Source organism: Impatiens glandulifera, chromosome 6 (genome assembly GCF_907164915.1).
Source record: "Impatiens glandulifera chromosome 6, dImpGla2.1, whole genome shotgun sequence".
Taxonomy (NCBI): Eukaryota; Viridiplantae; Streptophyta; class Magnoliopsida; order Ericales; family Balsaminaceae; genus Impatiens; species Impatiens glandulifera.
The window spans coordinates 50,406,974-50,464,694 of record NC_061867.1 but is presented as its reverse complement, the minus strand read 5'-3'; the positions used below and the strand labels follow the sequence as shown (position 1 = coordinate 50,464,694).

Here is a 57,721-nt window from a genome sequence, read left to right as displayed (position 1 = left end):
ATTGTAAACAATGATCAAATTTTACATTTTTATGAATTCTCCCATATTTTACATTTTGAGTAACATCCTTCCAAAAAATTAATAATTATTAAAATAACTATTTTTTATATTTATCATGGTTATTTAAAAATTATGATTTTTAGATTATTTTTTTTAATAATAAATATTATTTTAAATAAAGAATTTTAGTATTTTAGTTAATGAATTAAGTGACGTGGTTGATGATAGTAATATTCAAATGATATTTGACTATGTTCAAATTATATAAATATTTTGAACAGAAAAAAAGTCTTAAAATTTTATTTATTTTAAAATCCGATCAAAATCAAACATCATTCTATATCATCAATTTATATCATTAAATTCATTAATTCAAATAATAACCTATATTTAAAAATATATTATAAAAGTTTTTTTTAAAATAAAGAATAACTAGTATAACACCCTACGGTCATTGTCCCATTTAAACTCAAACGTTTTCAGATTAAATTGAACCCGTGAATTTATCATTATAAAAGTTAAAAAAAATAAAAACTTAAAATCATTCAAGAAGCTTTTAAACTTGATAATTCTAGGTACATACATTACCCAACCGAGAGTTAGGCGGGCGAATTATGACTACCATTCTTACACGAGCATTCAAAATAAGAAAAATAAACAATTAACAAGATTTGAAAAAAATGCGTTAACATAACATTAAATCAACTAAATTAAATTATAATTATTAATAAAAATACAAAATTATAATATTTTCAACTCGTTAAGTTAGTTCAAGCGTTAAAAATAATTTCTAATATAACAAAAGGCACATCTACAATTCTCACTTAGAACACGTCAAGTTAAAATGAATGATTTTCGAGATCAGTCTAGCTTTCAACGATCGCACTCCAACTCTCGATACCCTATTGGGTACATTAAGACAATAATACCCTTTTCTCAAAGTGTTATGAAATGAATCAAATAATATCTATTTAGATATAAAAGTTAATAAAAGGATATAATAGGAATTTTAGAATGGGAAATGAAAAAGGAATGATTGGCGAATAATTGGAACACGTGGATGCTAAGTAAAGATGTTAGCGGGAAAGTTGGTATTGGTATGACTTTTATAGAAAGGCAATTCATGGCTTCAAATTAATAATCATTTAATTAATTAATTAATTAATTATATTTTGATTAAATATAATCACTTTGCTTCAATGACAGCATGACACGTTGACAATGAGCTGTTAGCTTCACCCACGTTATTTGTAGGTCTTGTTTGGATTTTGATTTTATATTATGTGATCATAATTGTTTCTATACTATTACTCAAAATGAAATATCCTTGTTTGGTCACTTTGATTGGTTTGTTTTGTCATTTAGTAAAATTAAGATAATTGATTTTTTATTTTGTTTCTTTTTGAGGTTATTATTCTCGGAAAAACTAACTCAATTCTTATCCATAACTACAAAATTAAATGATGGTAGATGTTTGTTTTTGTCATTTAGTAAAGATAAGATAATTGAGTTATATTATAACACACCTCAATTAATTATAATATTATGTTTTTTTATATTCTTTTATAAAGGATAGAAACTAGTCAGATATATCTTACCCTCATAACCCTTCATTAAACTTAAAACCGTGAGAATCAAATTCTAACATTTTACTACATAATTTAGAATGTGAAAATTTGACTTAAAAGTAATAAAATATTGAATGAATGGATCCTAAGTTTTTGATTAGAAACACTCTAATTTGAGTTATTTGGTTGTTTGAATTTGTTTGATTTATCGGGTTCAGTTTTTTGGTTTCAACATCTAAATTTTAGATGTTCTCTTGCCTCGCTGCAAAGTGATTTTCGAAAGTTCCCAACAGGCCAAGTAGTCGCAACTATTATCATGTTTTTAGTAGGAAGGAGCTGAGCTCTAGATGGGATTCACACGCTGCTCCTTCTTTTATATTTAATAACCCGCTTTTTATTTTAGGAAACTTGGGATGAATCTCCGACCGTAGCGTAGCCGTCAAACGAACTTCTTCCTTTCTCAGTCGGAAATTAATTTTGTACCCTCTACAAGGAGGGTATTATCTCTTTCTGTTGCTAACTGCAAAGGAATTTGAGGGAGTAGAGTTGTGGTTAATTTAAATATATATGTGAAAATAAATTGATATTTAGGTCGGATCGTGGGTTGTCCTGCTCATAAACTTAAACCAGTTAAAATAAAATTAAAAATACTATAGGTATGTTTCGAGCTTGCAACATAACAAAATAAGTACAATTTTTTAACTAAGTGTGATTGAGATGTGGTTTGTCAGGGGATAAGAGACCGGTAACAAATGATAGTGGTTAAAAAATATGAATCAAATATTTGATTGACCAAAGTGTGAGGTCACGAGGTTAAAGGTCGGTTGAGATTGGTGATTGATTTGCCTATGGATAAGATACGTGTGCGCGTAAGTGTGATTGAGATGTGGTTTATTATGAGATAAGAGGTCGTTAACAAAAGATTGTAAGGTCATATGATTAGAGATTAGTTGAGATTTGTGGTTAGTTTGTTGAGGAATAAGAGGCGTGTGAAAGTGTGATTGAAATTTAAGGTTGGTTTGTCGAGTGATAAGAGGAGTGTGAAAAATTAATTAAAATTGGTGGTTGATTTGTCGAGAGATAAGAGGCGTGTGAAAATATGACTAATTGGTGGTTAGTTTATCGATGGATAAGAAGCGTGTGAATGTGTGAAGATTTTGATGGTTGGTTTGTCGAGGGATAAGAGATTGGTAACATCAGTTTGTCAAGAGAAAAAAGACTTGTGAAAGTATGATTGGTATGTGGTTTGCCAACGGATAAAAGGTGGTAACAAAGGATCGTGAGGTGATGAGATTAAAGGTCGATTGAGATTGATGGTTGGTTGGTAACATATTATCGTAAAGTCACGATATTAAAGGGCAAATGAGATTGATGGTTGATTTGACGAGGGATTAGAGACATTTAAGTATGAAAGTGTGAGATTTCAAGATGAGAGGTCGATTAGGATTGGTAATTGGTTTACCGATGAATAAGAGATTACTAATATTGAAATTGGTGGTTAGTTTGTCGAGGGATAAAAGATCGATTTAGGTTAATGATTGGTTTGCCGAGAGATAAGAGATGCATGTGAAAGTGTGATTGAGATTGGTGGATAATAGTTGGTTTGTCAAGGGATAAAAGGCGTGTGAAAGTGTAATGTCAAGAGATGGAGAGGTTCATTGGGATTGGTGGTTGGTTTTTCGTGGGATAAGAGGCTGATAACAAAGGATCGTAAGATCACGAGATTAATGGTCAATTTTGATTGGTAGTTGGTTTGTTATGAGATTAGAAACATGTGAATGTATGAGGTCACGACATAAGAGGTTGATGAGATTAGTGGTTGGTTTGCGAATGGATAAGACGTTGATAAGATTGAGATTGGTGGTTGATTTGCTAAGAGATAAGAGACTGGTAAGAAAGGATTATAAGATCACGAAATTAGAGGTTGATTATGATTGATGATTAAAAATATATGTGAATGAGATGTTGATTGACCGAAGTGTGAGGTTACGATACTAGAGATCAATTGTAATTGGTGTTGATTTACCGATGAATAAGATGCGTGTAAAAGTGTGTGGTCACGAGATGGAAAGGTCAATTGTGATTTTGGTTGTTGGTTTAACGAGGGATAAGAGACGTGTAAAAGTGTATGAGGTCACAATATTAGTAATGAGAGTTGTCAATTGAGAAAAAGAATATTGGTTGTTAAACGTGTGATTGAGATGGTTGGTTGCCCGAAGTGTGAAAAAGAGGACACGAGATAAGATGTTGATTGGATTGGTTGTTGGTTTGTTAAAGTGAGGGTAAATATGTCGCGGTAATGATATGAGATGGTTGAGGTATAAAATATTAAAGTAAGGTCACGTGATTAGTAATGAGATATTAATTGGAGAAAATAAAATATTGGTGGTTAAATATATGAATGAATTTGTTTGTTTATAGGAGAATGAGGGTAAAGAGGTTAGTGATATGATGAGATGGTTGGTTTGCCAAAAGTGATGGTAAAGATGTTGGTATTGTTGAGATGGTTGAGTGTAGAAGTGAGGTCACAATATAAATAATATGAGAGGTCGATTAGGTAGAAAATGATACTGTTTATTAACTGAGTAATGAGAGTAAGAGATCGGAGATGAAGATGTCGGTGCTTAAGAAAAAAGTTAAATGGATGTCTTTTTATCAAATTTATTATATTTTTTTTATGAATAACAAAAACAACGATGAATGAAAAGAGAAAAACGATCACTAGGCTGTTATAATCATTGAAGTCTCCTCATGTTCAGACCATAAATGTTGACGACGAATAGATAATGAAGACGATGATTTTAATGACGACCACAATGAGTTGAGTATTGTTTGTTTCAATTTTGTAAATGTGATTTTTATTTATCTTAATAGTAATAACAATATAATAAAAGTTGAATCACAATTTAACTAGTTTAATATTATATTTTCCAAAAATTGTTTAAATGGTTAAAAAAATCTTATAAATTATGTTAATAGTAATGTTTATCCTAAGTTAATCAAGTTATATTCAAATAAAATATACACAAAATGCTATTTTATTAAGGTTGAACATTAATTATGTTTTACTTATGCTATTGAAAATATGTATATATTTAGTTTATTTAAAATTTAATCATTTTATTTGTCCACCTCTAATAAATATAATTACAAACATATAATCTTCAATGTAAAATAAAACATTAAACTTCATTTATATTTTAGTAAAAAAAATAAACTTAATTTTAAATAAATAAATAAGTTATTTAAAATAGATAAAAATAAATAATTAAAAATTAATCCATTCTTTGTAAAGCAAGTGAAGCAACTTACAGTGCAAGCATAAAAGGCTGCATTCTTATCCCTTCCGCGTAAGACAGATCATTCATATTCCGTATATATATTTTCTATAGGGGTATAAAAGTAATTTCATAGACGGGAATCAGTCAGTTATGCGTGCGTTTGTTTTGACTCTTAGCCAGTTAGGAATAAGTCATTCAATTAGTTAAAGTTGCTTAACTTCACACATAACCAAACAAAACATTAAATTGTAAAAATATCTATATATTAATTTAATTTAATTTAAATAAATAAATATTCACTTTTATTTTTAAATTGGACGGCAGTCATAATAAAACCATGCACTTCCACTTTACCCACACTTTCTCAATCCTTACTTTTTCTTTATATATATATATATATATATATATATTTATTTATATTATTTAATTAAAAATATTACCTACCAATTACCAAGTCCACACATTAGCCTTTGTTTAGTTAAGCAAGACTCTTTATTTATTGTTAAATGAGTTATCATAGATATAAATAAATTATTATGATGGTCATATTGAGACTCATTATAGAAGGATTGAAATTTCAATTTTTTTTCAAGGAGGAATTACATATGCATATTTAATTTACAAATAATACAATATAAATCTAAGCAATTAAAACGATTATATTATAATCTACCTATTAATTAATATATTAAATTTACAAAATTTAAATAATTTTTAGAATAACTATAAACATAAACTAGTTTAAATTTCATAAGAATGAGTGGTTTCATAAGAATGAGTGAGGGAGTAGAGTAAATCGATCAAACTAGAGGAGACAGTGAAAATTGTCATTACCCGTGGGTTGGTAAGCAACGCCAAAAAATGTTATATCAAATGATAAATGACTATCTACCTATATTATAAGAATTTTTTTTTATAAAATCTCAAATTTTAGAGAGCTCTTTACTTTTAAAATTACACAAAACAGTTTCAAATACAGTTAACTTATTAATTACGTAAAATTTATAAATAAATAAAAGATTCATGTCCCTCATTTATTTACCAAATAAATAAAACTCTCACTCAATTGAAATTAGATAGTTAAATTAATCATTTATATTTTAATTATTTATTTATAAATATTATTCATATAACTTGTTTTTTATAAAAAAGAAAGGAAAAATGAAATAGTTAAATTAGTCATTTATATTTTAATTATTTATTTATAAATATATTCATATAACTTATCTTTTTATAAAAAAGAAAGAAAAAAGTATTGATTCGGCTTCTTCTTTATAATGCGAAAGATATAGAACTTACTATCTGACGGACTCGGAGCTCGAAACAATACCTCGTAACTCGATAAATATTCCAAATTTGATTATATATATATATAAAATTAAATAAAAACTAAATTATTTTGACGTACAATAAGGATTATGCCTTTCTCATGCCTACACAACACCTCCACCGCCCTTCCCCACGCAACTTCCACCTCTTCTCCCTCTACAAAAAAAATTATATATATATATAAATTTGCTCTCTCCACTCTCTCACTAAACAACTAACTCTCTCTCTCCTCTTTCAGCTCTCTTCTCTCTCTAAAAACCTCTCCATATTTCATTATCTGATTTCTCATATGGCTCTAGAAGCATTGAATTCTCCTCACAAAGTAGAAGAAACTGTCGATCATCACTCGTCCGATCAGAAATGGACGAAGAAGATTCGATCCAAACGTTCAAGAACCGATTCATCATCATCAACATCAACGATGACCGAAGAAGAATATTTAGCTTTCTGCCTAATCATGCTCGCTCGTAACGGAAGATCTGAAGGTATTATTGCAGGAATTTCTGAACCAGATCTATCTACAATCTCTAAATCACTTTCCTATAACTGCAATGTCTGTCATAAATCATTCAATTCATATCAAGCTCTCGGCGGTCATAAAGCAAGTCATCGCAAATCAACAACCGCCGATGATCAATCTCAATCTCAATCGCAACCGCAACCGTCAACAACATCTTCCGCTATAAATCTGCTTAATCCGAGTGGACGTATGCACGAATGTTCGATCTGTCATAGATCGTTTACTACTGGACAAGCGCTCGGCGGTCATAAACGTCGTCACTACGAAGGCGGTGCTGCCGCCGTTGCCGCGGCGGCGGCGACGTCGTCGTCGATTGAAGGAGCTGGATCGAGTTATCAACAACAGCAGCATGATTTTGATCTGAATTTGCCGGCGTTGCCGGAATTAGGGCTTGGATTGAGCGTTGATTGTAGAATGAAAAGTAAATTGGATGAAGAACAGGAAGCGGAGAGTCCTTTGACGATGAAGAAACCGAGATTATCGATGTCAAATTTCAATTAATTTTATTTATTTATTATTATTACAGAATATATTATAGAATAGTTTGATTATGTGAAAACAAATTCTTTATTTATTTATTTATATATTTCATATTATATTTATTGATTCTCTGAAAACAAATTTGTTATTTGATTCTTTTATGTAATTTATATATACTTTAATTAATTTCTTATTTATTTATATATTTGATATTATATTTATTGATTCTCTGAAAACAAATTTGTTATTTGATTCTTTTATGTAATTTATATATACTTTAATTAATTTTTTTATTTATATTTATTGATTAGGTGAAAACATATTTCTTATATATTTGATTCTTTTATGTAATTCATGTCTATCTTAATTAATTTAAATATTTATATATTGTTTGTTATGTGAAATTGAGATTTATGGTGCAAATAAAAAATATATAGTGTAATAAAATTTTCACATAAATATTTTTAATCACATTTTTATAATGCCAAAAAAATCATAAGAAGTAGAAAAAAAAACATATTATTAGGTTTATGTTTGTAGATACAATTTTTTTCAATATATATCCTAATATATTTAAAATCCATATTATTATTTTAAAAAAAAACTTTAATTTTTTATAAAATATAAAAAATTAAATGTTTTTACCGTATTTAGGGCATAATTAAGATGAGATTTTAGGAGAATGAGAATGTGAATACAAATATTAATATCGAGCTCATCTCAAATCGGAAAATCAGAACTATTCTAAAACCAAAAAATTGACATCATACATAATATCATTAAATAGTATTGGAAATTATAACAAAAAATTGAAAAAAATGTTAAGTAAAGATATACTCTTTTAACATTAAATAGTATTGGAAATTATAACAAAAAAATTGAAAAAAAATGTTAAGTGAAGATATACTTTTGATTAAAAAGTTATGGTAAAATAATATTACATGCAAATATAAAAAATTTAAACTTTTGATAAAAATAAATATGGACAAATTTCATACTTGACTAGTTTTGGAAAAAGATAGATAAGACAAATCTTAAAGAAATATCATCTACCAAGTTTTGAAGGATAAAGTTATAATTTATTTAATCTAACTTAAAATATTATCTCCTTTTTATTATATCTTGTTTGTTTTTAAATTTATTTTGAATGTTAGATTGGTTTACATGTCTCTATTATTACTTTGATGATAATATTTGAAAAAAAATCATTAATATTCCAAAATATTGTAGCCCAAATACAATTTAAAAAAAAATAAAATATATATATATATATATATATGCAAGAAAATAATTAAAAAAGAGTTGGTTCTTGATAAGCTGGAAAATCTTCTTTGTTACTAAAATATTGTTTTCTATAGGTAATGCTATATTTTGTTATTCTGAAATATAAACTTTGAATTAATTAGATGAACAATCTATCTATTAACTAATAATAATAATAATTCAAAATAGGATGTTAATTATGGAACACCTTAATATTTATAATTTATTATGTCAATAGCTTATATTAGTTGACCAACTATTAAGACTCATTCCTAAACACTTTTTCTTGAATTGAATTTGTGTTTGAATTTGAACTAATAAATGTCCATAAAGTTTTTTTTTTTTAAATATTAATTTGTAAGAGATAATATTATGAAAAAAATAATTATATATATTTTAAAACTAAAACTTTTTTCTAGATGGACCAATAATATGAAATTCTCATTAGTTAATTGTGTGCCTTAAGTTCATGTTCATGGCTTGATGAAATGAATCACATGCCAAAATAGGGAGAGAAGATAGATTCTTACTAAAAATAGGGAGTTTCTAACCAAGTTCTCAACTTTAATCAAATTTCTCTTTTTTCACCTTTCAAATTTATCATTCTATTCAATTAATATATATGGATGATAAACATGACCAAGTAAAGTGGGGGAGGGATAAAATGTTGAAAAGTGGATTCTTGTGATTTTTCTTTTACTTTACAAGGATTGATAACATTTTCTATTTAATCAATCACCAAGAAAATAATAATTTACATTCAAAATCTTATTTTGCATATTATTAATAAATATAAATAAAATAAACAAGGGTGTATTATGAGAAGTAAGGGGTGAGTAAACCAACCAAGCCGTTCAAACCAACCTGAAAATCAAACTGAATTGGTAAAACCAAATTAATTATGGTTTCATTTTTATCAAATTGATCCCAACGATTTGATGTGTCGGTTCAACGCCAATCAAATCGTTCAAACTGACTAAATGTTTAAAAATTAATATTGAAATAAGACGGAACAAAAATAATATTTTAAACCGGCAATGATAAATAAAGTATTATAACTATTAGGTCATTACTTATAACACATTTAAACTAATAATAATGAGAGAATATTATAAAATTAAATGTTTGTGGTATTTAGATTATCAAAAATATTAATTATTAATAGTATATAAATTTAATTTTACAATTGTTGACTCATTTTTAGTATGAGGTTTAGTAAAAAATAAATCTTAGTATAATGAATTTGTATTTTGAAAATTATGATAGAGATTCATGAATTATGTTACCTTATTCATAATATTTGTATTTGTTTATTTACATAAAAATATATCTCTTCGTTAGTGATATATATATGTATAATTTATTTTAATAAATTTGTAATCAAATCGAATAAATCGATTTTTTAACCGTTCCAATCGAACCAATTGAAATTTAACAAACCGATGTCAATGATTTGGTTTGGATGTTCATTTTTGTCAATAAGTCGACCAAACCGAATATATTACACTTAATGAGAAGTTGAGTGATTTGAGTTTATCACGAATCAAATTTGATTTGATTATTTCAATAGTGTAATAATACAATAATACTTTAATTTTTAATGTAGGTGTACTCTGCATAAATAGATTATTATTTTGTTTTTTCTATAAGAATTGCATAGATGTTTCACATTTTAGCAAACGACTTTTCAATAAATGAAAGATACATTTGTATAGTAGTAAAATTTATTTGTAAATCTTAACTTTAATTAATAAAGGAAAATCAGATTAATTTGGTTATTTGAATATACTCTATATCATACTACATAACTCATATTAGTTTGAATGCACCACCCAAGTAAGTATGCATGCATTTTTATTTTATTATTATTATTTTTGCTAATTTTGATTGTATATTTGAATATCTTACATAATTTTTAGGGTAGAATTGTCATTTTGCAATGAACTCTCTAATTATTTTATTTTTAAAATTCTCTAAATAGAAGAAATTTAAATTTAAATATATATAGATCGGCCCAAACATTAGGTCCGAAATCTATATAGCATAGGGCCCAGGCCCAGTATATAGTTCAGGTCTATTAGAAACAAATATTTTCTATTTAAACCCAAGTTTATAAATATATATTTTAAAATATTATTAGAATAAAATAATTGTCAAAAATAAATATATTTTTTTTCCATTCACACCCAATTTAATTTATTTTAATTTTATCATAATACATAATTTTTGGTTTAATTTAATTTTGATTTATTATATAATTTGTAAGTAATATATATATCCTTACCCGCGTATTTTAGCAAATTAGGGTTTACCAATATATATGAACAGAGCATTCAAATCAAACCAGAGGAGAGAGAAAGAGAGATTTTTAGAGAGAGAAAGAGGAAGATCAAGAAGATAGATCTGCATCATCATCTGAACTGACGAGGTTATCGATCGTAGAACGACGAACTGGTATTCTTCTTTCTCTTTTGTTCTATGATTCTATCGTTATTCTCCTTCAATTAGCCCTAGTTCAGATTATAGATCGTTCTTATATGTTCGATAATGGAATTGATATCATTATGTTTATCATTCATATATGTTCGATAATGGAAGATAAATCCGTTCGCTTTGTGTATTTTAGATCAGGTTTCACTATTTTAAATCAGGTTTCGCTATTTTAAATCAATTTTGTTCTTACAAATTCATCTGATTAATTATTTATCATGAATGTTATATATATATAGTACACAATCAATGGAAATAAGTATAGATGATTATTGTTCTTGTCATTGAAGAATCAATCTGATATTTTATTTGAAAATGTTAGCAAAATTAAACATATGGGGGCTACTACAAAGAGAACATCATCATCATCATCAGTTAAGAGGTGTAGGATCACACCTTTACAACACATTGATGGACTTGATCGTCGCGAGGGGAGGGTTTATGTCGAGGAAGATCTAAGACAAGCAGAGGAACGTGTCAATGTTGCTGAACAAGAACTCGAGGAACTTGAAACAAGATTGTCTAATATTGAGAGAATGGTTCAAAGGCTTTTGACTCATTGGGCTGCAGTTGGGCAACCTATTCCTCGAATCCCACCTTCACTACAGTAAGATATGCCCAATGAAACACATACGTTTTTCGCTTCTTTTCTTTCTTGATGAAGGGTTATTAGGATTTGGAAAAGTTGGTTATTTGGATCATGAACTTTCTCATGTTAAATACAAATGATTTTTTCATCAAAGAAGCTTAGAATGTTCAGATTAACTCGATAAGAACTATTCTGTTGAGTTGAAGTTAGCTACTAAATGTTTATAACGTTTGATTGATTTATGCAGAGCGCGACTGCAAAATCTGCAGTAGGAGAAGGGTTTTTTTGTTAGTGGTGTAAAAAAAGGTCATTTTGAATATTGACTCCATATTATAACTAGTTGATGCTATATTGTTTTTGGGCTGCGAAAGAAGAATTGTGATGATGGTTGGTTGCTGAGATATCGGTTCATGTTCGAGAATGGAGGGTTACGAAAGATTGAAGGTCTTGTTTCTCTACTCTTTAGTAATAAGGCTGAATTCTGATGATCGATTGTTTTTTTGGTTACCATTTGGAAACGATCATTTGTTATGTTTAAGCAATTGTGACTATGTTTTTTTAACATGGAAATGATAAATATAGAAAATGATATCTTCATGAAAGGTGTATTAGAAGAGAGTGCACTATGTTTGTTATATAAATTTTGTTGAAATAATGATGATATCTTTAAAAGAGCTATTCTATGGAAGGACATTAATATCATTGAAAGGGTGAATCAAGTTTCATAATAATTTTCTCGTGTATATCTAACTAATGACGTTTTTAATGATAATCGAAAATGAGATATTGTATTTTTTAAGCAAGATTATTAATTTTTAACATATGAATATGATAAATGACAATTTTAGATCGTGCTATAATTCTTTTTATTTTTTTAATTACTGTCATTTTTTTTCAATAATTTTTTTTCTCAAAATTTCTCTCATTTTCTGTTTATAATGTGATTGATGAAATGAATATTTTTATCTATATAAATGTCTTTTAGTTAAAAAAAATAAAATTTTATGTTTAATTTTTATTAAAAACGTTTAAATTTATAAACTAAATTCATTTCTTTTAGTTGGTTCAACTATATAAGATGAGAATCATAATCAAATTTTAAATTATATGAGTAATGTGAAAATTTTATACAGATTATTTAGTATATTAACTATTATTAGTAAAGTAAAGAAATATAATCTTAAAAACAATATAAAAAAATAATATAATATACCTGTTCTTTTGGATTATAAATTTCTTTAATATAAGAATCTTATAATTAATGAATTTTGCTTGTCTATTGAAAATAAAATGTGGCTATTCACCTAAGTCTGTGAGATAGCAAGTTCTACGATTAAATTCATGAATTTTACTATAAACATTAATCATAATATTGTTATTTATTTATATACATTATTATATTAATGAAAATAGATACATAGTATAAACACGATACAAAATGTTATAAATGAGGTGTAGTAGCACTCCTACGATTGTATTAATATAGTTTAATTGATATATTAATAAAGAATTTTAGTTCTTAAATTTAAATTACTTTTTAATATCTGAAAAGTGATATTTAATTATTTATTTATAAGTTTTGAATTAAAAATAATAATTTTATTGTAAAAAAGTTCACTTTTTTTAATTACCACATCATTGAACTTATTGGTGGGTCCACTGCATCCCAATCGTCATTAATCATAAATCGGTTATTTTGATTACTTTATTTTAAAATAAATATATTTTAAAACTATATTTGATGAATTTGATATTGTTAATTCCTTAAACTTTTTTTTATATAGTTTAGATTATCTAATTTATTTTATAAAATCTAAAGTATGTTAGATTTTAATTATAGAACATAATTTAGTCATTAAAGTTAATCCCTTATTACACAATTAGACTTATTTATACTTATAATCAAACTAACCCTAAAGAACACCATTTTGTAGTTTTATTCTTTCTTAACAAATTTAAAATAAGTAAAAAAATGACCCTAGTACTTCTATAAATACAAAATAAATGATCCCCTCTTCTAGCTTAGCGGCAAAAAGAGGTGGATACCAATCCTAAGTTCCTGGGCTGCGCCTGGTTAAATGATTAAGTGTGTTTGCGGGATTGTCCCATTTTTTTTTTTTAAATACAAAATAAATATTATAAATAAAACTATAATGTATAAAACAATTAAAATAAAAAAATTGACTTAAAATAGTTGGATATTTATAAACTCAGAAAATTAAAAATCTATTTAATATAATAATAGTTATTTTAAAAGAGTATTATTATATATATAATTAAATATAAAATTAATTTTAAAAATAAATAAATAATACTTTCTTAATAGTTAAACCCTCACACTATCCACACTTTATTTTAGAATAATATAAGTTTATTCTTATATAGATACTTTTTTTATTAATATTATTATTATTATATTATATATTATATATTAAAATATATATATATATATTACATAATTTATCATATAATATAATTATATAAATAATTGTAATATTATAATTTCAAATTAAATAAATACTTAGAATGAGCAAAAAAAAAGAATACTTATTACCCCCTTTTATTAATATAACTTAATAAATTATAAATAATATTATTTATTTTTACATTTTGATAATTTTACTTTATAAATTATCACAACCAACAAGTAACATTTAAACTAAATAAATATAATTCACATAAATATTATATTATAATTACTTTATATATATTAATTAAAATTTCATTAATTGTTAAATATAAAAATATTAAATAATAGCAATACAATAATTAATAATAATAAATAAATTAAGAGAATATTATTCCTTAAATATTAATAATCTTTTTATCTACTACCCCCAAATACAAAACAAACACAAGCAATGTGAATTAAATTACTTTCATTCTATAATTGTTCACTTAAATTATAGAGAAATTGAACATGAACTAAACAAGTTGGAATTTATTTTGATAAACATTTTCTTTATAAATAAAACTACAGGGTAATAAAACCCTTTAATCTATTTTTTTTTTTTAAAATTTAAGAAACACATGATTAGTTTAATGATGATCTAATTGGTAACATTTTTACATTAAGGGTTTCCAAAAAGAAAAGTTAATTAGTAATACAATAAACCATACACCATGAACAATGAGAGGCTTAGGGCTTGCTTTAGGCTAATTTTCAAGAAAGTAAAACCTAATCATTCGGGGTGGGTTGTCGGTAATGTTGAGAAAGTCAATGTGAAGTTAGGTTGTTTTAAAATGGGTCGGGTTCGGGTTCATCAGTTTCTCTACTACATGTGTAGTCAGGCTGTTGGTTCGCGGTTATGTTGCAATGTGTGTGTTCTCAAACTGCAGTCCTTAACCTGATTTATGATTATGATATTGGTTTAAAGAGATGATAATGACCATAAAAAGTAACTATAATCAAAATTGAGTGTACCTGCATTGCTGATAATGACCATAAGAACTCTTTACATTGTTCAAGTTGAGCTTTCTCTTTGCCAATCACCCTTGTAAGTTCAGCCACTAAACTATTCAATTCTTCAACCTATTATAAATAATATTTATACAACTTTATTTTAATATATTGAATTATTGTAATTGGTAAATGAGATTATTATTACTACTACTTACCTTCAAGAGAAGGGAGCAAATTGATGAACCCATTGCCTGCATTACATCAACAGCTGAATTGATAGCATCATTTATACTTTGTACATCAGCCTGCTTTTAAGAAGAAGTAATCAGACAGACAGACTCGTGAAAGAGACGAAGAAGAAGGAGAAGAAGAACAACATACAAGGGCTCCTCCTACAACCGGAAGTCTAAGAGTGCTAGCCTCCAAAGCTTTTATTGCTCCAAACAATGAAATCGAATGATCTTTATCCAAACACGCCCAATCTTCCAAACTTTTCATCTACATTCATTATCATACATTTATCTCCATTTCCCCCATTATTAAAACCGGAATTAAAAAAGGGTCAAAGATTCTTACTTGTTCTTTGAGAATGGAGGCCAGCTTCAACTTTTGTTTCAGCAACTTTAATCGATGCCTTTTCTTTGTCACTGAATCTCTTATGTCTGAGATCGTTCTCCAAGCATTCCACAGATTCTTCTGTTATCGATAAAGATTCAAATTAAGCAAAAGTATAAAAGAAAAGAAGCTCTTTTACATTTCAATATTCAGATAATGAGAATCTAAATGCAGACATCTATTAAAACTATTGATCTAACACAATTCAACTACACAAGGGCTGGTGCAGTTATCTCTTGCCGGCCCATCCTTCTTAAATCCCCGCCATCCCTTGTTATTAAATCCTAACCATTGTCCCAAGATCAGAAAAGACAATGTACTAGTTCTATATCCAAGTAATTGTTCTCATCTGGAGGAAATAGTTGCCAAAATTTATTCCAAATGGATCGTGACCTTTATTTAAATACAGAATACACCTAATCATAATATTCTTCTACAACAGTGAAGATAGATAAGATCGCATGTATAACTAATCTTTTTTTTTCCTGGAAAGGGTTCTGTCATGAATAACGAGAGGTACACGGAAAGACCTTCTATTAGGGGTAGAGGTTCAAGCCCTAGCATCTGTTATATCAACCTCCTGGCAGTAAGTTGTTAGGCCAGGTCTTTCACTCATTTATCTTCATTCTAAGCTTCTCATCTTAATCAGCATCGCATTTAAGGAAACTGCTTGCCAAAGAATGAACAACTACTTGACAACATCAACTAAGTTTTTCAAGAAAATTGACATAATGCAAAAGCTAATCTTAAGAGGGATTTCTTTAAAGAGGCTTATAAAAGCAAATTGTAGATGATTTACAGTAAAACAAAATGTTCCCCTAAGCAAAGAGAGCGTGAACTTTAAGCAACTAGCAAACATAGAAAAAATATACAATCATTGATCATCTAAGCTCAACTTTGCTTGAATAATCACGTGTAGGCCAACCAAGATGATCAAGGATATCATAGTTTTAAAATGGTAAGGGTAATGGCTCATTAGTGAAGAACATTATGGAAGCAGCTACCACTAAGGTCTTCTTTGATGTGGATTATTTGAGAGATTATTTCCAAATAACCCACCAAACAATCACATAATTTCATTCAAAACAATGAACCTCATATTTTGCACATTCATATATGTACAAAATGAATCCAAATGATAAGAATGACAAGTCTCAAGAAAACATAGCTGGAAGAAAATTACCTCCACACTTCGTTTCTGTGTCAACAATGCTGATTCGGTGTTAGCATTTACAAACCGCCATTGCAAATACCGATTATAAAAGAGCCTTAACATATGCGCATCAACAATGCGATTTTCCCCCACCTTTCCTCTTCGGACATCAACTGCAAAGCTAAGAACAGAAGGGGTCTCATTAAAACTACTATTGATAATTCCACCAACTGAATTCCTCACCCGAGAAGGACTAGCAGTCCTCCTCAATGGTGATGATGACACGGTTCTACTAGGCGAAGCGGGCCTAATACCACCTCCTCTAAGAGGAGATGAGATAGTTCTTGGAGAAGACACCGGACTATCTGTCTGGAACTTTTTAGGCTGGCCAAACTTGGATGAGGGCATAAATTTGGCCACAGGACTCATCAGTGATTGTGAGCCAGGATCATGTAACCTCCTTAACCGACTATTTGTCTCCTGCCAAAACCTAGCCGAACCATCTTTTCCTGTTCGCCCTATTCGACCACGGGCTATTCCACCAAAGTCATGCACCCCTGAGTTACTACCAGAAGAAACACTGTCTGAATCAGAGGCAGTAAGATCTGAAGGCACAGCAAACTCATTAATGGAATTTCCTTCTGGGGATAGATTACTTGCTTTCCGCATATCACCATTACCAGAATCAAGACTACGTCGTGTATCATCAATCATAGATTGCTGCAGTGTCCTCATCAAACTAACAGATCCAAAGAGCTTATGTCTGTCATCAGAACAATCCAAACTCCTCCCAAGAAAATTCGGTTGCCTAGTTCTAGCCGGCCATCTATGCTGATCAACTGACTTCGAGTTCGAGTTATCAACCTGATCTACACCTCCATCAACCTTTCCTTTCAAAGGCGTGATAGATCTTCTCCTTTCCGGCGTACCTTTTCTCACACTACTCAAATTCGGAGACGACGGAGTCACTTTTGTCTTACTAATTGGAAGCGAAAACGCTTCTCCTTGAAACGAAACAGATAAGCTTCTAGTGGAAGTAACAAGTAACCTAGTAGCAGCTGAAACTTCACTCACATTCTTAAGCCTCGATTCAAGATCTGGCGTTAATGGACGTGAAGACAACGACCTACGTCTGTCCGCCGATACGGACCGTTTCACTCCCGATGCCGGCGTACTCAACGCCGACGATGCCGAATTTCTAGAAACTAAAGGAGATGGACATCTCCTAGGAGTAGAAGATGTAGAAAAACTCGAAGAAGTTGAAGTTGAAGTTGATGGAGAAGGAGACATATACCTAGAAGAAACTTGCCTTGATTTCGTTTTTTTAGGTCCAGATACACCATTATCTCTCTCTGACGGCAACAATGGCGGTCTCCGATGTGCCTCGCCTGAATTGATTCTGCTATTTTGCCGTTCTACCGGTCCAGATACAGATACAGATACAGCAGCCACCATCATTACTATCACTGATCACAAACTATCGTCACATTGCCTCAATCAAACCGATTAAAACCGAGTAAAACCGAGTAAAAGCTTGTAAAACCGAGTAAAATCGAGTAACCGCTCCAATTTATCCAGAAAAAACAGCTAAAAGTGCGAAATCTTGAAGAGATTCGAATAATGTGTTGAAAAAGGAGATTGAAAATGAATCTGCGAGTGATCTTACATTCTATGAATCGAGAATGCGAATACCTGTAGAGATTCGTGATGATGTTCTTCACGGCGAAAGAGAGAGAGAGAATGAGAGATGAGATTTGAGAGTATACAGTAGAAGTGTCGTACATCTAGAGTGGTTTTGGGGTATTTGGGAAGACGTTACGCTAAAATCACGATTTTCATTATAAACTAACTTTTTATTTATTTGTGTTTTATTATAATTATTTCAATTATGTTATACTTTTTTAATAAATTCATATAATTATTTTATTATTCTTTATAACAAGTCTGTTTGTTTGGTCCACAACTTTTATTATAATTATTTCAATATTAAATTTAAGTCATAGTTTAAGTAAGAATCAAATATGAGATGTTTAATCTCTTAATTAATACTTTTCCACTTTTAAGTTAGATTTAATTATTAATTTTAGGAATAATGTGATTATATTTTGGATTAAGGATCACATGGAAGCATATTTCCTTAACAATGTTAGTGTGAATGCTCATTTTTTTTAACCATTTTTATTTATGTTAAGAAGATATCTCGACTATCGAATAAGTATTCATTTTAATTTAAAACGTTTCAAATTATAATTGAACATTGACGATCGGGAATCATAGTTGTAGTTGAAAAAAATTTAGGGTAAGTTTAAACAAAAATTATAGATAAAACGATAATAGATAAAAGTAAGTTTTGTCTATTATTTTAAAATTATATTAAGAAAATAGTGTAATAAATTAAAAAATTAGTAGGTAATGTCACATTTATTTATTTATTATTTGAAAAAAATTCATATATATTAAAAATGAAAAAAAAAATATTTAAGCAAATAACGACAAAAAATTGACATGAAAATAACAAATAAAAATTTTAAAAAATAAGAAAAAAAATATTTAAAAAGTTATTAAGCTCGTAAATATTCGAGAAGAACGATTAATTTACCGGTAACGTCACATTTGTATTGACTGTAATATATATATATTTTTTCGTGGTGAGCGTAAGCCCACCTAAGTCCCTTATGTAAATCCGTCTATGTAACTTTCGTTTTTTTATACACACAATTAAATACCCTAGTGTGAACCCAAGCACTTGTGATTTTATAAGTTTTGTTGTATTATTTTTCTTAAGATAATTAAGATTACTTGGTAACATTTTTTCTTCTTTTACAATCTATTTTATCTATACATATATGTTAATAATCATTAAAAGATTTTTCTACTCTTTTAATGGTGTCTTGAAAAAAATAATGACTAATCACAAGGACAAGTGCAACATCTAGATATGGTTTATTGTTGTTGTTTTAAAGTAGTTTTGTGTATAAAGTGTTTATTTATTTATGTTAAATATAATATAAATACAACAAAAAATTATTTTGAGCAGATTAATGTTCAAATATTCATAAAATTAATATTTTAATTTAATTTAATATTTTCTTAATTAATTATTGTTCAATATTTATAAATAATTAACTAATAAAGAAAATATATATATATATATATTTTAGAAATTAGTATTTTGTGACAACTATAAAAAAAATGTGATGAATTCGATTAAACTCTTTTAAATTGAAGAGTCGATGAAAAAAAACATTTTTAATAATTTTTTTAAATCAAGTTATGAAAGAAATTTGATCTAGGTTTTTGTAATAAACATGATTGATTTTTTTTTTTTTTCAAAAAACTAAAAAAATATTGGTAACAAATAAGTTACAAAAGTAACAAAGATCATTCAACCAAAATATCTTTCACTCAAATGTTTCTAAAAAAACCATTCATTTAGTTTTAATGTCTACTTCCTTTAATTATCCTTTTTACATAAAAAATAAATAAATTGATTGAATAGCTAACACCCTACCCTAGTTAGTCATCACTCAATTAAAATTAAGTATTAGCCATAAAATGTATTATGTTTGCATTGTAATCAAATATATTAAATTCACACTAAAAATATATTTATTTAAATTGTTGTATTGTTGGGTTAGTTTTTACAAGAAAAAAAAAATTGGATTGACACAATATTTATTTTTTTCGACACAATGATTCTAAAATTTATTGATTTATGTGAAAAGGATTAAAATATATCTTACAAAAAAAAAATTAATTTGAGATTTGAATAGAAAGAGATGTTAATAAAGTTATTAATTTAATTGAATGTTATGAATTAAGTTTGAGATTTGAATAAAATCTATGGTTGTAACTAAAATTATAATATCTTATGTTTTCCTATAAATTGACTTTATTTATTATGTAAGGATTTTATTATTTGAATATTGTACTTAGATTTCTTTATCATTTTTGAAATGAGTGTAAGTTGAGATAAAATTTTCAATATTTATAATATTGACAATTTGACTCCCTTCTCAACAAAATAAATACAAATCAACTATTTATTTTTAGAAAAATTAAATTATGACAATTTTTGCACATCCCTCCTATTAGACATAAACTTCTGATTTAAAATTATTTTTATTTTGATAATTTTTAAAAATAAATATATTTCGTTAATGATTTAAAGAAAATAGAATCTCCCAATAAAATATTATGATGATAAATATAAAAGATAAAATGTCTATTGAATCAAAGGTGAAAAATATATTAATAAAACATATATTTTCATACAAAATATAAAATAAAACCGAGCTCTAACATTTTAGTGAGATCTTATTAAAAAAAATTCTTATTCAAAACATTTTTCTTTAAAGACTATCTTCTTAAATATTTTTTTATATAATATATATATATATATATATATATATAATTACGATTAGACACTATTATATAATTAATATTTTCCTTGCAATCTTAATTAGCAACTTAATTAATTAATAATAAAGCTACCATTCTACACTCATTTTCTTGGGTTAGCTTAGGATAGGATACAATTTTTTATATATTTATTTATTTTTTAAGTATGTCAATGTTACGGATCGAGAAGGGAACATTCCCGTCCTATTCTAATTTGATAAATTTTTAACTACCATTCTCGCCATGTTTTGAGAAATCCCGCAAATCATTATATACAATATTTTCAAAACAAATTCATTAATAAATTATAGAAATAAATTTTTTTAATATTATATTTATTGGAAATTAATATCATTTAGGATTAACAATTTCCGACTAGACGTGAAAATACATTTAAACTGACCCAAAAAAATCAGACTTTGATTATGTATTTTTATGTTCAAGCCGAAACGAGGTTCATTTGTATTATATATCTTTTAATTTAAAATATAAATGTGATATTAATTAAATTAGTTTGTGTTCGAGTTAAAATAGGTCAATTCGAGTTAAATTTAGATAATTTCAGATAAACAATTAAGTTAATATTAGATATTTTGACACAAATTATTAAATAAGTCGTTAAATTAATATTGTTCTAACCTTTCCTCAATCGTACCCGACATGAATTATCATACCTAATTTTAGGTTTATATAAATTATTTTTTATTTATATCTATTAATAATAATAAAACATATATACTTGTAATAATATTCTCACAAGATGTCAGGAAAATAATAATATATTTATTCTATATCCCGTGATCTAAGTATATGTATGTATTAATAAGGCTATCACTATTCATTATACTTATTATTTCAAAATTCAAAATCAAAAATAATAAATATCAATGGGTCAAACTTTCTTTAGAAAAATCAATGGGGGTCAAACTGTAACTTCACAATAAAATTAATAAGGCATTTGTTTTAATTAATAATTGAATATAACCCATCAAATAAAAAAATCTAATGTTAAATTGTAAGAATGTTTTTTTTTTTTTTTTGTAAATATTCATCAATCATTCAATAATATTGTAAATTCAAATGTTAAATTTAATTTATACTTTTTTTAATGTTCGAAATAAATAAATAAATTTAATAAAAATAAAAATAAATGTGTGCTTACATAAAACATGAACTCTTTCATCTCATTTAATATATGTATAATAGATTTTAATTAATAAAGTCTTCACATAAGATCACTTTCATTGTATTTATTTTTTTGTTTGAGAAAAACTTTCCTTATATTTGTACCATGAATAAAATAAAAATACATTTTTTTTTCTTTTATAAATGTTCCAAAGTTTTAAACAACTAGCATTTAGCCCGTGCATTTTCACGAGTATAATATAAAAACCGTGAAAAAAAATTACGGATAACATTTTTTATTTTATTTTTAACCGTTTTAAGTTTATGGGTGAGTCAACCCACAATCCGACACAAGTATTCATTTACTCAACATCATTATATATTAGTTAGTTAAAATGTTGAACTTATATTAATATTAAAACGTCCCGCGTTTATCAAATTTAGTGTTGAATTTAAAATATAAAGTCTTTGTAGCTTAGTTGGTTAAAGAGTTGTACTTGTTTTGTTAGGTTGCAAGTTTGAAACATACCTCTAGCATTTTTAATTTTATTTTTAACCGTTTTAAATTTAAAAACGGGTCAACCCACAATCCGACCCAAGTATCCAAATTAACCACAACTCTCGACCCGGCAATCCAGACACTTTAAAAATTAAGCATCATTATATATATATATAGATTAGTTAGTTAAAAAGTTGAACTTATATTAATATTAAAACGTCCCGCGTTTATCAAATTTGGTGTTGAATTTAAAATATAAAGTCTTTGTAGCCAAGTTGGTTAAAGAGTTGTACTTCTTTTGTTAGGTTGCAAGTTCGAAACATACCTCTAGCATTTTTAATTTTATTTTTAACCGTTTTAAATTTAAAAACGGGTCAACCCACAATCCGACCCAAGTATCCAAATTAACCACAGCTCTCGACCCGGCAATCCGGACACTTTAAAAATTAAGCATCATTATATATATAGATTAGTTAGTTAAAAAGTTGATCTTATATTAATATTAAAACGTCCCGCGTTTATCAAATTTGGTGTTGAATTTAAAATATAAAATCTTTGTAGCCTAGTTGGTTAAAGAGTTGTACTTGTTTTGTTAGGTTGCAAGTTCGAAACATACCTCTAGCATTTTTAATTTTATTTTTAACCGTTTTAAATTTAAAAACGGGTCAACCCACAATCCGACCCAAGTATCCAAATTAACCACAGCTCTCGACCCGGCAATCCGGACACTTTAAAAATTAAGCATCATTATATATATATAGATAAGACTTATTTGGTTTGGATTATTTACACAATTCAATTAAAAAATATAATTACACTCCCTTTTTATCAATTATTTAACGTGATTCTTTAAATAATATATTAAAATATTTTTTTATTAAAATGTTATTTTTTATTTTAATCATTATATACTAATATCATTTAAATATTTTTATTAAAAAGTAAAAATCACCTGAACTTTAAAATAAACCGATTTTATGAACAACCCCAAAATATGAACAAAACCTAACTATGATTCTTCACAGCAAAAATAAAACATTATGTATCAAAAATAAAACAATTGTCTCATAACTCTTAATAAAATCTTTTAATTAATTAAATTATTTAATAATTGTAAATAAGTTAACACCTTTAGATCTGCATCTTAGTTCTTGTAATCAGATTCTTAATTACAGATTACTGCAGATCTGATCCATATAATATTTATCAAAAAAATTTAGTATAATGGTACATGTTTTATTTTAATTAAATTATGAGAAATTGTAAGAATTTTAACATGTTATGTGTTTAATTTTTATTTAAAATGACTTAAATTAAAGAGAATGAGTAAATTGTATTATATTATATTATTATTCTTATAATAAAAATAAACATGCATGGTATCTAAATAACATTATTTTAAAATGTCATGTTTTATTATTAACAAATATTTATAATTTAAGGACGAGTAGGCTAGTCAGCTAAGAATAAACTTAAATAATAATTAAAAAAAGCACTATTCAATAAAATAAATATATATTTGTGAGAAAAGTAGAAATATAATCAAAATTAACCAAATTTCAAATTATATACCCTTTGTTCGGTATGAGTTTTTAAAAAAACTCATACAAAATCAAATATCACTTCATTCCTTTTTATCTTTCACAACACTTAAATCTTTAACCAAAATACTAAAATACTCTCTATTTTAAATTATTATTTTATATTTTATTTATATATATCAATAATTTTTAAGTCTTTTTACCAAAAATAATCATCAACTCCTTAAAATCATTATCAATCATTATTTTTTTTCTCCCTCTAGATTTTTAAAATAACCCCAAACCGAACGAGCTCTAAGTATGAGACGGGTATAATGATGATAGGATTGTTGAAAAGATATTTTTAGTAAAAATTAACCATAAAATATTTAGTTATGAACTTAATGATTTATTTATTAAAAGATTATGTTGTAAAAAAGTAATGATATTGAGGGAGAATTTTGTGTCATTAATTGTGATAAGAATCATGTATTAACACTGATTGGATTTGAAAAATGAATTTTTTTTTTCTTTTTAAATTTTAAGTTCATTTACGTGTTGACACATCTTTTCTGACATTATTCATAATATTAAATTTCTGTTTTTTTATCATTACTCTATAAATAAACCAGAAGAAACCAATTGTTGCTCTTTTTAGTTGAAAAGTTTATTTACAATTTGAATTATTCGCGAATCAAACTAATATATATATATATAGTTAGATACAACCTTTTGCTACTTATCTATCCATGTTGAGTAAAATAACTTATTTTTGATGAAAGTAATATTTGGGGAAAAATCAATATGATGAGATTAATACCACAAACAAACAAGACTTAAAACTATTTTTTCACCATTCTAATGATTGTTAAAAAGGCTGTCAAATTAGTGAGATAATGAGTAACCTTAAAAATGATTAAAGGAGACAACCACCAGACATAACAGTGACAAAACAAGACCTTTGTCATATGAGATCTACTAATCTTGTTTTACTTTAATTAACTTAATATTAATAAATAAATGCTTAATGAACTGGAAATTTGTCTATATATAAAATCATAACTAAGAATAAAATATATTTCTAAATGTAGGTTAAATAGAACTAATAGATCTTGAGATTGTATTTTATTAAAGGTTATTTTTTATTAAGCTTATTAGTTAAATGATTTAAATATGCTTTGATATAATCAACTTGAATGTGGAGATTCGTAGCTCATATTTGGACCATTAAAAATAAATAATTAAAATTAGCTGAGTTTGTTTGATATGTTAAATTATTTCAACTCATTATGTTAATTTGTATTACTCTAACCATCTTAAATTAATTGTCATCCTTAGATAGTCTCATTGTTAGATCATATATTTACAATTTTATTTTATTCATTTAATAAAATCATTCTTGTTTATTTATATAATCATCTCAATAAAATTTAATTGGGTACTTTACTATACATTAGAACTTTTATTCAATGAACGAGACTATGTCATTCATACGAAAATAATGATGGATATTATATTTTGGGGTAATAAATATTAATTTTTTTTGGTTATATTTAGTTTGAAATATCTTCTTATATACTAATTTGTTTCGTAAAATTATTTGTACATTTATTGATATTTAATTTTGTACAAAGTTAACATTTTTTTACGCATACACAAATCGAGATGCTTATGTGGCATTACACATTTTTTTATTCATATTCTTTTTTCTCTACCATCGCTCTGTCTCTAGCAACACCGTTAAAACTTATAATATCATGTCTCTATTTTATTTATTCTACATTAAAACTATATACGATATTATTGTTATAATATATGAGTATTTTTCGTAGATATTTTTATTCATATATTTAAATATGCATATTAATAAAAATATCTACTAAATATATCATAATATATTCTAACAATAATGATTTTTCCTCTACAACTGTCTTACTATAATCTAGTCAACGTAGACGAAATAACTTTTTCACCAACCTAGAAGATTTCCAATTATTTCAAATAAGTATTTTTATGTTTCTTTTGATCAACTGTCTAATTAGAAATTAAGTTTTATTGTATTATTTTTCAGTTATGATTTTTTTAGGAATCTTTAATTGAGTACAATGATTTTGGTTCTTCTAAACATTCTTGTTTTATTATTTTCTTTTTTTTTTTCATTAAGAGAATTGATACAACTTTGTAGGAACAATTAAATGTTGATGTAACAAAAGATAAAATGTTTAAAACAAGACTAATGGTTAAAGATGATATTGAAGGCAATCACGATAGAACAATATGTCAAGCTTTTGTCTTAAGCTCAAGAACTAAGAAGTCTCCAAGTTGATGAAATTGATAATAGTCCAGCCATGTTTAAAAGGTTTTATGTTTGTTTGGATGGTTATAAAAGAGTCTGGAAAGCAGTTTGCAGACATATTATTGGAGTTGATGTTTAATTTTTGAAGTCAAAGTGCAAAGGAGGTCAAATAGTAGTAGTGGGAAGGATGAAAACAATTAAATGTTTCCATTAGCATGAGCAATTGGGGAGGATGAGAATCAATATTCATATTCTTAGTTTTTTAGCTTCTATTCCATGATATAAGATTCTTACATAGTGAAGGTTTGACTAATTCAGATCAACATAGCTATAATGGTTGCGTGAAACATGTTATGCCTAAAGTTGAACTTTCATCTTCGTCTATCGAAGTGGAGTAAGACAGTAGTTAGGGAAAGATCGTGCAAAAAAACCTTCATTTTCGTTGGCTCGAGAAGAAGAATCGACTATAAATTTTTTTCTTTAAAAAGCACGGAAGAGAAGTTTTGGTGTGTTTTATTATGAAAAAATGACATGAAGAGAGAAAGAAGAATAAAATGAAAGATTTATGCTTAAATTTTAAAAAATAATAATATTATTATTTTGTTTGTATTTAAAAAATAAGTGTAATGCCACTTAAACACCATGATTGTCAATGTGAAAAAAAAAATGTTGATGGTGTAAATAAGAAATGAGCAAAATCAAATAACAAGTTAGTATATAGAGATATTTCAAACTAAATGTAATGAATGCAATAAAAAATAACTTTTACCGCTTATATTTTCCTTAATCTTGTACACACATCTCCATTAATATGTTATTTCAATGTGTTGTGATATATAATTAAATCCAAATTCAAAGATATGTTGATGAGATCTTTGTGGTGAGAACTCAATAAGAGACTCTTAATACTCCTCAAAATGTTCAATTTGTAAGGTTTCTAAGAGGTGTGATAGTTAGGTATATGAGAAACAAATTTACATATTTAATTTAGTCAATAAAAGAATGAATGGTATTATTGGGAATGATAACACAAATAGATACCTTAAAACTGGTATTATTAGAAATGATAACATAAATAGATCCCTTACCAATAAGCTATACTAAATAAAATATTTGAAAGTAAGATATTTCACACTAAAATTTATTTGATTCTTCAGTAATGTTGTAATTCTAGAATGGACATATAATATAATATATTAACTTCAAGTTTTAGTTAACAAAATATAGAACTATAATTTCTTTGTTGTAATAATACCTTGGCATAACACAATGCCAACATTTGTAGACTAAGAAACTCAAAATCAATAGAAAGTGCAATAGTTCATTAAAACATCAAAAATTTAAATAAAATTCAATATCCCAATATTACTGTCGCATAATTCCCGATGAAACAAAAAGAAACACAGCTAAAACATTAAAATAAACGACGAGAGTTTGCATTATGAAGACTCGAAATCCCCCAAATGACCTTGAAATTACTTGTACTGCAAACAAAACAAAAAATTACGAATCACATATGAGCATCTGGGAATCGATCTTGAGAAAAAGTCTATAGTTGAAATTTACGTAATATTTGACTAATAAAAAGTAATGGAGAAATCATACCTTGATGAATCCAATTTCCTTGGCGTTGCTGCGGAAACACTGCCTGCAGCACATAAGCCCATACTTCCTGATCAAACCGTGTGGGTTTCCACAGACACGGCTGCAAAGAAACAAATGAATTAAGGAAAGGGTTATAATTCAATTGAATGAAATCCCAATACCCAAGCATATTGATGTGAAATACCAAAAGTAAAACAGCCCATAAAGAAATCTATAATTTCATTCAATATTTGGATTCAAAGATCACATTTGAAGAAGAGTGCTTGATTGTCTCTCAAAGAACTTGTTATCAAAAACCCATAAAATAGAAGCTAATGGATTAATACAATCTCAATCCATATTCAATTACTTACTAATCTACAGATTGTTAATCATGCAACTTTTCATAACATAAATACATCAAATCAAGCATTCAACAAGCTTACCATGTCTGAAATCAATATAATTTATAACACAATCAAAAGATTTGAATTCAAAGACAATAGTTGAAGAAGAGTGTTTGATTGTTTCTCAAAGAACATGCTAACATAACCCCTTAAAATAGAAGATAATGGATTAATCCAAACTAATATTTTTTCAACCCAACAAAATACAATCGCAATCCATATCAATAAGTATAAACAGATTGAATAACTTACTAATCTAGAGATGTTAACTATGCATCTTTTCAGAATATAAAGATTTGGATTCGAAGATCACAATTGAAGAAGAGTGCTTGATTGTTTCTCATAGAACATGGTAATAATCATCCTTAAAATACAAGGCAATGAATTAATCCAATCTATTATATTCAAACCAACTAAATTCAATCTCAATTAATATCTACTATGATCTAATCAAAAGATAGTTAATTTTCCAACTTTTCATATCATAAACTCATCAACCATTCAAAAACCTTACTTTATCTGAAATCGATTGAGTTTAAAACGCAATCAACAGAACTACGACTATAAATCATTCCTTAATGATATATACTAATCTAGCTCCTGATCGTTACATAGATCATTATGTAATTTATAATTCATAATCAAGCAAATATGAGATAATCAGCCAAAAAAACAATCAGAACTACCGCAAATCAGGAAATCGAACATATTCATCATACAAGCAACATGGAAATCCAAAAGAAGATATTAGAAAAGACAATAAAAGTTACCAGGTACGAGATCCAGGTCCGTAATTCTTCGGATGAGAGTTCCAAACGTTAGAGTGACCCATCTTTAAGCTCTGATACGAATTCTTCTCTCCCGCGGCAGTGGCGTTCAGAAACCCTAATTCGTTGAAGAATGAGAGATTGAAGGCGGAAGCTGTTTATATAGTATTGATTACGTTGGCCCACCAAAACCCTAAGGGCCGAAATCTTTAATCTAATATTGGGCTTTATCAAATGGGCCTTTCTTTCTTGTATTATAATTATTTAGGGCTTGTTTGATTGGGACTTTTATTTTCCGATGGAATTATTTGTCTGAATGAGCAGAATATTTTGAATGATTTATTGATGTTTATTTATTAAAAAATGTACAATTACTCAAAATAAAATAGTGTGCAAAGCAATTAACTCCATACAAAATTTGTTTCAAAAATATTATTCCAATAGTTTTGTTACATTAAGGATGGCAATTGAACCGAATTATTCCGTTTGAGATGGTTTTTGCCCGGTTTGATCGGTAGTTAACTGGAGATGGTATTTATGTCCCCCTTTCCGAATTGCCCCGATTTCATTCATATTATATCCCGAACACTAAAAACATAATTAAATATATAAAATTATCAATATATTTATATTCATTATATTTTATAAAAGATTTTAATTTATTTCTTTATAATAAGATAAATTTTTAATATATTATATTTTAAAAGCTCGTTTTTATTTTTTAAAATATAGTATAAGCGGTATCCGCGGAAATTTTTAAAATTCAATGAGTCAGAGATAGTAGTAAAAAAATCTCCGAAATAAAATAGGGCGATGATAATAAATGCATTTCCCGACCCTCTATTATCCTCCCTAGTTACAATATATTAGTTCTAAATATTTTTATATATATTTTTCCTTTTTTTAATTAATATAAAGTTCATATTCTTCTCGAAAAGAAAAATATAAAGTTAAAAGACAAAACTAACATTCTAACATAATTTTAGCTTCATTTGAAAACATTGTTGTATCAAATAACCCTAAAATTTTAGTATATATTTATATAAATTAGTTAAGAAACATTGTTGTATCAAATAACCTTAAAATTTTAGTATATATTTATATAAATTAGTTAAGAAGTTTATGACTCACTCTAATACATCATAAAATGTGGAACCTTCAAATTAATTGTGCAATTATCTCAAATAAGATTGTAGATGTCCTCAAATAAGAGATTTTATTTAGGCCTCATTGATTTTTTTTTTGTTTAGTTTTATGTATTTGAGTTAAGACATAAACCCTAATTTTCAAACAAAATTTTACATAGATTCATTCATATATAAACTAGAAAATATAATCAAATGAATTTTCAAATACATATAATATGTTTTGGGAATGATTATATAAGTTTATTAAGAAGTGAGTTTAGAATAGAGCTTAATCCACTTAAATTTGTTATTTTATTTTCATGTAGCAAGGTCACGTTACTCTCTAATTTTCTATTTTTTTCGACTTAATTCACTATTAATCAAAATTCATTTAGTTTTTCTTTTATTTTATTGAAGTCCACGTCAATTTTTTTCAAACCAACGTAACTCTAGGTTCTCGTCTATCTATTATCATCTCTGGCCATTTTTTCCCTCTGATTTTTTACGCATCAAGATCTGCTCAACTATTGTTGTCAATGCTATAGGTAGAGTACATTAGAGTCGATCAGTCGCCTCAGTCACCCGAGTAAACTAACCCTCCCAATCAGACCAATTCCTCATTTTATTAGTTTGTCTCAATTTTTAAGCTTAATATCAGCAAATATCTCAAGAATTTTTTTTTGTCAATTGTGGTTATATAAGCATTTGTTTTTGTTAAATAAAGTTTTGCTCTAAATATTCTACCTTATTATTATTGTTAATTTATATGTATATTTTTTATGATTGAAATGGTACTAATGCAAATTATTTGTGATTGTTTTTTATAAGCATTAATAAATTTTATTATTGTTTGCGCTATAAAATATATAATAATATAATATAAAGATCTCATCTTTATTCGCTCAAAACTAATGTGGACTTAAACCCATCTAAAAAATTATTAACTACCAAATATTTATATATCTCAATCTTTTAAAATACAACAAAACAACATAAAATTAGTTTACTTGTTGGAGACAAGAATACGAGTCTTTGCGTAATTCACACTTTCAGATCGAGAAACAAAAAATAAATTATTCGCTCGAACCGACTAACGCCCAACTTACCCGTTTAATTCTCGAACCGACTAACGCCCAACTTACCCGTTTAATTCTCGAATCGACTAACGCCCAACCTAACTGTTTGATTCGGTTTCTTTAGAATTAAACTTATATGAATTTGTTTTTTCTCAATTCCTTTTAGATTAGAACCACAATTACCTGAATGAGAATCATAAGCAGCCATAAAAGGAAGAAACCAAACGCGCCTTTGTAAAAAATACAGGCGCCAAACGACCGCGCACACGGAAAAACATCGGACGAATGTTGAAAAATTTGGGAAAATTTACATTCATAGATTTTTAGGTCACATTTACTGTCCTATATCTTCATCGTCAGAAGAAGAAACCCAGAAATCGATTCAAGAAAAAAAGACGAAATCGAAGCTTAAATCCATTAGCACAGTGAAAGGAAGTCATAATCAAGCTTCGTTTTCAGATTCATACTCTCAAATCAGGTACTTACTTACTTTTCTTTCTCTTAATTCACAGTTTCGTTTCATTGATCAGAATCATCAGATTCGATTCTCTTCCGCTAATGAATGAATCTTGTATCTTTCCAGTTCGTTTGAATCATTTTGCATTTATCGAATCCATTTGATTTGGGTTTTAGGGTTTGTTTCTTCATTTTGAACTGGGTGTGAATTGATTTCATCTTCGATTTACAATTAAAGTTCATCTCTTTATAGTTACATTCATCGATCTGTTGTTTATTGACTTCTCTAAACAGATTAGGGTTTCTTTTACAGAATGGTGAATAACCAGCACTATTCTCGAATCGATATTCTAGAGTTGAAAGATCACATTGTAAGGAAAATTGGTCATCTAAGAACAGAAAAGTATTTCGATCAGCTTAAGAGATTCTTCAGTTTCAAGATTACCAAGACAGTATTCAATAGGTCATGTTTACGAATAATAGGAAGAGAAAACATTTCCCTTCACAATCAACTTATTCAATCCATTCACAAGAATGCTTGTCTTTCGAAAGTCCCTCCAATCCAACGAAAGAGTAGAACACCCATTGATAAAGATCGCAAATTTCCAAACCTCCAAGCCCCGACTGAGATCCATTCTCTAGGGAGTAGACCGCCAATTGAAGTTGCTTCAGTTGAAGATGGAGAAGAAGTTGAACAGGTTGCAATAAGTCCCGGGATTCAAAGTAGAAGTCCTCCTGTTACAGCTCCTATTGGTATTTCAATGAAAGTTGTCCCTAGAAGAACAACTTTCGCGGGTTCTAAACTACCATTGGGAAATTGTGAAAACAGCTGTGAACTGCCTGATAGTAGATCTTTGAGGAGTCGATTAGAACGAGAATTGTGTGCTAAAGGGATTACTGTTTCGATGGATTGTGTCAATTTATTGAATACTGGGTTGGATGCTTATCTTAAGAGATTGATTGAACCATGTGTTGGATTGGCGAAATCGAGATGCAAAATGGAGAACCGCAGTAAGTTGATGAATCATAGAAGGATTAGTTATGGACCTAATGGTTGTGTTCTTGGGAGGTATGTCCAGATGGTTTTGCCCCAGCCTTTTTCGGCTTCAATGATGGATTTACGTGTCTCGCTTCAATCGAATCGTCGTAACCTTGGTGAAGATTGGCCTATGCAATTTGAAAGAGCTTCTTCCTTGCAGGATTTAGAGAGGATTTGATTAAATGAAAAAGAAGAATTTGAGATGCTTAACAAAGTTTTTATTTTTATGTTAGAAAATTTTGGATTGAATAAACAATATATTTTATCCAATTGTTGCATTAACATGTAAATAATTAATAGATCTGGCTATTCTCTTATTTCTCAATGTTATTTTAAATGTTGGTTTGATATGAAAGCTGCTGTTTTAATGTATAACAGATTTGCAAAGTGGATTATTTGAAAATAATCTTAAATAACACAAGCTAATACTGTTTCCATTAATATGATAGATTAATTAATCATTCAGACACAACAATGAAAAAGAAAGATACAACCTGAATATTTCAAATAATCCTACAAATTTATCCCTTTTTTCGACTGTTCAAAATATCGACTCGCTGGCTGGTCCGAGTAGGGTTTGTTCTCACGATTCAGTTACAACCAAACTCGGTTTCTCTAAACTAGCCATGTATGTCAAATAGATAGACCATAAGTAAGAAAACGAGTTGCTCACCAGCGGCTGCAATTGACCAAAAAATCGAAAATATTAATTACTTACGAAAAATATCATTCCTTTAGAGTTAGGGATTAAGTTTTATTTACCTGTAAGTGAACTGGGATGAATTTGAATGTTAGAAAATCACACAATGGCCAGTACATAACGCCATTCAACAATGTTGGAATCATATCTCTCTTCAATCTCGCGACAATTTCACCGTAACTTTCCCCTGATGAAAAGAAAACATTATATTAAGGATTTTGAGGTTTAAAAAGATGATGGATTATAAGAATATAGATAGATAGATGGACCTTGCAATGCTGCATTTGTTGAAAAGAAAACAGCAGTCATAATTGGACCATATACGGCTTGACCTAGAAACATTTTCTTCAATGATGCCATCGTATTTCGTTTAGGGAGGATCCTCGACATAAAGTTGTACCAATAATGAAGTGTTGATCCCGAAATAAACAGTCCATACATCCCCATTCGTAATGTTCTCGAGAAATCATAACTTGTCTCGCAAATTGTCTGAACATGAGAACAAAGTTAACACATTAGTCTCACATTTATAAGGAATCAAGTAATTTATGTGATTTTCCAATTCAGAACATTACATTTCCAGTTAGAACTCGTGAAGTGACTCACGCGACACTTTAGCCTATGCAAGATTCAAGAGTTGAATCTTATACTAATATGTGTATGAGAATGTAGGATATAAATCACTCAAGCAAAGTAACTGAACCACCATAGCTCAAACTCAAAAGATACTTACACAATTTCTCGAGTTGGATCTTGATACAAAGTTGAACAGGAAACGTTAACAAATTTATGAATACATGTCTAATTAAGTTATGCTTCAAACATTATCTCATTTAAATTAACATCTGGACAAGATACTAGAATTCTAGAAGTGACTTACGTGACACTCACGGTTCCTTCAGAATTCAAGAGTTGAATGTGACGACACTTTATTTCACTGCTAGGTTGACTCTTATACTAATGTAACACATTAAACCGTGTATCCATGATTTGTGTGTGAGAATATAGCTCCGACCATCATAGCCCATCTTAGGAAGCTAAATTAATAAACACTTTTTGAAGTTGAATCTAGGTATGCGTTTGAACGAGAAAACGTAACAAATTTATGAATATATGTCTGATTAAGTTATATTTCATAACATTGTCTCATCTTAAATCAACATCCATACTAGATACTAAACAAAAACAAAAGATTTTATAAGAATTTATCGACATTTTCTCATCCAAACACATACCTAAACCCAACTCGAGCTCTAGAAAGTGTTTCTAAATGGACCCATGTTCCTATGTGAACTTAATCCCGCAAAAAAAATCATGAACTAGGTTGAGTTACAATCATTCTAGATTGTTGTTGCACTAGTCCCATACCCAAAAATAATCACCAACAAACAAACAAACAAACAAACATAAAAACTAGTTCAAACTCAATAAATGATTAAGATCAGACAAACTTCCATCTTGATTCATCTGTCTATAAGTTCTGAATCAATAAAATGGACTATCACCCTTGAAAGCTCATTTGATTTGTTGTCTAAAACCCTTCAATTCTTCATTTGATTTCTCTAAAACAAACAAATAACAATGTGCAGACAGTATAGATTTCAACAATGTGTGTTTACAGTAGAAATTTCTTCCATTTAACCTGAGATGATAAGTCGGCGGCGGCATAAATTAGGCAAGAAGTGACACTTTTAGTGAGAACAGGACGAGCATTTATCATCCCCAAGTACCAACCCACGATTCCAATCTTTGAACATGATAAAGAACAAATTCGATTGGAAGGAGGAGACCATTCAAGATCTTTGGTTTTCCTGAAAATGGAGAAATTCGAGGATTTGAAAAAAGCCCTTGTTTGTTGACGGGTAATCGGAGCTCCGTTCAACTTCAACGTTGATTGTCTGTAAAGGAAATTGTGGTAGATTGAATAATAACCACTCCTCTTTAAGCCATTCCTTAGGAAATTTGCATTCATCTCTCTAACTTCTTTTTGTGTGGTTTTAACTTTCTTCCTCAAATTATGTGTTTTGTAATTAGGTCAAATCTTTTATCAGCCGACACAAAAATACAATTCGAATCAAATGTAATATTATTTTAATGCATTTTGGGTTCAAATTGAAATAAGTTCGACCGATTTAACCTAAGAACAAAATTGGGTCTTTATGTTTACCCTTTCTTTTGTGCGAATGAATTTCTTTTATGTTTAGGGTGATTTTGAAAATTTTGATATTAGTTGCATCATTTTAAATAAGGTTGGATTTGAATTGAATAAAGACAATTGGGTGTTTGAGTCAATTACAAGTCAAATTCAAATAATATTTTTTTACACAAATTACTAAAACTAGCACTTAGTCCGTACATTTGCACGAACAATGATAAAAAAATCTTGGAAAAAAATTACGGTAAAAATGTGATAGCATTTTTTATTTTATTTTTAAACGTTTTAAGTTTATGAGCGAGTTAACTCACGATCCGACTCAAATATCCATTTACTCTCACATATATATCCAAATTAACCATAATTCTCGACACGGCAATCCGGACACTTTAAAAATTAAGCATCATATTATATATATATATATATATATATATATATATATATATATATATATATATATATATATATATATTAGTTAGTTAAAAAGTTGAACTTATATGGTTAAAATGTTATGCGTTCATGAAATTGATGTTGAATTTAAAATATAAAATCTTATTACCTTAGTTAGTTAAATAGTTGTATTTGTTTTGTTATGTTGTAGGTTCAAAACATACTTATATCATTTTTAATTTTATTTTTAACCATTTTAAGTTTATGAGCGGGTCAACTCACAATCTAACTCAATTATTTATTTTTATATATATATATATATATATATATATATATATATATATATATATATATATATATATATATATATATATATATATATATATATATATATATATATATATATATATATATATATATATATATATCAACCATCCAAACCAAATCTCAATTGACAATTGGTTAGTTTTGTAGTATTAATCTGTTCATTTTGTAAGGTTTAAATTTCTTGTTTATTTTGTCTCGGTTAAGAAATTGGTGAATTTTTTTAACACTCAGGGTGTGTTTGATGAGGGGAATTGGAATTGACATTGAATTTCTAATTCCAATTCCATGAGAATTGGCATTGAATTGTAATTCTTATGTTTGAGAAAATTATAGAATTGTAATTCAATTCCAATTCCTATGTTTGGGAAAATGATAGAATTGTAATTCAATTCCAATTCATATGTTTGTAAAATAGAGTGCAATGGTAGTGATGGTAATGTTGGTGGTGGTGGTCTTTATGATAAATTGTTCGATGACGTGGAAGCCCAAAAAGAAGAAGAATAACATCGAGAGATATCCAATGAAGTAGATAAATACCTTGCCGATGAGATTGAAAAAAGATCCAACCAAACTTTTAATCTCTTGGAGTTTTGAAAAGCAAGTGAAACTAGGTACCCAATTCTTTCAATTATTGCCAAGTATATTTTTGCAATTCCATCATCAACGTTGGTTAGTGAGTCTGTTTTTAGCTTGGGTAAAAGGATAGTGGATCCTTTTAGGAGCAGTTTGAGTCCTAAAATGGTGGAGGCATTGGTGTGCACAAATGATTGGCTAAAAGGAGAAGAATTCAACTTATGGAAAGATCTTACCGATGATGAACTTGAATTGTTCAAAGAAATTGAAGAAATTGAAAAGAGTGAGTTTTTATTTATTAATTAAGTCTAAATTAACTAATATTTATTATCATTATCTAATTTGAATTATTTTATCAATTTATAAAATCAAATTACAGATGCAACTGAAGACCGTTCTGAATCTCACTCTCTCGTCTCCACTTTAGTCTAACTTGAAGATTATAATATTTTTGTAATTAATTTTAATTATTAATATTTGCTAATTTTTAAAAATGTTAAATTTTATAAACAATATTTATTTTATCATAAATATCTTTAATTTTTTTGTTTTGTGTAACGTTTATGTATTAATCATATTAAATTATTTTTTGTTCAAGTTAATATGTTTTTTAGATATCAAAGGTATATACCGATATCGTACCGAAATTAAGGTATACCGAAAGCAAGTCCATGCTACAATTTTTGTTGCCATAATGGAGGAAACTGTAAGTCCATGTTTGGAACTCTTACAAGAGATAAATCCACCAGATAACAAGAATACATAGCCCAAAGTGGATCTTAAACTATCTTGGCATCCCGTAAAATCAGAGTTAGAATACCCAATGATCTCAAGATTATCCGACCTCCGATATGTGAGCATATAACTTCTAGTTCTCTTTAGATATCTCATAACCCTTTTAGCTGTCTTCCAATGATCTAAACATGGGTTTCTTAAATATCTTCCTAATACGCCAACTATGTACGCAATGTCTGGACGCGTACAAACTTGAGCATACATTAGACTTCCAACTATCGAAGCATATGGAATCTTTTGCATTTCTTGAATTTCCAAATTTCCATTAGAACATTGTTGAAGACTAAATTTGTCTCCCTTAGCGACCGGGGTGCTTCCTAATTTACAATCTTGCATATCATATCTCTTAAGTACTTATCGATATAGCTCATCTATGACAATTCAAGAATTCCTCGAGAACGATCTCGATGTATTTGGATTCCTAATAAAAATGAGGTCTCACTAAGATTTTTTATTTAGAAATTTCTCGATAGAAAAGTCTTAGTTTGGTGCAATAAGCCTATATCATTTGAGACAAACAAAATGTCATAAACATATAAAATTAGATACATATGTTTACTCCCACTGATTTTTTGATACACAATCATCAATTAAATTTCCTCCAAAACCAAATTAGAATTACCTAATGAATTTTATGGTATCACTGACGAGACGCTTGCTTAAGCCCATAGATGGATTTCTTTAATTTGCAAATCATGTTATATAAATTTCCTAACACAAAGTTTTTTAGTTGCACCCTATAATTTTTTCATCAATTTCTTCATTGAGAAATGCTATCTTTACCTCCATATGATGTAGCTTCATATCAAAATATGCAACAAGTGTCATGATTGTTCTAAGAGATTCTTTAATTGAAATCGGAGAAAATGTTTCTTTATAGTTAATCCCGTATTTTTTAGTAAAACATTTCGCCACAAGACGTGCTTTATACTTTTTCACATTACCTTTAGAATTTCGTTTAGTTTTAAAAATCCATTTACAACCAACATGCTTCACCCCTTCTAGTAATGGGATAAGTTCCCTAACTATATTGTCTTGCATATATTTATACTCTTCATTCATTGCATCAATCCACTCCACTTTTATGATATAGAACTATCTATAACTTTACGAAAGTTGATTAGATTATCTTCCATAATGTCAAGATTATCTTAATGTTCATGATGAAATACATATTAATCCGACATAATATTTATCCTTAATCTTGTGGATCGCCGCAATGACACTTGTTCTCAATAATATTTTCTTCTTGAGGTCGTTGAGTTTGTATCTCTGGGAGATCAATATCGTCTTGATTTTCTGGAATTATTCCAATGTTTTCAATGACCAGATGTGAATCTTGATCATTGTCTATACAAATCGAAAAAGGAGTCAACTCCTCGTTAACCAAATTAAAAGTTGACTCTTCCTCAAAGATAAAATCCTTTATTTGATTTTTCACCGAAATTCAACATCCTCAAAGAATACAGTTGTATCAGTCTCGAAAATTGACTTTAAGTTGGGATCATAAAATTTATAGCCCCTTATATTCTATGACCATATATATTCATTTAAATATATAAATATTCTATTAAGTTCTAACAATTATTTCTCTTTTGTTCAACAATTTCTTTTAAGTTGATATTTCATTTGGAGACCCTCCTATAGGTATACTCACTTAATTTGTACGAGTTTCTCATTATTTTAACATTATATGTAGATTGTCAGTTATCACATAACATAATTTTTTCCGGTGTTGTTTATCAACTCACAGATAATGACAAATTTTATGATGATTGATTTGTTCGACTTACTATATTTCTTCACTCAACGTTATGGAACTCAAATGAGTTCATATTTCAAGTCATCCTCAATAAATTTATAAATTGTTGAATTTTTTCATTGAATTTTTTTTTTTTAATTCTATCATAATATTTAATATCTAGATTCTCATTTGGTTGTTTTGATTTTTTAAATGTTATTTTATATTATTTATAAATTGATATTTAACATGTAATTTTTTATTTGAATGAATGAGAACTAACTCTCTATAAAAAAATAAAAAAAATAATAAAAAAAAATCTGTAGATATTTAAGAAGCTAATAAAATGTGAATGTAAAATAAATTAATTGAATATTGTATTTGTTTGAATTATTAATAAAAAAATTATAATGAACTTTCAAAAAGTTATAATAGTCACATAAAAATTGAAACAACTATTACAACAAAGGAAAAGTGGGCTAAAATTCAATGGTATATGGGAGGCAACTTTGGTTAGGATAGTGTTGTGAATTCATGACTAGTTTATTTATAAAAAACAATTTATCCCAATTCTTATACTTCATAAATGATGGAATAATTAAAACTCAGGTGATTAAATTATATTTGAAATAATTTTGTTTTTATTATCTAAAAAATCAAATGTATTAGAATATTGATTACAATATTATACCTTACATTACATTAAAACAAGTTGAGTTAACTTCTTAATAATAAAACAAATGTGTTTTATGTAATTTATAACTTTAGTCAAACTAGTGGAGTCTTTGTGATTAAATTATTCATTGGATCCTCCTTTCTCATTATCAAAGACCTACTCTATAAAGAGAAAACACCATGGAAAGAAGACACTACTTCATCAAATTATTATTCAAATCTCCCCTATATATTTATGTCTTTTCTCTTTGGATCCATTCAAAATTTGTGTGTTCGGTTTCTCCATAAATTCTTGTTCATATTCAAATATGTAGTGTATTTTTTGAAAAATAAACTATCTTTGTTAGTTGTGGAACTCGTGATTTCATTTGATTATTAATGTTTGACTATATTTAACAACTAAATAGTATTAGTTTTAACTAGTTTAATAATTTGCTTAGTCAATTTAAGCATATGATAATGGAATACTATCCAAATGCACACATTTGACAAGTCATGGCCTACTCATGAAGTTATCTACAAAAGTTGTGCATATATGCTCTACTTATTTTATATATTACAAGTTGATTTCTGTTATGAATATTATACATATGTCAATATTATAAACCAAACAACTTAGATTATTAAAATATAACCGAACATGTATTAACTTATTAAGGTTGATCTAGCTCGTACAAATTTAATGGTCTAATTTTTTATTCACATTATAAACGTCTTAAATTGAAGTAGGTAAGGACAGATGTAGAAATCTGAGTTTGTGTGGACTTGAAAAAAAAAATGGTATGAGCTTAAAAAATAACAAGAAAAATATGGATAAAACGAGAGTAATTAAAGATAAGTTTTGTCTTTTTTTTAAATAAATAAATAAAAATATAGTGTATTAAATTAAAAATTTTAAGAAATTAGAGGTAATGTCACATTTGTACCGTAATAATAAATTATTTTTATTTTTTGGGGTCAGTCACTCAGCCCACCCAAACTCCTATATAGATTCGTCCCTAAAAGTAGGGGTTAACTATGAGAATATCTTTTAAAAATAAACTCTAATTTTATGTGTTTCTATATGAATTCATGGAATCTAGGGATTATAGAGAGAAAAATATAGAAATAATCCTAAAGTTTAGATTAAAAAAAACACAAAATAGTGAAAATTGAAAGGTTGAGAATAGCAATTTCAAATTAAGGGTGTCTAAAGTTAGAAGATTCGTGTATGAACATTATTTGGAAAGGAATAATTTCAAAAGTGGGAAAGGAGAACTTCTTATCTTTTAAACCCATTTCCTCCTTAGATTCGAATACTTTACCACCAATCAATGCTTTGAATGATATTTTTTTTTTATTTTTTTAAATATATAAAATATGTTACAAAAAAAATTATACAATTAAGAAACATACTATGGGCTTGTTTCCTATGGTATTTGTTAAATTCAATAAATGATCAATATTTCATCACCATTCCTTTATAACAATATCATGTCTTAAAAATAATTGAAAAAATAATAATTCAAAATAAAAGAACAATTTAATTGAAGTGAAAATCTATTAAATTAAATTATAATGGGCTGTCTAAACTTTCACTAAAACACTTTGATTCAACTATAGAGTCATAAGATGTTAGTACTATCATTTAAAATAGTAGATAATATAATTACAAAAAAAAGTAAATAAATTAAACAAAATTAAAGTAAAATGGTCATACAACTAATATTTTAAAACTAATAAAATAACTATTTATTTCTAATTCTCGCTAAAACGTTTTAAAGAAAAGTGAAAATAATGGCGTTGAAAGAACCCTAAGTATACTTAAAGATCTAAACTCTTATTTTTTTATAAGAAAATATTTCACATTAAATCAAATAAGTAGTTATATGTAAAATATTAATTTAAAAATAATAAAAAATAACATCTAAAAAATTAAATGAACTAATTTAAAATTTTAGATATTAAATAATGCATATTTAAAAAGATTACGATAACTCCAAAAACGAATTCATTTGAATTTAATAACATTGAGTAATGAAATAGAACAAATCGAACAAATTAATTAAGCGATGTTGGAAGAACTTTTACCCAAAATTTTGAGTGGCAATAAAATATATCTCTGCCCGGAACGCCGATTTATTTTTGTCAAATGATAACTAATCATTTATAAATATCGTTAAAATAATGAGAAATTCATAAAACCATACAAAATATATGTAAAAATGTCTTCAAATAAAAGATAAATTTTAAAAATTATTTATTAAAAAATAAAAAAAAAAACTTAAATTCGACAACATTATCTCCTTTGTTGCAAAGAAAGAAAATGACCACGGACTCAAGAAATTAATAGTGACCGACACGATTGAAAGTATGAGCAATACAAACCCAACCAAATATTTAAAATATTATTTGAATAAAAAAAATATGAGATGACAAATTCAATCTGGCTAAATAGAATGCCGCGCCAACTAAACACGACACAACTCAAGTTTGAGCAGTAAAAATAGAAACAAGGCACCATCTGATGCTAAAAAATTATCAAAAAAGTTATAAATAAAATGATTTTTCATCTTGTCTAAAGCGAGTATATTTTTAATCTTCTTGTATTGAAAGACTAGTTAATCTATGTACTTAATTTTTACAATAATTTAAAATGGTTATGAGAATTTAATCATCTTATTTAAAGAAATCAAAATAATTACAGGTCAAACAAGCCCTGCTCTAAACTTTATTAATATAATATAATAATACAATTACAAAAATAACAAGTATTTACAGTTTGAAATTGACCAGATTATTTAGTAATTTAATTTATTTTTGCCTAGGTGAAATCTAAAATCACCAATCAATCTATTCATTAGTAACAATTTATCATGATCATCTATTTTTTTCAAAAGTCAATGAAAATGACAATTTAACATAATTTATATTCCCACTACACCTTCACTTTTTAAATTAAAACAATAAAGGTCATTGATCTATTTAACATAATTTATTTTACATAATTTATTTTATTTTGTATTATGTGCTATGGGCATGAATAATTTGAATAAGTATTTTTTTTAAATTAATCACAATGGTTGACATCGATCTTTTAAATGATTTGATGTATTATAATAGTTGAATATTATATAAAATTAATTTTAAATATATTAAAACAAACAAAATTTAAAGTAACACACATAATATATTGATAATATTTTTGACTTTAAGAAGAAGGGCCTATTGGGATTCATTTTAGTTAAAATTATGAGAAATGTATCAAATAAGATAAATTTTATAATTAAAGAATAATAATGTACTAGATTATAAATGTTCTTTTGTATATTGTGTTTATAAAATTTGAAGAAAGTAAATTTGAAAATTTGTGCAATTACTTTAAATATAATATAAAACAAAGTTGTTTACTTTACTTTAAAAAATTATTATTATAATATGAACCATTGTTTCTTTAATTTATTTTACTAGTATTGTTGTATGTAATATTTTCTTAAAAGTTTCAAAGTAATAATATTTTTTAAGCAAAAAAATAATAAACATGTTGTTTGTTTATTAAAATTGAATATTTATGTAAAACTTTTGTAAGAGGTTTTATTTTATAATATTATTTACAAACTTGTTAACTCAATTTACTAAATCTATATATTTTTTATAACTCAAATAAGAGCTGAATTATAAAAATCCAAAACAAAAAAATCTATTCAACTCAATAAGATATTATACCACTAAAAAGAGATTAAAAAATCTATGAGAAGATTTGACCATTCAACTTTTCTAAATAAAATAAATTTTCTAAATAAAATAAAGTAAATCATACTACTTTTACATATTTATTTTAAAAAAATAAAATCTATTTATATAAATTTAAACAAAAACATGTAATTAATTATCCGATTGAATAATTATATATTTAATTAATTAACTTAAACTATTTGTTTTAGATTTAATTATGAATATTAATTTTGTATAATTAAATTATAAAATCTTATTGAAATCACATACAACCCTTTTAAAACTTTCATTTAATTAAATTATATTTAATATAAATAAAAATAATATTTTTTTTTTTATCAATTTTAAAAAGTAAATTTCTTATAATTTAATTTAAAATATATTAAAGAAAAAGTCACGTTAAGTTTGAAAAGGTATTCCGCGTGAAATCACAGCAAACAGGCAGTTTCTTTCTTCCCCGCCCGTTTTTCTACATATAGGGTTTCTCCCCCTCTATCTCTCTCTCTCTAAAAACCTGTAAATCTCATTCACTGGTCCCCTGAATCTCGCCGGAGAAGACCGATTACCTGTTTTGATCACCGGAAAAGCAACAGATTCTGAAAAGAAAACGATGAGTATGATCCGATCAATGTATAGATGTTTCGGCCGACGAGGAGGCGACGGTCTCATGTGGCAAATGGAATTGAAACCACATGCTTCAGGCGATTTCTCCATCGCCGTTGTTCAAGCCAATTCTAGCCTTGAGGATCAGAGTCAAGTCTTCACTTCGCCGTCGGCTACTTACGTTGGTGTTTACGACGGCCATGGCGGTCCAGAAGCTTCTCGTTTCGTTAATCGACATCTCTTACCATATCTTCAAAGTATGTATCTCTCTCTCTCTCGCTATCTCTCAATTTTGCTGGCAGTTTTGATAGAAATCGTGTAGGTTTAGGATCAGTTATAAAAATGATGAATAATTGCAGAATTTTCGAGTGAGCAAGGAGGATTATCAGCTGATGTGATTAAGAAAGCATTTCACGCAACAGAAGAGGATTTTCTTCATCTAGTGAAGAGATCTTTTCCAGTACGACCGCGAATTGCTTCAGTTGGATCATGTTGTCTAGTAGGTGCTATTGCAAACAATGTTTTATACGTAGCGAATCTAGGTGATTCGAGAGCTGTTCTTGGCAGAAGATCTCCCGGTAAGGTTGTTGCTGAACGATTGTCAAATGATCATAATGTAGCTTATGAGGAGGTGAGGAAGGAGGTGAAGGAACTTCATCCTGATGATTCCGCCATCGTTGTTTATTGTCGTGGAGTTTGGAGAATCAAAGGGATAATTCAGGTATTGATTAAGATAACTCTGTTTCTTATAACTTTCGAGTGGATTTGGATGTTTGTTTTGATAATCTCTTCCTTTTCAGGTATCAAGATCGATAGGAGATGTTTATTTGAAGAAACCTGAGTATCATCCATTTGGTAATATTGGTCCAATGAGACGACCAGCATTATCTGCAGAACCTTCAATTCACATTAGAGAGTTGAGATCTGATGATCTATTTCTGATATTTGCATCTGATGGACTTTGGGAACATTTAACTGATGAAGAAGCTGTAGAAATTGTATACACTAGCCCGAGATCTGTAAGCTTCTCTACACACTTCCCTACCAGCCCTTTCAATTTGGAAACACACAATTGAAACTGTCTATCACATATGGCCATGTTATCTAGATGGAAATCCATGTGAATCACATTTGCTGACGATTTTTCATCTAGATCTGAATCGAGGTATAGAAGGTGTTTGTTTCCAAATTGAAAACGGGTTAGTCGATAAAGTAATTGATCATGTGATAAGATGTTCTTTGGATTGACCTTAAAAGGCTTAACATTGTGAATTATTTTGTAGGGAGTAGCGAAAAGATTGGTTGGGGCGGCACTTCAAGGAGCGGCAAAGAAGAGAGAAATAAGTTACGACGATATAAAGAAACTCGAGAAAGGGGTAAGACGTCATTTTCACGATGATATCACTGTGATTGTCATGTACCTTGATAATCAAGATCAAGATCTTTTTTCTCCTTCTAATAGAAAATCTAATAAGAAAGGCATCTTTACTAGCCCTCCCATGGATATTTACTCAAACACTTAAGTTGAAAGTGAATAGTTTGAACATGTGAGGTTGAGGTCTCAAGTTCGATTCTTACTTAAACACCGAGTGATAGTAGAGTCATGACTGTTGGATGATACTATTACTACCTCAAAAAAAAACATAGTGAAAGAATTTACAATGTGAGGAGAAATTTATTGATGGTGTAAATAGGGTTTTGAGGAGCTTGAATACTCAAATTACTATTTAAACTTCTAGTTGGAATGTTTTGTTTTTATTTTTAATTTTGGTTGTTGTGAAATATTTGCTTGACTAAATCTATCACTTAGTTTTAAAGTATTCATTTGTCCCTACCAGATTTGGTACTTATGCGACTTTATTTTAAATATGTTTTTTATATTTTTTAAGATATATAATATTATATAATGTTTACAATTTAAAAATAATTCGTAGTATAATGAGTTAATTGAGTTATTAAATTGTTTTAAGAGTATTTTTTTTTTAATTGAAAAAGGGTCAGATGCTAAGGAAGGGAGGGTGGGTCCTAGACTGTTTGTCTCGCCCTATGGTCAAACCCTGGTCGGCTAGATTGTCTCGCCATGTGGTCTGACCCTAGTTGGTTAGTGTGTCTCACCATGTGGTCGGACCCTAGTTGGTTAGTGTGTCTCACCATGTGGTCGGACCCTAGATGGCTAGTGTCTCACTATGTGGTCGGACCCTAGTTGGCTAGTCTATCTCACCATGTGGTTGGACCCTAGTTGGTTAGTGTGTCTCACCATGTGGTCGGACTCTAGTTGGCTAGTCTACCATGTAGTCGGACCCTAGTTGGCTAGTTTGTCCTACCCTATGGTCGGACCAAGTACATCTTGCCTTATCGCTGGTCCAGGTCGCCTAGTCCGTTCACCCTATGATCGACTACGGGCCTGGTCACCTACTCAGTCTCACCCTATGACCGGACCTTGGTCGCCTAGTCCGTCCCACCCCTATGGCCGACCGTGGTGGCGTAATTCGTTCACTCATTAACCCTATGGCCGACCTTGGTCGCATAGTCTTTCTCACCCTATGGTCAACCCCGTAGTACGTCTCACCGTATGTTCTAGTGAGTCTCACCCTATGACCGAACCCTGGTCACCTAGTCCATCTCACCCTATGGGCGGCCCTAGTTGACTATGACCCTTTTTCATTTGTATCATCTTTTAGTGTTTTGATTCATTTGTATAATCTTTTTACATATCAAGATTGAATGCTATAAAACATAACTAAACCAATAAGTTGAATCAAACTAAATCCTGAACTTGAATATGAATTATACATTTAATGTTTAATTTGATAGGGAAATACAGAAATCTACAGAAAGTGTGGACCAATGAGCTTTGCAATCTCTAGAAACCCTACCTGTTCCTTGTCACTGAATATCTTCTTGAGGTTATCATCACATATTATAATCTTCTTATTCTCTGGATCCTGAAAATAATCATTAACAACAAATTTGAATTTGAATTTTCACGTGCTCTATCTATCCTCATAACACATTGATTCACCTGAAGATTATGGTGTTTGATGTAAGCCCAAATCTCCTTTAGCACTTGAGTTCTAGCGATTTCAGGTACTCCGCCGAGGAAATCCTGCATTTCTGGAGACACTCTCCGTGGCTTCATGATTCCTCTTGGCTCTCGCTTCGCTGTTGTTTTCTCCGTCGTCGCCGTTGCAGCGACGGAGAAGGAGCGCCGCCGCAGCAGCGACGGAGAAGAAGACGGAAACGACGTCGTCGTCTTCGTCATCATCGTGGCATCGACTCTGAATAAGAAGGTTGAGGACATTCCAAGAGGAATCGCCATTATTGATTGATTCTGCTTCAAACTGTAGTAGTAGTATGTATGAAATCTCTATTCAGCTTTTAGTCGCCAACCGCTATCTAATAGTAATCCCTAATCCCACTGACCATTATACCCTTCCCTACCTCTTAATCAGATTCCAAGCCCAGCCCAGTCCAGTTCAGTCCATGCGATAAGGCCCATGTAAAATGAACCATCAGATTTTGAATATATTTTGAATAGTAAACTCATTTAATCTTTAAATCAAATCACATTATTTTCACTTCTAATCTATTTTACTAAAGGATTAGATGTTATTTTCAGGTAAATCTTATCTAATTGATCGTTTCAAACATTTTACGAGTTTTGTATTACAATATCATAATTTATTGATTAGAGGTGATTTTAAGAACAACACAAACACACAATATTTAAACATAAAGTAGACAAATTGTTAGTAACAATCTCGTAATTGACTAAGTCTGCAACATCGTTATAAAGATGTTTCAAACATTTTACGAGTTTTGTATTACAATATCATAATTTATTGATTAGAGGTGATTTTAAGAACAACACAAACACACAATATTTAAACATAAAGTAGACATATTGTTAGTAACAATCTCGTAATTGACTAAGTCTGCAACATCGTTATAAAGATGTGTCGTTGTTTCATAATCTCAAATTATTGACGAAAGTTTTGTCTAGGACTTTAAAAATAAAACATAAATATACAAGAGAATTTTTATGCATGTTGTTAACTTAAATTAATGGTTTTAAATAATTTTAAATATTTTTGATAAATAAATTCAAACAAAAATAAATATATACAAATAATTTTAAGTTAAATAATATTCAAAGAGATATTTTAAACTTAATTCAATTTAAATGTATAATTTTGTACATATTACCGTTATTAAATTGTAAGACATTTATATTTATTAAATATATCATTTTGTATATATTACCGTTATTAAATTGTAAGACATTTATATTTATTAAATATATTTTTATTCTAGGGTGGGTCCCAAACCAGCTAGAATGGGGTATGACTATGTACTATGTCCTTTGTAGAGTGGAGTGAAAGAGAAGCGGAAGATTGTGTATTTTTTTTTTTCAAATCTTTAAAAAATGAAATAAAATATAAAAGATTCTTTAACCGTTTATGAAGTAAAGAAAAAAAAAAAACAAATGTTACTAGTTATATTTCTAATAAAATCAAACTAAGGCCTTGTTTGATGTTGAGTTTGAGTTATTCAAATAATTTGTTCTTTTAAAGTTATAAAAAGTACATATTTAGTTTTAAAAAAATATTAAAACTTTCGAATGAAGAAGTGTATTATGCATTATGTTGGGTCTTGTTTAATGTTTAGATTATTAAGATAAAATTTAAATGAATTAACCTCTTATGATCAATCAAGTCCGACAATTAAGGTCTCTTATTATTGATATATTAATTAAAGTAGTTGGTGTACCATAAGAATAGAAGGTAAAATTTCAAAGAATCATTTATTTTTTTTACTATTTTGGTGTAAAAGAAGATTCATTTTGTAGGGCATAAATGATTTGGTTCAAAGAATGAAGCAAAATGATGAAGACCTTTAATTTATTTTATTTAATATAAATGGTAAAAAAAAAAATTAATTTCAGCTAAAATATCTTATATTAAACTTGGAGTAACTTGTCTTAACCTTTTAAATTAAACAAAATTATAAATTTATTTATTTAGTTGGATTAATAACATAGTTAACCTAACTTCATTTATTTGATTTATAAATTCCAATAAGTTATAGATTTTATCCTATAACTTATCACAAACAAATAAAATAAAATTTCTTTAATATATATAAAATAAGTCCTTATTACTTAATAATTTGTTTATGTAGTAATTTTATTGAATAATCTATAACAAATAAATAAAATAAAACATAGATCCGAATACGAATATAGTGAATACTAAAGTATATGAGCGGTTATCGTATCGAATAAGTTTACGAAAATAAGTTGAATCGAACTAGTCTATAATATCAAACAAGCCCTAAGAAAAGAAGGGGGGCTTAACGGTCACTAATAATGCAGAGAACCTAGAAAGTTCCGTTGGTTAAGGTTGTATGATTTTGTCCCATCATGATGTTCACTTGCCAGCTCTCGGCTGGTGGCAAATTTTACCTAGATTTAACTTTGTTCAAATTTCTACATCACACAAATTTCAAATTTAGGGTTTCTATTTTTTTGCGTTTTTCTAATGAGAAATAGAGAAATGACTTGACATAATATAATGAGTTGAAAAAAGAAAAAAAGATTGAAGAGGATATTCTTTTCTATTTTTTGAATTGGATTAAACCAAGTAATTCTCTCCTTTATATTATTTTTTATTTAATTATAAAAAAATATTTAATTAATTCTTTTATTAATCACATCATTTAATTTATAATTAAAATATTATTTATTTTAATATATATATATATATATATATTATTTTAACTATTAAAAAAAACAAACATCTTCTCAAAATTATACCCATCAATATCTTTTAAATAAATACAAGTTTATTTAAATATATAAATAATATAATTGAATTTGAAAAAGTAACTAGTTTGATTATGATTTTAGAATTATAACTTAAAACCTAACCATTTATCATGTCTTCTCACCTATTAAATAAGTTAAATCAATAACTTTCAAAAAAAATATATAATAATTTAATTAATTAAAAACTTAAATAATATATTTTTTATAAAATAAAATATGTACAGAATAAAATCATCAATTAACCAACATCAAACAAGTTCAAAGAAAGATTTTGATTATTTGACATTTTTTATTAAGGGAAAACTAATAAAAAATAATTAATCTAAAAGACAAAATTGTTACGAGTTCAATTTTCACTAAAAACGTTTGGAATGAAAGCGAAATTTTCTTACATGATAATTATTCTTATTTAAAAAAAAATGAAGATAAATGATATGTTTAAATAAAATTTAGATTTATTAAGAGATTTTGATTATTTTAGATTTATGTTTTCTAAATTTGATTAAATAAAATTTAGATTTATTAAGAGATTAAATATTATTTTGTGGCTTTTTTGTTCCACTTTAACTTTTGCTCGTTTTTTTATTTTATTCTTTAACACGATCCATAGTTTTAGAGCATTTTAAATACAATAAAAAAAAATATTAAATATTTCGTATTCTAAATAATATTTAAGTCAATTATTTTGAATAGATCATTAAAATATTAGTTTATTTCTAAAACAAAATCTTAACCAAGTTTTAAAAAATATGACTACTAGATATAATTTAGAGAATTTTTTTTTATAACTCCTTGATGCTAAATGAGCTGAATGAAAGTTGAGTAAATATATAGAGAATTGAAAGCAAATCCTTTACAATTTAATTCAATTAAAATATGATATATTTTGATTTTGTTAGGTAAGACTTTTTTTCAATTAAATTATCTTACAAAATTCTAAAATGAGATCATAATTAAATAGCTAAACATAAAAAAAAACAGTAAAATTTATTGAGTTTTGAACTCTATAGAATAGGTCATTCATGTAGAACAATAATAACATTTCATTAAATATGTTTAGAATAAAGTTTATTCCATACTCAAACTAGTCTTTATTTATTCTCTAAGTTATTTCCGTTCATTTTTAATTAGATAACACATTAAATAATTATATCAATCTAAAAAGGGGTGGGATTCTGTAATTCTAGTTAGAAAATCTGAATAATTTTGAATTTGTGAGCTTATTGACATTTCACCAAAAAAAAAGTTTTTTTTTTTTTTTTTTAAATAAAATAAAAAAGTTATGAATAACTTATTTATGTAATTAAAATAATATGTCCTTGATTACAAAAATAAAATAAAAAATAATAATATTATGTGAATTTTGTTTTTTTAACCATTGATATTTGAACTATCTAATGGAAGACATTAAAAATATTTTATTAATGAAAGACATTAAAATATTTTATTCAACAAGGAATTCAATTAATTTGAATTACACATCCAAATTCGTTACACCTTTTAAATCTCATATAGAGTTTAATAATTTCTTAATAAAATTATGTATTCATTTTAAATAAAAAAAATTAATCTAATATTTATTTTATGAAATCTAAAACTTCAACAAATCAAGATTCTAATCCAATAAGTCATCAAACAATAGATAATTATTTATTTAAAGAGAAAAATTGCAAACAATTAATTTTGTTTATATTCTTACAATCTAGCAAAGAATAAGAGATTAAAATTAATAAATTATATTCTGATTTAAAACAGTTAAAATAATTTATAAGATAATTCTAATTTTTTATATTAAAATAATAATTAATATAATGTTATTACATGGTGATACTAGTCTATCAAGTGAATATGAAAAGTAACACCAAACAATATTTAATATATTATTAATCAATTGTTATTAATTCCATTTGAATAGTTTTCAACATATGTTAATAAATTATGTTATCTTTTTTAGACACATCAATATGGTACATTAATTAATTCAAACAACATTATAATCAAAATTATAAGAACAATTGTATATTTAATTTAGTAACTAATAATTATAAATGATAGGGTTGTGAAAAAACCCTAAAAACTGAATCGAACTGTTAACTACTAGTCTATAGTTTTTAATAGTTTCGATTAAACAATATTTTTTTTTTCTGATTTGATTTTTTTTAAAATACTTTTTACAGGTTTAACTAATAATAATATAATTAGATATTTAAATTTTATAATTTATATTAGTTATCTAGTAAATATTACATATATTATAATATTTATTAATATATATATTTTTTATAATTTATATTAGTTATTTTTGTAAATATTAAATATATTGTAATATTTATAATATCTGAAAATATAAAAAAAGTATAATAAAGAATTTTGAAAAAAAAGTCTTCTCTTAATTTTTTAACTTATTTCGACTTAAGTCTTCTTTATTTAATTTTTTTCTTCAATTTATCAATGTACTTGGACTTGTTAAATAAATAAAATTCATTTAATAAATATAATACTTAATTCAAAAAATTGAATTACTAGTTCTCAGTTAAATCCAGTTAATCGATCAGAACCATAACAGATAAAATCGATACCATAAACAATAAGTTAATCGATTTATAAAATAAATGAGAAAACCAAAACTTAACTGAACACTCTAAATTAAATTATGTAAAAAATAGGGGCTAATTCAATAAATTTAAACATTAATATTTAATAATAATAATGAAAAAAAACAAAAGTAAAGAAAAACATTTAGATCTGTCGTTTTATAAAAGTGAGTTAAGTGGGGTCTACCAGACAGCCTGTAAGCATACGCCACAGTAGATTACAACCCCCTTTGTCTTAACATAAAAGTAAAGTTACCAATTCTTTCAAAATCCAAACAAGTCCTAAAAACAAAATTACACGCTTATTTATGTAACTCCATCTCTCCTTCCCCATCTTCTCTATCCCAAACCCTTCTCTCTCTTCTTCATCAGTTCAAAGTTCAGATTTAAGTTTTCAAAAAAACCCAAAAAATGGATCGTCAATCAGCATTCTCCATAGCATTCATCTGCATAATCATCGCTACCGTCGGCGGTCAATCTCCGGCGTCATCTCCAACATCTCCCATTCCAAAACCACCAACATCATCTCCTCCAACCGCTGTCGCCGTTCCTCCAACTCCAGTTGTATCATCACCTCCACCTGCAATAACTCCAATCGCATCTCCTCCTCCAACAGTAGTTCAAACACCACCACCTGTAGCATCTTCACCACCACCGGCGGTATCTACTCCTCCTCCATCACCGGCGGTATCTACTCCTCCTCCATCACCGGCACCTGTATCATCACCACCACCTGCACCACTTGCTTCTCCACCGGCGTTAGTTCCTGTACCTGCACCGAGCAACTCAACTACATCGCCTGTACCGGCAGTATCACCATCGTCGCTTTCTAGTCCTCCAGCTCCTCCTGCTGGAGCTCCTGGACCTAGCGTAGAGCAGACTATTGCTCCAACACCGCCACCTTCAGCTTCCGATCAGGTATTCTTTCAGATCTGTTCATTGTTTCAGTTTTAAATCGAAAATGCTGCCGATCTGGACTTCAGATCTCTATATTATCATTCGATCTGAACATCTGAAGTAGTTAGATCTGAGTATTTTGATTCATTGTTCTTAGTTTCTGAAAGTAGTAAACAGTAGAAGTTTATGTTTCATATGAAATGACCAGAATGCCACTGATACTTCCCAGGGGTATTATGGTCATTTCACTTAAAGTCGGTTGAAAGCATCTCATATAGAAAAGAAATGGAGAGTTTGGGACTGAGACCAAACAAGGCCTAGGTTTTCCCATGTTTCATATGTAATTACCAGAATGCCACTGAATCTTCCTAGGGGTATTATGGTCATTCTACTTAAAAGTTGGTTTTGAAAATGAATGGAATGATGACTGTTAGTTAGGTTATTGAAATGAAAAAAAAAGTGTGGGAATAAGGCCAAACAAGTCTATATGAGAAGACCATAATGCCACTGATACTTCTTAGGGGTATTATGGTCATTTCACTTAAAGTAGGTTTAAACCTGGAGACTGTTTGGTTATTGAGTATATCATATGGAAAATAAATAGAGTTTGGGAATGAGGTCAGACTGTAGTCTCATATGAAAAGACCATAATGCCAGTGATACTTGTTATAGGGGTATTATGGTCATTTCACTTAAAGTTGACGTAGAGACCAGAACAAGGATCATATGAAAAGACAAGATTGCCACTAATACTTCTTAGGGGTATTATGGTAATTTTAAGATGAAGAGACTGTTTGGTTATTGAGTAATCTCATATAGAAAAGAAATAGAGAGTTTGGGAATGAGGCCAAACAAGGCCTATCTTCCCGATTCCCCATGTATATGTTATTGTGTTTTGCTTCTATCCCTGCCCTTTTCACGTGAAGACCATTAATTGATTGGGCAGAAAAAATTTATTTGAAAACTCTATTGTTTTGAGAAAACTTTTAATTTTGATTTTGACTAAGTGTAATTCTTTAAAGAAATTCTCAAGATCTAGTTTAAATCTAAAAATCTCATGCATATTATATAATCTATTATGTAAACCCTAAAACACACTTTTATAACTTTTATAACATTTTTATAATATTCAAATAATCTGTTTATATTTTTAATTTTTTTCAAAAAAATGCAGAGTGGAGTGGAGAAGATTTGGTCAGTGCAAAAGATGGGTGGAAGCATGATAATGGGATTGATTCTTGTTTGTTTGGTTAATTAATTTAGTAATATTTTAATTTGAATTTAATCATGTTATTATTATTATTATTATTGATATTTGTACTACTATAGTCCTTATTTTTAGGTTGTTTACTTGAGAGGGACTATAGTAGTAGTTCACTTTTATATATTTTGAGATTTTGGTGGATTCTTTTGGATGGATATGAATGGAGATTATTATTTTTACTTTCTATATATATATATATGCCTTTATGTTTATATTTGAGAAATTTTATTATTGTTTTACTTAATTGATGTTTTTTTTTTCTAAAATAAATTTTGTTAAATGAGTATGAATAGTTGGAAATCAAAGTCTTGATAAAATGGTTGAAATGATAGATGAAAGAATAGTTGAGGTATAGGATAAAATTTTGGAAAAATTAGATTGTATTAATAAGGGATAATGTTATTTTTTTTGTTTTGTTTTAAAGATGGGTACTTTTCTGATTTACTCAATATCATATATATTTTAATTTAATAATTATTTTGAATATAATATAAAATATTATTGTGTATGTAATAGTATTATAAATTAAATAATAAATATTTATGAATTATTTAAAATATATCAAGTATATGAATTATTTATATTATATATATACGTGTATTTAAAATAATAATTTAATTATAATTATTTTTTAAAATGATAAGATATTTTATAAAAATATCTGTGTTTTTTATGTTAATATTTTAAAATTATTAATTACTTATTAAAAAAAATATATTTAATTTAGAATAACATTATATATTAATAATAATAATAATATTTTTTTTATTAAAAACATATTAAAAATAATTTAAATTAGTTATTAATTAATGTAAAATGAAAATTGATACAAAGTTTACAAAACAACATGATTCTTTACTCTATTATTATACATGTTATTTTTATTGTTTAATAATCAAATTTAATTTTATAAGAGAAAATGAATGACGGTTTCAATTTTGATGCTCATCAATGTTTTAATTTGAATAAGGTGCAAAGTTAATTCTTCCTATATTAAATTTAGTAAAAGAAAATAAATCAATTTGGGCTTAAAATTCCTATAATTTATTTGATTTTGTATCATAATTTTATTAAGAGAGCATTTCATTTATGCTAAAACATTATTAAATTAAAGTTGAGCACCTCATAAACCTCATAGTTGTGCAAAATTTTATTTTAACAAAATAAAATAAAATAATATATATATATATATATATATATATATATATATATATATATATACTCTACTTTATATATAAGTTTCTCTAAATTTACACAACCATTTAGCCCTTCACAAAGGAGAATGTTAGTATCATATAAATTATTATTAATTTTATTTTGAGATCTTCTTTTTCAATGACAATATGGTTTATTTGAGAACTACTGAGATCGTCACAATTTAATCAAAATATATTAATAAAATATCTAACAAGTAGCGATCTAAATAATATAAAAGAAAACAATTTAAAAATAATGAATTTTAAATGAAAATGAAAGTAACATTTGTTCTCTTAAATAATTCTCTAACTACTTTAGTTAATCTTATTATAAATGTTAACTAATTCATACAAGTTCAGTTTTTTATAAATTAAAATTCTGACTCTCCAAAAACATTTTAAAAATATATTAATTAATTTAACTTAAGTCTATTAAAATATTGAGTTAATTTTTAAAATCTTACAATTTTATGATTTCATATAATCTTACAATTTTATGATTTTAAATAAGGTTAACGAGTCTGATTTTAAGTAAACTCTTAAATATTAATTTTTATGATTTTAAATTTACTTTAATAAGATTTTACAATTTTATATTATTTTACATTAAAAAAATCAAATTTATATTTATAAATTAAAAAATTTATTATTTATTCAAATAAATTAGTATAATTAATTTTATAAATATAATTTTGTTTAGGTGTTTACTTATTATTTATTAAAATTAATTTTATATTTAAATATATAAAATTCACTAAATATAAAATACTTAATTATATATAATAATAATAATAATAATATATAACTTGTTGGAAAAATCGAATAATAGCACCTGTTTAGCAATCCAGAAATAGACAAGCTACAACAAAGGCCTAACAATTCTTTTTCCCCTTCTGTATAATCAAATAGGCAACAAATTCAATTGAGCATCAAATAATCAAACAATGGAAAAACAGAGAGCAAGACACCAAGATTTTACGTGGAAAACCCAAATTAGGTAAAAACCACGGGACACTTTGGCCACTTAAATCATCCACTATATCAAATGGGTATACAATGTTGTTCAATACAAGCTAGAGATAATCTAATAAAATTTATCAATTAGCCTTATCCTAACTTGTCAAACACATACATCATCATCACTAAAGATGACTAACTAAATGGGGAAGAAATTAGAAGAAGAACCTGCTGCTTCAATTCAATGAATGACTGGTGCTTCAATGGAGGAAGAGAGAACTTCAATGGAGGAAGAGGGAGAGAGAACAAAAACTGGTGCTGTGTT

At 27.4% G+C, this 57,721-nt stretch overlaps 8 protein-coding genes across 10 annotated transcripts; 4 read left to right on the top strand and 4 right to left on the bottom strand.

The window, feature by feature from the left end:
• Positions 1–6,222: 6,222 nt before the first annotated feature.
• Positions 6,223–7,241, top strand: LOC124942898 (zinc finger protein AZF3-like). Its single transcript, XM_047483467.1, has one exon. The coding sequence runs from the start codon at positions 6,468–6,470 to the stop codon at positions 7,197–7,199; it is 732 nt and encodes a 243-aa protein (XP_047339423.1). The 5' UTR covers positions 6,223–6,467; the 3' UTR covers positions 7,200–7,241.
• Positions 7,242–14,548: 7,307 nt separating this feature from the next.
• Positions 14,549–18,505, bottom strand: LOC124943999 (QWRF motif-containing protein 2-like). Its single transcript, XM_047484457.1, has 6 exons — positions 16,722–18,505; positions 15,500–15,619; positions 15,305–15,421; positions 15,139–15,228; positions 14,945–15,052; positions 14,549–14,867 (listed from the first exon to the last, which is right to left on the bottom strand). The coding sequence occupies exons 1-6, from the start codon at positions 18,147–18,149 to the stop codon at positions 14,808–14,810; spliced, it is 1,923 nt and encodes a 640-aa protein (XP_047340413.1). The 5' UTR covers positions 18,150–18,505; the 3' UTR covers positions 14,549–14,807.
• Positions 18,506–27,833: 9,328 nt separating this feature from the next.
• LOC124942518 (40S ribosomal protein S29) lies at positions 27,834–29,438 on the bottom strand. The gene is made up of 3 exons (XM_047483038.1): positions 29,294–29,438; positions 28,138–28,237; positions 27,834–28,016 (listed from the first exon to the last, which is right to left on the bottom strand). The coding sequence occupies exons 1-3, from the start codon at positions 29,353–29,355 to the stop codon at positions 28,008–28,010; spliced, it is 171 nt and encodes a 56-aa protein (XP_047338994.1). The 5' UTR covers positions 29,356–29,438; the 3' UTR covers positions 27,834–28,007.
• Positions 29,439–31,822: 2,384 nt separating this feature from the next.
• Positions 31,823–33,336, top strand: LOC124941700. Of its 2 annotated transcripts, none has more exons than XM_047482047.1 (2): positions 31,823–31,971; positions 32,263–33,336. In XM_047482047.1, exon 2 carries the CDS (start codon positions 32,264–32,266, stop codon positions 33,164–33,166), a length of 903 nt encoding a protein of 300 aa, XP_047338003.1. In that variant the 5' UTR covers positions 31,823–31,971; position 32,263; the 3' UTR covers positions 33,167–33,336. The 2 variants fall into 2 exon arrangements, with proteins under 2 accessions (XP_047338003.1, XP_047338004.1); XM_047482048.1 differs by having other exon boundaries at positions 31,829–31,971; positions 32,244–33,336.
• Positions 33,337–33,383: 47 nt separating this feature from the next.
• On the bottom strand, positions 33,384–35,689 carry LOC124941701 (PXMP2/4 family protein 4-like). Its single transcript, XM_047482049.1, has 4 exons — positions 35,331–35,689; positions 33,958–34,177; positions 33,751–33,875; positions 33,384–33,667 (listed from the first exon to the last, which is right to left on the bottom strand). Exons 1-4 carry the CDS (start codon positions 35,658–35,660, stop codon positions 33,572–33,574), a joined length of 771 nt encoding a protein of 256 aa, XP_047338005.1. The 5' UTR covers positions 35,661–35,689; the 3' UTR covers positions 33,384–33,571.
• Positions 35,690–44,557: 8,868 nt separating this feature from the next.
• On the top strand, positions 44,558–46,483 carry LOC124942888 (probable protein phosphatase 2C 63). Of its 2 annotated transcripts, XR_007099763.1 has the most exons (5): positions 44,558–44,918; positions 45,021–45,382; positions 45,462–45,680; positions 45,770–45,860; positions 45,945–46,085. XR_007099763.1 is itself a non-coding variant. In XM_047483459.1 (4 exons), exons 1-4 carry the CDS (start codon positions 44,669–44,671, stop codon positions 46,182–46,184), a joined length of 1,071 nt encoding a protein of 356 aa, XP_047339415.1. In that variant the 5' UTR covers positions 44,558–44,668; the 3' UTR covers positions 46,185–46,483. The 2 variants fall into 2 exon arrangements, 1 of the variants encoding a protein (XP_047339415.1); XM_047483459.1 differs by lacking the exon at positions 45,770–45,860 and having other exon boundaries at positions 45,945–46,483.
• Positions 46,484–47,389: 906 nt separating this feature from the next.
• Positions 47,390–48,063, bottom strand: LOC124942889 (upstream activation factor subunit UAF30-like). Its single transcript, XM_047483461.1, has 2 exons — positions 47,684–48,063; positions 47,390–47,606 (listed from the first exon to the last, which is right to left on the bottom strand). The coding sequence occupies exons 1-2, from the start codon at positions 47,978–47,980 to the stop codon at positions 47,490–47,492; spliced, it is 414 nt and encodes a 137-aa protein (XP_047339417.1). The 5' UTR covers positions 47,981–48,063; the 3' UTR covers positions 47,390–47,489.
• Positions 48,064–53,400: 5,337 nt separating this feature from the next.
• On the top strand, positions 53,401–55,426 carry LOC124942407 (classical arabinogalactan protein 9-like). Its single transcript, XM_047482908.1, has 2 exons — positions 53,401–54,000; positions 55,154–55,426. Exons 1-2 carry the CDS (start codon positions 53,494–53,496, stop codon positions 55,235–55,237), a joined length of 591 nt encoding a protein of 196 aa, XP_047338864.1. The 5' UTR covers positions 53,401–53,493; the 3' UTR covers positions 55,238–55,426.
• The last annotated feature ends 2,295 nt before the right edge of the window (positions 55,427–57,721 follow it).

Coding starts and splice junctions, on each gene's coding strand:
- LOC124942898 (XM_047483467.1), top strand. CDS start 6,468: ATGGCTCTAGAAGCATTGAATTCTCCTCACAAAGTAGAAGAAACTGTC.
- LOC124943999 (XM_047484457.1), bottom strand. CDS start 18,149: ATGATGGTGGCTGCTGTATCTGTATCTGTATCTGGACCGGTAGAACGG. Junction 15,229..15,304: donor CGGTTGTAGGAGGAGCCCTT/GTATGTTGTTCT, acceptor TCTTAAAAGCAG/GCTGATGTACAAAGTATAAA. Junction 14,868..14,944: donor GGTCATTATCAGCAATGCAG/GTACACTCAATT, acceptor ATCATAAATCAG/GTTAAGGACTGCAGTTTGAG.
- LOC124942518 (XM_047483038.1), bottom strand. CDS start 29,355: ATGGGTCACTCTAACGTTTGGAACTCTCATCCGAAGAATTACGGACCT. Junction 28,238..29,293: donor GGACCTGGATCTCGTACCTG/GTAACTTTTATT, acceptor GTTTCTTTGCAG/CCGTGTCTGTGGAAACCCAC.
- LOC124941700 (XM_047482047.1), top strand. CDS start 32,264: ATGGTGAATAACCAGCACTATTCTCGAATCGATATTCTAGAGTTGAAA.
- LOC124941701 (XM_047482049.1), bottom strand. CDS start 35,660: ATGAATGCAAATTTCCTAAGGAATGGCTTAAAGAGGAGTGGTTATTAT. Junction 33,876..33,957: donor AACAAATGCAGCATTGCAAG/GTCCATCTATCT, acceptor TCTTTTCATCAG/GGGAAAGTTACGGTGAAATT. Junction 33,668..33,750: donor TCATCCCAGTTCACTTACAG/GTAAATAAAACT, acceptor GGTCAATTGCAG/CCGCTGGTGAGCAACTCGTT.
- LOC124942888 (XM_047483459.1), top strand. CDS start 44,669: ATGAGTATGATCCGATCAATGTATAGATGTTTCGGCCGACGAGGAGGC. Junction 45,383..45,461: donor GAATCAAAGGGATAATTCAG/GTATTGATTAAG, acceptor CTTCCTTTTCAG/GTATCAAGATCGATAGGAGA. Junction 45,681..45,944: donor TATACACTAGCCCGAGATCT/GTAAGCTTCTCT, acceptor ATTATTTTGTAG/GGAGTAGCGAAAAGATTGGT.
- LOC124942889 (XM_047483461.1), bottom strand. CDS start 47,980: ATGGCGATTCCTCTTGGAATGTCCTCAACCTTCTTATTCAGAGTCGAT. Junction 47,607..47,683: donor TCAAACACCATAATCTTCAG/GTGAATCAATGT, acceptor GATTATTTTCAG/GATCCAGAGAATAAGAAGAT.
- LOC124942407 (XM_047482908.1), top strand. CDS start 53,494: ATGGATCGTCAATCAGCATTCTCCATAGCATTCATCTGCATAATCATC. Junction 54,001..55,153: donor CACCTTCAGCTTCCGATCAG/GTATTCTTTCAG, acceptor AAAAAAATGCAG/AGTGGAGTGGAGAAGATTTG.